General features: G+C 36.8%; 1 long non-coding RNA gene across 1 annotated transcript; it reads right to left on the bottom strand.

Moving 5' to 3' along the window:
- Positions 1-29341: 29341 nt before the first annotated feature.
- LOC130543365 (uncharacterized) lies at positions 29342-69734 on the bottom strand. Its single transcript, XR_008958686.1, has 4 exons — positions 69682-69734; positions 67327-67440; positions 36740-36818; positions 29342-34875 (listed from the first exon to the last, which is right to left on the bottom strand). It is a non-coding gene; the product is annotated as an uncharacterized LOC130543365 (long non-coding RNA).
- Positions 69735-72089: the final 2355 nt, after the last annotated feature.

The following is a 72089-nucleotide window of genomic DNA, read 5'->3' as shown; positions in this document are numbered from 1 at the left end:
GCTCCTCCTTGACACATTATGGCAAAGAACTGAAGCCTGTCTTCCAAAGAATACTGAAGGGCTGACCTTAGACCTTTAGTTGTCTGTTGATATGGCAGCTCAGTGACCTTGTCTAGTTTGGAAATACAAAGAAACGTGGGTAACTGTGTATGAGCCAGATTCAGGAGATCTGGATTTTATGCATGGCCCTAATTCTTACAATTAGTGAGATACTGAGTTATGGTACTTCAGCTTGTCCATCCAAAAATTAAGGAACATGATATTCTCACCTCTATGAAAGGAATTGACTTCTTGCATATGAAAACTCATTAGACCAGAGATTTGATGGCACGTTGACTTCAAGAAAAATGACACCCTATTTAAAAAAAGAGTCTTGAATACTCAGCAGAACATCTCTGCTGAGGTCTGTTACCAAATACTAAAGATTCCAGGCCCTATAAACTGAGACATTAAAAGGAATATGCTTCAAAAAAAAGGCCATTCTGGGTAAAGTTATTTCTATTCATCTCCATTACTTTGAGCACAATCTGTCAAACACAAATTAACTGCCTAAGGAAACTTACCAAAAAATCTGTGTTCCCAAAACTGAAATATCTTAATTTTTCCTTGGCCTCCACTTGCCAAAACCATACATCACAGAATATCTCCATCAAAGCTAGTGCCAAATTACAAGTCTCTCCTCTGGCTGTCATCTGGAAGATGGCTCCTATTCAGGCTCCTATTCACTATGTGGAAAGAGGAGAATATTTTATGACAGCCTAGGCAATAAAAAAATCAAGAAAGAAATCATTTTTGAAAGTTCCTGAGTCAACAGTTTTGATCCTGTCTTCCAAAGAATACTGAATCCCTTCATTGAAAAAGGTAAGTATCCCTGTTCCTACGGTGACAGAAACATCAGCACCAACATACTGGGGAGAGGCTGATCTGCTGAGGAAGTCAGCATGAGCTAATGAAGACTCAAGGCTGTGACCTACAAAACTTGGGATCAAGTTGAGTTTTTTTTAGTAAGAGAATGCAAATTTGAGCTTGTAACCTCCTTGATAATCCTAGGAGAATGTTTTTAACATGGCCTTGAGATTTCATTAAAAAAAAAAAAAGTCCAATGACTTCATTGGAAGAGGCCTCAGAGCCCAATTCCAATCCACTTATTCTTGAACCTCTTCCAAAACATCTTGAAAAAGAATGTTCTTGAGGTCTATGCCTGAAAGTCTCCATTCCTCCTCCGTCCCTCAAACACCTCAAAAACAATTTGTTTGGTTTGGCTTGATCATAAAGAAGCTTTGCAGTAAGTAGGATACTAGAAAGTACATGGGTTTTAGTGTTAGGGAAACTCAGGTTTGATTCCTAAACGTGGGCTAATTATTACCCCCACTTTTAACCACAAAATATAAGACTATTATCACCTTATATCTTACAAGTTTGATAATAATTATAAGCGGGCTGAGCATTCAGAAAAATATTATTCTCCAATTTGCTCTAACTAAAGGCAGTATGGCTTTGAGTGACCAGAACAGCTGTACACTTTCAACAGATAATTTACATATACCTAGGGTTCTTGAAATTTGCCCTAGGACACCAAAGATGCTGACCATGGCCTATTGGGAATATCAAAGTCTGAGACAGGGCCGTTGGACTAGAAGAGGTCAGAAACTTCTCAGAACTGTTGCAAAATTTTTCAGCAGCAAACTCTTATTTCTGACAAGGTTCTTCTGTGTCCCCCACTCCTACCCTTGCATACAAATATGGATGATTATTTATTTCATGTGGTGGTGAAATAATCAGGAGACAACTTGAAAAGATATTGTGGGTTTTGGAGCTTATGAAATATTTGAGAAAACTTGTCTCAAGGTCAGCTGTGGCTTAGTCATTACCTGATTCCCAGGTAGGCCTATAAAATTTGGCATCTGTCTATCAAATGCTGTCTGCTTCATTAGCCCAGCCAAGGATATAAAAGGGAGTCAATTCTCTTAACCAAAAATTCAACTCTTAGGGTTGTTATGAGGATTTTAATGAGATAATGTGTGCAGAAGTAATTTCTGGTGCTTCAGTCATATAAGGTAAAAATGATTGATTGATCAAATTTCCTTTTTTCAGATGTTAAATTCTAAAGATTCTTCTCAAGCAAATTTTAAATTACAATGAATATGTAGTTTATTGTAAATGCAGATATGTTAAATCTATGATGTTCTGAGTTTATGGACATTTTGACCCTACACCTTATATAATCCCCAAACTTCATAGCTCAGGAATGGGTCAAGTCTCAGTAGTGTGTGTCTACTAAGTATAGATAGTAGGAGGTCTTTAACAGAATATCAAATTCATAATAGTTTAACACAAGGAAAATTATTAAATATAATAAGAGGCCCTTAGAAAGAGTGACTCCATAATTTAGGAGAGTTGCTGAGTAGATAGTTTCATTATTTTGGCAAATTCATCAAAGACTGAGGTTCTTTCCATCATTCTCCTTGAACATCCTCAGCACCTCTGCTTTGTTCCCAAAGTATTTGCCCTCAGGGCTGCCAGATTCACCTGCACAGTTTCAAGACTCACATCTAGGAATAAAAATACTTTTTTCCTTGTAGCTTTTTAAGATAAGGAATCTTTTCTCAAAAGCTGCCAACATACACACCTCTTATCTCTTTAGCCAGAATGAAATCACATGAATAACCTCAGTGCAGTTATCTACTAGAGAAATGGAATTACTATAATTTAGATGAATGAGAATGTACCCTATAATTGGAGATAAAGTCATCTTTCCTACACCCACAGCTGCATGGAGGAAACAGCTATACAAATAAATCCAGAGCTCTGTCTAGAGGAAGAAGGAGGAATAAATAGAGAGTATACAAACAACAGTGTCCTTTACACTAAGAAAAAATAAGTGTTTTTATGTTTTAAATTTTTGACCGAATGGATTCCTTCATATGATCTGAAAAATCAAATCAAATAGAGACTAAAATGAAAAGTAAAACTTCCTTGCCCCGTGCTACTTTATCTCTAGTTTTTCTTACAAGGACCACACTAAACTTTAAAACTATTTCTAACAGTATATTTCAGATGATCACCTTCAGTCTTTAAATTATCTGCTTTTTCACTGTATTTCTTGATACATTAATTTGAATAACATCTATTGACTTGTTATTCTGACATGAGGCTTAATTCTCTTATATCATCCCAGGCCTTCCCTTCCCCTTCCTGCCAATACGATTTTTTCCCTACTTTTTTGCTTTTTGTTAAAATTGTTTTTGTAACTTTAAATGTACACCGTTATATTTCTTTTTGTAACAACATCACTTGCCTTTAAATTGTCAAGTCTGATAATATATGCATTCTTTGCAAGGCCGTAACTGTTTTCTGTGCTTTATTTATAGTTTGATTATAAAAGCAGAAAGTCAGCTGACCATGTTTTGTTTGTTATTTCTCTCTAGGTACCATTCACTGCAGAGCCAAGTAGTCAGTTATTATTGGTTTTGCTTAGTTGTATAACTTTTTAATTTTTTCCAGAGTTTTTAATTGTCTTCTTATTCTTTCACATTGCTTGCCTTTATTACATTCTTAAGTAGTTCTGTCTTCTTGAGCATAATATCAAATCTATGAAATGTCATTTTCCTGCTAAATGACTTCCTTCTGGAGCCTCTGTTCTCTTACTTTTGTCTGGATTCTCATTCTCCAGCTCTGCTGCCAAGCTGCCATTTGGGACTACTGCCTTTCTCACCTACCCTAAAGCTGTCTTTCCTTGGATTTCATGTCTTCCAAATTCTTATGTACTCTCCTCATTTTGCTGAAATAAATCCTTAAATAATATCCTAGGAAACTTTGGGAAGTAAACTCCTTAGTTTCTATAAATGTCTTTATTCTTTACTCATCCAGATTGAGAATTTGACTTGGTATTTTGAAGATATCTTTGAAAATTTTTTCTCAGAACTTTGACAGCACTTCTCCACTTCCTTTAAGTATTCAGTATTGCAAATACGAGGTTAACATTAGTTCTTATTCCTTTGTATGTGACCTGGTTTATTCTTCCTGGGAGCTTTTGGAATCTTTCATTTACTTTGGCATTCTATGGGGCACCTGGGTGGCTCAGCTGGTTAAGCACCTGCCTTTGGCTCAGGTCATTTACTTTGGCATTCTAAAATTTCAGAGTGGTTTGTCTAGGTATAAATCTTTTCGTAATTCATGGCGCTTTACATTCCCCACTGAGCCCTTTTAGTCTGATGGCCCTTATTCTTCAACTCTTTAAATTTCTCTTTTAGTATTTATTCTATAGTTTCCTTGTATTTTCTCTGTACCTCATCTTAGTTAAATGTTTACCTCCAGTTTTGGTCTTTTATGTCTCTCATTTTTTCATTTACCTTTTCTTTCTACTTGTCTTTTTTTCTGTAGCTAGTAAAATTTCAAAAGACTCATATCCAATTATGAATTGGAATTGATATATTTTTACTGTTTTAATTGTGAAGTGTTATTGCTTAGTCTCTAATTAACTATTTTTTCGAGGCTCATCTTATCTTATTAGTAGAGATGATATTTTCCATAATCTCTCTGAGATCACTGAGTTATTTCATAGCTCTATAGTTGAGTTATCTTTATTTCTGCTAGGGTCACTTTTTTCTATTAGTTTTTCTTCACCTTTTTCCTATAATATTCCAAATTTCCCTCATGCTGATTGAATGATATGTTTATATAAGTAGAAAATCCACCCACCGACTTCATTTTAGAGCCATCGGCAAGTGGCTGGGGACTCATAAGTGTCAGAATGTGTAGGTCTTTATTAAGCAGTGCTTCAATCAGAGTGGTATCCTTGGAGCTTCTGATTCAATAGATCTGAGTAGGCCCTGAGAGTTACTATTGCTGTAACAAGTGCTCAGATGGCAATGATGCTGATGATCTAAGAACCTCACTTTGAGAACCACTGTTCAACAGCACTACAAAGGAGAGCTGCTCCTGCCTCCATTGACCCCATCAGCCCATATATTTCAGAGCCCAATTTCCTTCACCCTACTTCATGAGCCATCTGTCCTCTACCTTCCTTCCATCTTCTGCAAAATTGTTGGAATCTCTTCTCTACTAACAGTCCACCACCCAAAATGTTAGGGATAATACTCTATTTTCTTTTGTCCTTGTTTGCTCTTTGTTTGTTTGTCTTAATTCTTTACTATCACTTTAATCATGTTTGGAGTCAGCCTGCTTTGTTGAGCCAAAGTCATACTGCTATATTTCATTACATCAGTATGTTCCTAGCATCATGTCTGTCTTTGATCTTCCTCTGTGTCCATAGTTCTCACTACCAACCATAATTTCAAGTCAAATTTTTAAAAATAGATTTTAGTTGTAAAATTTCAGATATCTGACAGTATGTAAAAGAGGTATGTGTGGAACAAAAAAATATTTTTAAGTAACTCAAAAATAAAATATGGCATAAGTGGGCTAGCTGTTTACCAAGCCCAATTTCTCTTCTGGGACACCCAGAACATCTACATGTTCTAGGTCTTGATAATGGGCTAGGAGTGGAAATAATGTGGCCAATGTGGTTAAAAAGTAGATGGGCCTTCTTTGCCTTCTTTTTCACCCATATGTCAGCTTAATGCAAAGTGCTCTGAGGCCTTAGAGGAAGGCAAAGCCACAGATGGAAGGAAACTGGGTCCTTGAATGATTGACCAAAAAGAAAAGCAGTTGATCAGGACTTCATGGACTGCTATACGGCAAGTTACTAAATCATCGTGTTTACATTATAGCAAACTAATTACTCCTACTTAAATTAAATGATAAAAGAAGATCACCCAAACATGTGTTGGATAAATTAACTTTGTGCTGGATATTGTCTACATGAAGTTCTGTTTTATGAAAGCTAAGGATCCACATAGAATTTCACCACAGCAACGTGTTAGATCATTTTCAGTTGATGTGTTGCTTAAAATTTAGTCTTATAAATCTAAAGAAATTGTTCTTGTTTCATTTCCACTTTAATAAATAAGACCCAACATTAAATTATGATGAATTGAATGGGATAATAGTACTTTCCAAAAAAAAAAAAAAAGGTATCATCTAAGTGTCACATAATAAGGAGCTTTTCTTAGGAACAAGGGTGAATTAGAAACAATTCTAATTTTTTTCTTTGTATTAATTTGTTAATTGAATGTGTAAATTTCAGATTCTTCCCCCAATAGGCAGCAAATTCAAGATTACTGGAAAGCCTAAATTAGTTTTCTCAGCTCGTTTCCTAAGTTAGTGCCACTGCACTGTTGTAAGAAGCTTAATTTTTGTATTATTCAATTTTTAAAACATGAGAAGTTCTAATTGAACACCATCAGTGCTTTTAACCTTTGGAAACTCTGAGATTCCAACTGCAATACGTCATAAGTCATCTAAGATGATTGAGGACCTTGAAGACCAAATGAGTCCAATCAGACACATTTCCACTTTGGTAATTGAACCACTGGCTTCATTCCACATGCCTAGAGTGGTCTCTCAAAAGTGAGTTGTTATCCTCCAGCCCTAAGCTTCATTATTAAGACCTAACTACAAAGAGATAAGAAAGGAGAAAAAGAATTTTGAGAGCACTTCAGTTCTTCTGCAGATGTGACATTCAGTAGATCACTTATAAAATCTCAGGTTTCTACACTTATCTAACAAACATACATTAAACACATGTTATATATCACATTCTGGGAAATGGCCATAAGGTAAGGGTAGCGAGTTCACCTTTATTTGCTAGCAATTTGATTCAATTCTCAGACCTACTTTTATAAGACAAGTTTTTTTATTTTCTGTGTAACAAAGCCTAAAATATTCATGTCTTAAATCCACACCAGAAGGATTTGCAAAAAAAAAAAAAACATTAAACTCATCAGTTCAGACTAGGTCCACTTGTGATTGTTTTGACGGGAGCTGGAGTGCTTGAGAGAAAAGAAATAAAAATGTAGTGAGCAAAGAAATAGTGTTAACAAAAATAGAAAGGAAAAAGTTTACTTCACTTTTTTAAAAAATAGAAATTTTAAAAGTTTTATAAATATCCACATGTAGAATACAATTAATGGACTAAGACAAACCACTAGTATTATGGCACTCAAGCAGGATTGGAAGAACTTCATTTGACAACATTGTTAGTTCAGCTGGTGTTGCTATAAATACTTAAAATGAGGTAACACTGATTATCAGTAGAGTCCAGTCTTGTATTTATCTGGGCCAAATTAGCTGTTCACTAATCATTCTCAACTAGATTTTAAACAATGTCCATTGAACATTTACCCTGTACCTTTCTTATCATTGAGATAAGATTTAATAGGTGTGGTCCCTGCCCTCAAAAACCTTGAACTAAAAATGAAAACGTAATGAACAGCAACAGGCAACAAATGACACTCAAATGGTACAACCAAGTTCTACTACAGTCCAGAGAAGGCAAACGTACTTCCAGTTTCAGTTTTCTCAAGTCTTTTCTCAGAGAGATGAAATTTCAGCTGGACCTCAAAGATAGATGGGATTTCAACAGGCAGTGAGAAGCAGGAAGTTTATTTCAGGGCAACAAAATATGTCCATAGAAAGACAAGAAAGCCCAAAGCAGTCTAAGAGCATTAAGAGATTACTCATGAATGTGAGATTCATGACTGGCAAAGTAGCGTAGAAGGATAGAAAAGTAATGTAAATACTCTAAATTTCAAGCTAATCTGGAAAGATCATGAGCTTGAAGATAGGCAGACTAAGGTCTGGTTTCTCATCCTGTAACACCAAGCCATGTGGCTTTGGGCAATTACTTAATCCCTCAGAGCTTCCCTTCTATATTTATAAAATGGGGATGATAAATCTAATCACTGATCTGTGAACCACTGACTATGAAGGTGAAATAAAGCGATATATGAAAAACGCCTAACAAAGTAATGCTTCAACATGTTAGTACTTTCTTTCTGTAATACTTCATTAGGCATTCATTTTAGTAAGTACTTGAGTGCTATTTATGCTTCCTGACCAAAATTGAGATTTGGTAGTACTAGCTAAGAGAAATACCCAGGGCCAACCAGTCAGCTTCTTTTGGCAGTGGGGATTTAAAAAAAAAAAAAAAGGATAAAAGGATAAGGAATTGTGTACTAACTAAAAAGGTTTATTCAGCTCAAAGTATATCTTAGTCAACTTCTCTCTCTCAAACAAGATGGCCAAAGAACAAGAAATTCTATTCTCATTTGATACCCAAACTTTAAATATAAGAATTCCATAATGTAATAGAAATAACTTATACAGGGGCACATGGGTGGCTCAGTCAATTAAGCATCCACGTCTTCATTTCAGCTCAGGTCATGATCTCAGGGCCGTGAGACTGAGCTCCACGTCATGCTCCATGCTCAGTGTGGAGTCCGCTTGTCCCTCTCCCTCTATTCCTCCCCCACGACCCCCCAAATAAATAAATAAATAAATAAAATCTTTTAATAAAAAAAAGAAACAACCTGTACAGAAACATGAGAAAAGCTAATTACCTTAGATGTATAACTTTCTGGATTTCAGAATTCCTCAGTTCATGACTTCACTGGTGAAAACTAGCAAGGTTTTAAAGAAGAAATACTATAAATTTTACATACACTCTTTAAAAAAAAAAGAGGGGAAGAAAAACTCTCCAACCAATTTTATGAGGCCAGCACTATCCTAATATCCAAATCAGACAATTACAATATTTTCAGTGATAAAATGAATAAATTGCCCAACCTAGGTGTCATTATTATTATGAGAACTAAAACATAACATAGGTGAAAGTGCCTAGAAAGATACATATGCTATGCTAAAAACCCATCTGCTACATTGAGTCATAATCTGTAGTATTGAACTTGCACTCAGAGCCAGTCTACGATGTTACACATGGCTCTGTTCACACTCCACTTCCAACACTGCATAGTCCTTCCTTGCATTTCACAGTTCCAGGTGTATGTCTTTGCAATAGGCACTGAATCTATTTCCCATACAGTCATTCCCCTCTCCTTATCCACAGGGCATACATTCCAAGACCCCCAGTGGATCTCTGAGAATGCCAATAGTACCAAACCCTTTCTATACTGTGTTTTTTCTTACATACACACAGTTACAATAAAATTTAATTTATAAATTAGGCATAGTAAGAGATTAACAGCAATAACTAGTAATAAAATACAATTATAATGAAATACTATTAAAAAGTTGTGTGAATGTATCTTTCTCTCAGAATAGCTCTTTATACCGTACTCTTCCTTTTTCTTCTTGTGATGATGTAAGATGATAAAACATCTATGTGATGAGATGAAGTGACGTGAATGACATAGGCACTGTGACACAGTGTTAGGCTACTACTGACCTTCTGACGGTACATCAGAGGAAGGATCCTCTGCTCCCAGACTGTTTCCGTGAAGAGCTAAAACCACAGAAAGCGAAATCATGGATAGGGGGTGGCTACTGTAGTTTCTTTCTGACTAACGTTGTTCACCACTATCAATAAATTATAGGATAGCATTTGCAGGTTTATCTAGCCATTGAAATCACATGGAAAACTGAGTGATATAACAGGCGATACCCAGGCTGTAGAATTGGACAGAATGATTTTATTTTCTTTAAGAGAGGGAGCAAAAGGTGGGGGAGGGGCAGAGGGAGAGGGAGAGAGAGAATCTCAGGACCCTGAGATCACACCCTGAGCCAAAACCTAGAGTCAGACACTCAACTGACTGAGCCACCCAGGTGCCCCAGAATAACTTTTTTAAAAATCTCTGATTTACCGGCACTTACCAGCTATGTGTCATTGAGCAATTTAACCTCTCTGAAGACTTTTGTGTAAGATGGGAAAATGTATTTCTTACAAGCTGTAAAATCTGGCACCTAATAAGTGCCAAATGTTTCATTCCTTTCCTCTTTCCAAGTATATAAACTGAGGATTCAGTTCTACTTTACAGCTCCAAAGTGCTGTTATTAATGTCAATTTATAAGCCATAGGCAGCTGCAAATAATGTTATCCACTAATGTATTAGGATGATGATGGAAAAGGAAGAGGAAGAGATGAAAGCTGATGACAAAGCACATCACCACAGGAACTTGGAATAGGACTTGGTTGTTCAGGGTCTTAATCCTGTATATTTTTATATGATCTCGGTGTTATGCATGCTTCCTGGTATCCAATCCAAAGTCAATTGGATATAAAACTCAGAACCCACAGCTGTTGCTAACATTATTATATCACTTTTTATTTTTATCTTACTAACCACGCCTAAGTTGGATGAAATAAATGCATCTGAAGTCTAAGTAGGTGTCTATGCTGAATTTTGCACTGAATTTATAAATAGACTAAGCATGAATTTCAATAGGGTTCCATGTACTTTTGCCCTTTCTTCACTGTTTTAAAATTGAGGTTAACTTATTTCATGAATAATGAGATAATGTCAAGAGAAAATACTTTGCCTTTTAGATGATTAAGGCAAAATATCTGGCTCATCCTCACAAAACTGGTATCATTTTGTCAAATATAAAAAATTAAAGCGATTTACACAATAAAGTACACCCAATGTCTTTGCCAATAACATTAGATTTCTCCACCAAGTTTTAACCAGTTTTACCTTATCATCATTATTAAAATGACATTTGGTCATCACTACCTATAAAACAATAGTTCACAGTATATTATGTATCAAATAATAATCCATTATTTATATATTATTAGCTACAAGAAAACAGCACAAATTAAACCAGTCTATGGAGTCTTACTTCACTTTAATAACCAAGTCACAGTGGTCCAAGCCCCCAGCATGTTTAATGCAGTGTTTGACCAATTTCATCTTTTCAAAATTAGTTATTGTTAAATTTGTAAGTAGAAATTCTTTTGTCTCATTTAAAAAATGGAAATGAAACACTGAAGGCTGCTGTAATGTTTTGGAAGAACTGGAGAGTTTATCACTGGGGACCACTGAAACGTTGCTTAAACCAGTTTTGTTGCAGCTGAGCCCGTCTGGCTCTGAGCTGTTGCTCCACCCTCCACCAAGCTTCTCAGGTTGCACCAGACACCCTGCTACAAGGTTGTAATTACTCAGTTGCAAACAAAACCAAGTCTGTAATTTCACAATGCATTCAACATTATGCTGGGAAACTTCTAGATCAGTTTCCTTTTTGAAGCTTCCTTCTATTTCTTATCAACGCTCTCACGTCCTTTTCATAATTTTCTCCATCTCAGCTTGTGCATCACTTGAAACAAAATAGCACTAAGATCACCACAACCACAGTTACATAGAAACAGGAAATGAAGTTTGGAGATACCAAACTAAATGTAGAGGAAAGTTTACCAGTTATGAATTTGACCTACAAAAATGTGGCTTAGTTAAAAGGGATACCCATCTTGTGTTACTTTGCAAAATGCTCCCTTTTTCAGGCTGAACCATTAATATTTGGAGTATTTCATTGGATTCAGGTCTTCTATGAGAATAAGTGGGAACTTAGTTTTATCTTACCCAAGTGAAAGGGTTATTTCAAGGGTTAGGGTTTTTTCCCCCCAGATCAGTGGGTCAATTTTCTCCAAAGTTTCCATCTTAGAGGAAATGTTTACAATTTTTCAAATAGTTAGGAGATGGTTATTGTTGTTGTTGTTGTTGTTGTTGTTTTAGCCTAAAAAAGCTATAGGTACAGATTCCATTTCCACTACCTGCTGAATTCCAATCACTGTGTGCTAAAAATATATCTGCCCTGGTGATTGAAAAATGAAAACTAAGACCCACAAATACTGAGTGATCTGTCCTACATAATGCAATCCCACAGATGGAAATGTAAAGACTATAACTTTATAAAACCTATAACTTTTACTCTTTCTCAAATCCAGTAAGTATCTATTTAGTAAGTGAACACATAAGCTGTTAGGAATGGTTGACAAGTAAATTGTCAGGAACTAAATTTTACCTGCTTTATTCTTGCATTGAAAATATAAGTGAGATCATATAGCATTTGTCATTCTCTGTCTGACTTCTTTCACTTAGAATAATGCCTTTAAGTTCCATCCATGTTATCACAAATCTTAGGGTTTCCTCATTATTTTATGACTGAATAATATACAATGAAGTATTATTCAGCCATCTTATATATATTTACCAACTTCTTTATCAACTCACCAAGTCTTGGTTATTGCAAACAATGCTACTATGAACCTAGGGGTGCAGGTATCTTCTTGAGCTAGTGTTTTCATTTTCTTCAGATATATTCCCGGAGGTGAGATTGCCAGATCATATGGTATTTCTATTTTTAATTTTTGAGGATCCTCCATATTGTTTCCCACAGTGGCTGTACCAATTTACAATCCCACCAACGGTGCACAAGGACGCCTTTTTTTCTCAAGATCCATGCAGGCACTTGTTGTCTCCTAACTTTTTGATGATGGCCATTCTAAACAGGCATGAGGTGATATCTCGTTGTTTTAATTTGCATTTCCTTGATGATTAGTGATGTTGGGCATCTTTTCATTTATTTCACCTTTTATATATTTTCTTTGGAGAAATGTCTATTCATGCCCTTTGCCCGTTTTTTAATTGGGTTATTTGGGGTTTTTTCTCTTCAGTTGTATGAGCTCTTTAACAATTTTCTCTTATTTTTTCCCAATCCATACATCATCTTTTCACTTTGTTGATAATTGCTTTTTTGCTGTGCAAAAAACATTTTTGTTTGATGCAGGCCCACTCGTTATTTTTGGTGACTGTAGCTTTATAGTATAGCTTAAAATCAGGAAGTGTGATACCTTCTGCTTTGTTTTTATTTCTCAGGATTTCTGGCTATTTGAGGACTTCTGCTGTTCCACAGAAGGTATAGGAGTGCTTTTCTAGTACTGTAAAAAATTCTATTGGAGTGCAGTTGGGCCACACAGCTTCAGGAGTTGTCACCAGCCCTTCTGGTCAAATGGGGTCAGGAGACATTCCACTGATGGGTATGACTCAGCATTTTTTCTGGGCATGGGACAACCAGGCTCTAGAGCCTGCAAAACTTGTTTGAGGATCTGAATCAGGCAGATCTGCACCCCACCAAGTGTCCTGGCCATATATGTCCCTAACTTGATTCTGCAGATGAGCAAAATTCCTGTCTGGGATCACTACTTGAGCACAGCAGGTATGAAGTCAGTCTGCTAAGATCCATATTCTGGTTGTTTCAAGTCCTTCCCCCCTTCTCTGTCACAGTCAGATTCCCAGTGGTGAGCCCCACAGATTTCCTGCAATCCTCATGGTGTGAGATTAGAATGGGAGCTCCCGCAAAGGGATGTCAGTGCTGGAGGTACCAGTTGTCCCCCCTGCTGGGTTCTCTTTTCTCACTGAAGGAGCTGGAGGCTTAGAGGAAACCTCTCCCTGTGGTGTGGCACTGTGCTGGCCTGAGGAAGGGGAGAAGTGGTCAACATGTAGCCACTTCTGTACCCTTCCAATGCAGTCTGCCTTGGTCTTTGTGGTGCAGGGGCGTGCTTCAGCCTCACTCCCATGTTCTAGGATTCTCTCAGTGGTGTCTTATGCTTGAATAGTTGTTACTTGTTCTTGTGAAGGACATTGAAGTCAGGAATGAGCTATTTCACCATGTTAGTGATGTCACTCCCTTTGATTTTCTTAGTGATATCGTGGGAAGTGAAGAAATTTTTAACTTTAATAAGGTGCAATTTATCAAATTTTCTTTATATCATTAGTGCCTTTTGTGCCTTATATAAGAAATTTTTTGCTCATTTGAGGTAAATTAAATATGAGCAAATTCTATGACTTTCCCTAAGTTTCCTCCCTTTGAATCTGCACTGGATGTATTACTGCCTGGCCAATACAGTATGGCAGAAGTTATGCTAGGCGCAGGTCTGAAGGGACTAGCAGTTCCCAGTCCATGTCTCTTTGAATGCTGGCTTTGAAATCCACCCATCATGTTCAACGAAAGCTGAAGCAGTCCTTGGAGAAGTCCCTGGATTGGGACAGAGGCCACAAGATGTCAGCTGTGGTTGAGCTCCCCACTGAGAGTTACCATCAACTCGCCATTTTGGAAGGAGATACTCCAGTGTAGTTCAGTGATCCCAGACTGATGTGTGAAGGAGAGTTGAGCCATCTTGCTCAAATTGGAGATTTGTGGGCAAAATTTAAAATTGTTGTTTTAAGCCACAGTTTGTATTTGGTTTGTTACATAACAATGGCTAACAAGAATACTATCTTAAGGTTGCAAAGACTTGTTGCTTGTTCATCTAGAAGTTAAATAACTTTGGATCTTACATCCAGTTCTCTTTCAGGTTACTTTTTATAAACAATATGATGTAGGGGTTGAGGATTATTCTTTTTCTATGCATATACCAAGTTGTTCTATTATGAATTCAAAAAATCTTTCCATTCTTTTCCACTCACCCCCATCAAATTAACTTTGATGAAAATCTACTGAGCATACATACATGAAGACCTATTTGGAGACTATCATAGTCCATCAATGTATATATTTATGCATATGCTAATGTCACACTGTCAAACTGTAATTTATAGTTATATGACTACATAGAGTTAACTGTAGGATACTAGAACTCCTCCTTTTTCAAAATTTTGGGGCTCTAATAGATTTTTACATTTTAATATAAATTTTAGAATCAGCTTATTCATTTTCACAAATAAGCCTGCAGAGAATTTGATTGGAATTGCACTGAAATTCAGAAATCAATTTTAGAATAATGAACATCGTAACAATATTGAGACTCCCAATTCGTGAAGGTTATACATCATTCCATTTATTGATGCCAGCAGTACTTAGTGTGCTTAATTCCATTCAATATTATGTAGTTCAGCATAGCAGTCTTGAGCACCTTGTGTTCATTTTATCCCTAGCCATTGCACATTTTATTCTATTGTAAGTAGATTTCCAATTGTGTATTGCTAGCACATAGAAAAGGTATTGATTCTTGATCTTATATTCTTCAACCTTGATAAATTCACTTATTAGATCTAGTAACTGTTTTAGACTGTTTAACTTGCTCTTTTACAAACTATGTGCCTTTTATCTCTCTTTCTTGGCTTATTATAATGGCTTAGACCTCCAGTACAAATTTAAATAAAAGTGGTAAAAGATATCCTTGCTTATTCCAGATCTTAAAGGAAGTATGATGTCAGCTGTGGGGTTTTTCATGGATGCTGTATAGCAGATTGAGAAAATTCTTATCTATCTCCAGTTGTGTAAGAATTTTGATGATGAATGGGTGTTGAATTTTATCAAATGCTTTATCCACATCTGTTGACATGCATTTACTTTTTTTCCATTTATTCTGTTAGTATGGTGACTTACACTAGTTGCCTTTGAATTTTAAACCAAACTTGCATTCCTGGGATGAAATCTACCTAGTCATAATGTGCCTTGCTTTTTGTGTATTTCTGGATTTGATTTACAAATCGCTTGTTTATGGGGGTTTTTTGCAGGTACTTTGTCTGATTTGGATATCAGGAAAATGCTGGCCTCATAAAATTGGTTGGTGAGATTTTCTTCCCCTCTTCTTTTTTATTTTATTTTATTTTTTTATTTTTTAAAGATTTTATTTAGTTATTTGACACAGAGAGAGAGAGATAGCACAAGCAGGGGGGAGCAGGAGAGGAAGAAGCCGGCCTCCCAGCAGAGCAGGGGGCCCGATTCAGGGCTCAAACCCAGGACCCTGGGATCACGTCCTGAACCAAAGGCAGACGCTTAATGACTGACCCACCCAGGCGCCCCTTCCCCTATTCTTTTTTAAGTATGCAAAATTTATATTTTTTCTTCTTTAAAACCTTACTAGTTTTCACCAGTGAAGTCATCCGAACCGAAGAACTCATTGTGGGAAGGCTTGTGATTATAAATTTATTCACTTTAATTTAAAAAGTATTCATTTTGGCAATTTGTCTCTTTCAAAGAATTTTCCAACTTCAACTAAATTTCAGATTTGTTGGTATGAAGTAATTCATAATATTCCCTTATTTTCATTTCAATTCCATAGTATATCGAATGATGCTCTCTCAATCATTTCTGATAATGATAATATATAATTTCTGTCTTCCTTTCTTGATTAGTCTATCTTGAAGTTTATCAACCAAAATAATGTCTTAAAAGAAATGGTTTTGCTTTAATTTATCTTCTTTATTATTTTATTCATATACGTTTCACTGATATCTTTATTATTCCCTTTCCTCTATTTATTTTGGGTTTACTTTGCTTTTCCTTCCTGGGTTCTCAAGATAGAAGTTTAGATCACTGTTCTGTGACCTTTTCTCTTTTCTAACATAAGTATTTAATTTTTTCCTTAGTATTTTTTTAAGTTAATAGACAGTTTTTAGATTAATTTTAGGTTTACATAAATACAAACAGAAAATAGAGTTCTTGTATATTCCCTATCACCTCCTCCCTATTTTACCCAATTATTAACATCTTACATTAGTGAAGTACATATGTTAAAATTGAGGAACCAATATTAATAAACTATTATTCATTAATATTAATTATAATAATATAATATTATTAATTATATAATTACAATAATTATATATAATATGATTACATGTTATGTATAATTATTATCTATTATATAAATACTATATAAATATTATATATTATACATTATATATTGTAATATTATATTATTAGATATGTTATATAATAGCATTATATATTAAAGTCCACAGTTTGCTTTAGGGTTCACTTTTTGTGTTGTATAGTCTGTAGGTGTTGACATATATCTGCCACTAGAATATTGTAGAAAATAATTCCAGTGCCCTAAACATCCCTGTTGCTCTGCCTTTACGTCTGACCTTCCCCCTTTCAAAGCACCTGGTAACCACTGATCTTTTCACTCTCTGTAGTTTTGCCTTTTTCAGAATTCTATGTAATTGAGATCATGCAATAGGTAGCCTTTTCACATTTGCTTCTTTCACTTTGAAAAATGCATTTATGTTTTCTCTGTGTCTTTTGTAACATGATAACTTTTTTAAAAAATCACTGAAAAATATTCTATTGTGTAGGTATATTACAGTTCATGTATTCACCTGCTAAAGGACATCTTGGGTGCTTTCAAGTTTTTGTTTGTTATGAATTAGCTGCTATAAAACAATATGTGCAGGTTTTTAAGTTTTTTTTTTATTATTTTAATAGAGAGACAGAGCAAGGGGGTGAGGCAGAGGGAGAGAGAAAATCTCAATCAGGCTCCATACCCAGGAGCCCAATGCTGGGCTTGATCTCAAGACCCTGAGATCTCAAGACCCTGAGATCCTGACCTGAGCTGAAATCAAGAGACCCAGGCTTAACCAACTGAGCCACCCAGTCACCCCTGATATGTGCAGTTTTTCGTGTAGACATAAGTTTTCAACTCATTTGGTTAAATGTCTAGGAATGTATTCGTTATATCACATGGTAACAGTACACTTAGTTTTGTAAGGAACTGCCAAACTGTCTTTCAAAGTGACTGTCCCATTCTGGATTCCCACCAGAAATGAATGAGAGTTCCTCTTCTGCCACATCCTCATAGCATTTGATGTTGTCAATGTTTTGGATTTTAGCCTTTCTAATAGTTGTATAGTCATATCTCATTGTTGTTTTAATTTGAAATTCCTTAATGACATGTGATGTTTAGTAACTTTCAATATGCTTATTTGCTATCTGTATATTTTCTTTGGTGAGGTGTCTGTTCAGGTCAGGTCTTTTACCCAGTTTTTAATTGGGTTTTTTGTTTTCTTATTGTTATATTTCTTTTTTATATAACGTTATATTTGTTTCTGGTATTTAACATAGTAATTTGGCAATTATATACATTATGCAATGCTCACCATGATATGTGTAGTTTCTATCTGTCACCATACAAAGTGATTACAATATTATCGACTATATTCACTATGATGTACTTTCCATCCCTGTGACTCCTTTATAACTGGCAGTTTGTACCTTTTAATCCCCTTAGATTGTGGCAATGCCAGTTTGTTCTCTGTTTATGAGTCTGTTTCCGTTTGTTCATTTATTCTTCTTTTTATTTGTTCATTTGTTTTGCTTTTCAGATTCCACTTGTAAGTGAAATCATATGCTCTTTATCTTTCTCTATCTGACTTATTTCACTTAGAATAATACCTCAAGATCCAGCCATGTTGTCATGAATGACTAGATTTCATAATTTTTTATGGCTGAGTAATATTCCATTGTGTATACACCACATCTTCATTATGCATGTATCTACTGATGACTACTTAGGTTGCTTTCATATTGTGGCTATTGTAAATAATGTTGCAATAAACATAGGGATGCATAGATCTTTTCAAATTAAGTGTTTTATTTGGGTTTTTAAATACCCAAAATATTTTTGCATTTTAAGAGTTCTTTGTATATTTTGGATACCAATCCTTTATCAGCTGTGTGTTCACAAATATTTTCTCCCAGTTTATGGCCTGTTTCGCTATCTACATGACAAACTTCACAGAGAAGAAGTTTTTAATTTTAATGAAGTCCAAATTATGCATTTGTTTCATGCATTGTTCTTTTGGTGTTGTATGTAAAAAGCCATGGTCACCTGGATTTTTCTCCGGTGTTACAATTTTATATTTTATTTTATTTTATTTTATTTTATTATTTTATTTTACTTTTTGCATGTGGGTTTCTACTTTTAGCATTTCTTAATACTTTTATTTTTTTAAAGATTTTATTTATCTATTTATTTGAGAGAGAGAAAAAGCATGAGCCGAGGGGAGAAGCTAAGGGAGGGGGAGAAGCAGGCTCCCTGCTGAGCAGGGGCCCAACACGGGGCCATTTCTTAGCATTTTTAAAATGCATACTACAAATTTTGATATGTTGTGTTTTCACTGTTATGTAGTACAAAATATTTCCTAATATTTTGACATGTGGGTTATTCTGAACTATGTGAATTTCTAAATATTTGGTGGTTTTCTACATATATTGTTGTTACTGAGTCATAATTTAATTCTGTTGTACTGAGAGAACATTTCCTGTAGATATCAGCTTTTTCATTATTGAAGTATGTTTTTTGGACCAGCATATGTTTCATCTTTGTGAATAGTTTTTGTGCAGTTACAAAGAAAATGTATTTTTCTATTGTTGAGTGAGTGTTCTATATATGCCAATTAGGTCATGTCTGTGCAGGCTGTTCAAGTTTTTTATAGAATTATGGGTTTTCTATCCATTTATTACATCAACTACATACAGAGAAGTGGTGAAATCTTCAGCTATGATTGTGTTTTTGTCTATTCTGCCTTAAGTAGTTTCAGATTTGTAATATGCATTTAGAATATTTATGTCTTACTGTTTCATCAGCCTTTATCTGATAATATTCCTTGTTCTGCAATCTACATTGTCTGAAATAATATATCCACTCCAGCTGTTCCACATTACTGTTTGTATGGCATATCCATTCCTATGCCTTTGCCACCAAACTGTTACTTGTTTACTATTCATCTCATTTTTTCTTTTTCTTTCTTTCCCTGCCGCCTTTTGAATTCAATGAGTATCTTTAGTGTTTCTTTTTATCTCTTCTACTGGTTACTATCTATACCGCTTTGCTTCTTTTTTAGTGGTTACTCTAGAGTCTACAATAAGCATCTTTAATTTATCATTTTCTACTTCCTAGTAAATGCACTTCACATATAATGTAAAAACATTAAATACCATCAAATACTTCCATTTCTCCTATCTTATGACATCATAAAAATACATGTGCCAAGACATATGTAATTTGTGAACATTTTTGGCCCCCACTGTAACATCAAGTTCCCTCTGTTTCCCTCATCCTATTCTTCTCAATGATTCAGCACAAAATTTAATGTCTCTTAGAGGAGGGGATATGTTCAAATTCGAGAACGTAATTAAGGCTGTATTGTTCAAGCAATGAAGCTTCAACGGGATGAAATTCGGTGATCATTAGCATTGCTATTTTCATTGTCTTCTTTGAAGCCACTTTGGCCCACACAGATCTGGAGCGTTGGAAGATCCGGTCCTATCTCTTTCAAGGCAAGTAAGTCTATCTCTCCCAAGTAGAGTCCATGCCTGGAAAAGTTACACAAGACTCTGAACATCTGAAGGAGATAGTTTCAGGTTGCAAGTTAGTGGGAAGAAAACATCCACTCTCTGTTTTTGCTATCTTGCAACTTCATTTCAGTGGGGGTAGTGGTTATGGATTTTTTGACTCACTAAAGTGGTAAATTCTGAGAATACCCAGGGAAAAAGGCAAAGAATATGGCTTTGCCCCCCCTGCATCATTCAAATGAACCTGTTATAATAAAAGTTTTCTCTGTACATCTCAGTCCATCTGAAATTCAGAATCAGAGTCCCAGCTAAAGTATAATTTTGCCTTGCATTGAGATTTTTCCTTTTACACGTGTGGAAGTACATTTCCTTCTGGTCTTCTTCGAAAAGGATGTGATAGAATCAAGCTGTATTGACTCATTCCTGGGTCTTTTATTTATTTTATTTATTATTTGTTTATTTATTGTTTGGGGGGGTCTTTTATTTCTATAGCAAAGTAATAACCTGACAGTCTGAACTTAACTTCTTACAGACATTTGTTTCCAATATTTCACTATTCTACACTGCAATTAGCATATTTATATTAAATCTTTATCTGAAACTTTAATTGTTTTGTGGGAATTATTCTCGGAAGTTGAATTGTGCTGCTAAAAAATAGGAACTGAGCATTATTTACATTTTTAATGAAACTACCAAATTACCGTCCAAGAAATGTGTGCAGAAATATATGCTTATCACTCTAAAATGGGTTTATCTTTTTATCATAGTCTCATCAAAACTGGTCATCTTAAAAAAAAAAAAAAAAACTTTTCCAAAATTGCAGGGAAAAAAATGATCACATTTTGTTTATTCTATGATATTTTGATTACTTTTCATACTTATTGGGCATTTATTCTTTCTGTTTTGAATTGCCAGCTCATGCTTATTGTCTGTTTTTCCTCTTAGGGTTTTTATCTTTATCTTCTTCTTAATGATTGTCTATTTTTTGTAATAATTTCTTTGTTTCTTCTTCTTGACTCAGAACTTGTCATTTGACTATTATCTCTACTTATGGAGTAATGTCTTTCTTATGCATTGAAATTCTGCCACCCGCCTATATTCCAGTTATGATTGACAATCAAATCTATTTATACCTGCATTTCTAACACCTGACTGGTTAAGTATCACAAGATCTTAAGCATAATGGCAAAGATAACATATTGTCTAGATATAGTGGTCCTTCAAATCGCCTTTTCTCTCCTTCTTGCAATTTGACATCACCTAACTGAAAAACCAGTTCCCACTTGTGTGCAGAACTCCAGGCCTTGGCAGGCAGAGAGGGACTCTGAGGAGCAAAAGTGTATCTATCCACTTTTATTTTTTCTTTCCTATCTATTAAAGTCCACATTCTGTTCTCCCTCCCCAGGGCTGTCAAAGATAAAGCCCCAATGTAGCTCCAGGCATTTCTAACAAACATCCTGAGGATAATTGTCTACAAGACAAATTACTTAGTGCTTGGCTCAGAAGGACCAGAATGCACACCAAATATCCTGATGGGGTGACAGGGAGAGAAATGTTGGGGTGTGCACCTAGAGCCAAGACAGCCTGGTCCAGATCTCTGGGCAGCTGTCCTTGTTTGAAGGCATTGGCTTTTCCTGCAACCAGGAGTAAGGCCAGCAGGGCAGCTAAAGAATGATCTGAGTGCTAGGATACCTGGGCCTTCTTCCAACTTGCTCTAGGCTCCTCGGGTTTTCTATTCCTTATTTTAGTTTCATTTCATTTTGAAGACAAAAACAAATAGTAACATCTAAAATGCCGAGCTCTCGGACATTTCTTTTTTTTCTTTTTTTTTTTAGATGGGGGAGGGGCAGAGGGAGAGGGAGAGAGAGAATCTCAAGCAGGCTCCACACCCAGCATGGAACCCGAAACAGGCTTGATCTCACGACCCTGAGATCATGACCTGAGCAGAAATCAAGAGTCTGACACTTAACTGACTGATCCACTGAGGCACCCCTGAAATTTCATTTTTAAAAATTAGTTTTACAAACCAACAGGATCTTTCTTTTGTAGAATGGAACCCCGGAACGTGTCCTCAAACTGAGGGCCTCATGCAATATTAAACTTATATACAACATGTAGTATCATGCTAATGCTTTGTTAAAGACATTCAAGCCATCTTCCTCTGATTAGAGAGACCACATGGATCCAAGATGTAACAGTGACAAAGAGATAAACATCAGGAGAAATATTAATATGCAAGTATAAGAAGACGTTCACAATAAAAAGGTTTCCAGCCGGTGATAATTTCTGTTTCATTCACCATCAGTAATCCTTGGCACCGCTACATTTGTAAATGTTTATGTAACTGAATTGGTGTAAATAATTCAAAGCAATATTATCTTTGATGTTCAGATGGATTTTTCTCTGAAGGCAACTTGGACGGCAGTCAGACATTATTGTCTTAATTAGAAAATGTTTTCATGTGGTGTTATTTCTTATCTGTGTGTGTTTAAGCAGAATTCTCTAAGATTGAGTTTGTGAAGGGCCAGAAAAGGCTTTCTCAGAGTCATGTTAGAACCAATTCCAATGCAGGAAAAAAAAAAAAATGGATACCTTCACATTTCCAGTGGAAAATAAGGCACACTCCCCAAGAAGGAAAGTCAACTTAGTCACTGCAAGGGATTACTCGAATCTGTGGAAGCAAAGAGGCCACGGAGAGGGAGTTAAGCCAGTGAAAGAGACAAGACAATGGTGAGGAAGAGTGAAGGAGGAGGGACATTTGGTCCCTATTTCCAAGGGGGGTCAGTTTTTATCCAAGGCTCGTCCCTTGAAGATTCACTCTCCTGTTTATTCTGTGATGACCCTGGAGCCTCTGGAGAGGAAAAGGCTGGTCAGAGTAGTTCTGCAGTCCGTGAGAACCAGCTTTACTCTGACCTCAGAACATGAATGCACGATAAAATACATCTGCCCTCAGAGTAGGAAATGGTCTCTGCAAGTGTCATCAAAGTGCCCTTCGGTCCCTGATAAAAGTCCTCTAAGAATCCAAGAGAGGTCAGCCACCTGGCCTGATTTGCGCGTGATCCACCCTGAAGGAGACTGGAGAGCCACGACCTCTCCAGGTCCCTCCGAGCACTAGCCTCCAGTGAAAAAGCATGCCGCTCATTTCCACCCTCCCAGCCAATTGCTACGGGCAGCCTGCAAGCCTTTAATGAAACCGTCTGCAACCCTACACTTCCCCCTGGGAGGCAGTGGAGGAGCAGGAAGCTGGCAAGCAAGGACGCAGAGTACAAATTGCATTCTGAGGCAGGAGGAGGAGGGAGCCTCTCTGAGATTTCAGCTCCAGAGCAGCCAGCTCCATTGACCTTTGCCTCTCTCCTTCACTCTGTGCTGTTCCTTTTTAGCTTGGTTGCTTTCATGCAGGAGTGTATGTTGTGCATGGTATGATCTAAACCATCAATAACCAACACATAACACCCCCAACACCCAACAGAATTAAATGCATGAGCAAGCAAGTTTTAGTCACCTTTCTTATGCCCTCCTGAAAAGTGGGGATATTAGATTACTAATATCTGCGGAGAACTACTTCTCCAAGTACCAGATAAACTCGGTGTCTCTAAGGAATGAACTCTTTCCCGGTGGGCCTGTCTGTTCACATGCCCTTGTAAAGGACAGTCGGCCTGGGCCATCCATTTGGGTACAGCAAGTGCACTGTCTCTCTGAGAGCAGAAAACCTTTGCAGGGAAGGTGAGGTGGCTTTTTCAACCGTTTCATTTCTGTGGGACAGACTGCTCTAGTTATAGGCTGCGTAATTGCTACATCAGGGGCTCTGCTTTCCGGAAAAAGGAAAAGGGGTGGGGGTAAGGTGGATCTTCGTTCTGCAAATCTAAAAGCTTGTAAAAACCCATCTGGGGATTTGTTTCAGGCAGGACCCACAGGACTATCTATCAGGCTGGTGGGAGGCAGAGGACTGGATGCTTTAAAAAAAAAATCCAATTCAGCTTCTTTGTTTCCTGACAGAAGATTTCAGATTTTAGATTTATTTTTTATCTTTTTTTTATAAAAATTTTTTATTATGTTATGTTAGTCACCATACAGTGCATCCCAAGTTTTGATATAAAGTTCCATGATTCATTACTTGGGCATAACACCCAGTGCACCAAGCAATACGTGCCCTCCTTAATACCCATCACCAGCCTATCCCATTCCCCACCCCCCTCCCCTCTGAAGCCCTCAGCAGTTTTTTTCCCAGAGTCCATAGTCTCTCATGGTTAAATCCTTTTGAGGAGGAAATGCCTCCTTTTGACAAAAGGAACACCACTGGGCACCCCATATTGCATATACACAGCATGGGGACCCTCACCACCACCACTCCAAATAAATCAGCCAAGGGACTTGGAGGCTGGTGCTGCTTTTAATGAGAAAAAGATGAACTTCCTGTACATTTTTTAAATTAAATAAGCCATATGAATTATTCATTTTTCACCTCCCCCCAAAATATGGATATGATTATGTTTTAAACATTATTACTTCCCCAATCGAATAATCAATTTCTTCCATGATAATCTCAGCAGAAGGAAATCTGTCCTCTGAATTGCTGTCACATTTATGACCAGTCCCACTCACATGGTTTGCTGCATAGACAGCCTTACAGCTACTTAGGAGCACAAGCCCTTCCTGGTGGTGCCTGAGTAACTACCCATGAGACAGGGATAAGAACCCGAGCCCCAGAGCCCACATTTGTCTTGGGCACGCTAATGCTAGGTGACTGGATCTGTCCCCCTCGTCTCTGACAACCTGAGGTGACTGAGGGATGCAGTGTCCCCAAGAGAGAAGCTGCGTGCGAGCTTGCAGAGAGCCAGGCAGCTGAATTCAAATCCTACCTACAAGCATCAGGGGTTGAAATGGCATTTATCTCAATCAATCCTAAAGGTTAATGTACAGACATGGTTAGCTCTGTGGAAATGAGAAAGAACATTTTCTTCTCTTCCTGGCTTTTCACCATGAAAAAAATTCATCTTCAGAAGCCAAGAGGAGATAATTAAAAAGCTAATGTCAGTCTGCTTCCAACACATCCATTTTCTGTGCCCGACCACACGCTTTGCCCTTCCTGCAGTGTCCTTGGCCGGGATCACCTGAGCGCTCTCCAGGAGGAGATATGCTGACTCAGAATTCTGCAGTCATTGCCTTATCTGCAGACCGTCTCTTCCTTTGTTAATCCTCCTTAGCCCATTTGCTCAGTCGGATGATGTCACGTTACCCAGAGCCAACCAAAGGGTGGGTGTCTATCTCACCTTCTCTCTTTTGCCATCCCAGTAGAATTAAAAAATATGCACACAAGCCTCTAGAAGGCAAAGGGCAGAGGGAATATCAAGCTGCTCTGATGGATAGTTCTTGAGGCCAGAGGAGCCCAGCCCTTTCTCTGAGTCCTGCATGATGAGGAGGTGCCTGGAGCCAGCATCTTCCTGCAAGGAATGACTGCATGCGTCAGCTCTGCTGACGTATTGGTGCAAAAGGGCTGAATGGCTGGTCTGCAGTGCAAACCCCAGGAGGGATTTTTTCCCACTTTCCTGCAGGGGACATACATCAGAGCCAGCAAACACGAGGAAAGGGATGGAAGGAGGTGTGCCAGCTGGTCAGAGGTGGGCATGGAAACAGCTCCAGCAAAGCTGTGCAATAAGTCAGCAGTGTTCCCTGTATCCAGGCAGCAGCATCTGTGAAACCGCGTTGTGGCTTTTAGGTTACTGTTTCATTGTCCCACATGAAGTAATCCCTTAGGCAGGTTTTCTTCTTTTGGTTATTATGATGATGCATATCATCATAGGACTCAAGCAAGCACCATCCCAATCCTTTTTACAGAGGAAGAGACAAAGACAGGAAAAAATCATGATGCCATGGGGACAGGAGGCCATTGTTCTAGATCTAGCTTTGCCACCAACTTCCCATATAACGAAAAAGAACCACATCACCTCTCTGCATCTTAATTCTGAGCAGACATTATTGGCTGCCAAGAGCCATATCATTCTCTCCACATACTTCTTGCTGGCAGAACCCCAACTTCGTTTGGCTATTCAGTCACCCCTGAGCTCAAGGAAGATGGCTACTTCCCAGGCTTGAGGGATGAATATCGATTATCATACTTCCATTCTCCTCACTGTGATTAGTGTATTATGGATGTGTCAAGTAATCTGACAAATGAGATATAAGACTGCAGCAGACCTCTGAGGACACTTTCCCCACTCATTAAAAAAGAACACTGATAGGAGTTGCCTTTCCTTGTATTTGAAACTTCTCTATCAGGACATAATTAATATTTGGAGCTATGATAACCATACTGCGACTATGAGGAGAAATGCCATCCATATACCAAGAATGGCAGAGTAGGAAAGTAGAAAGCAGCTGAGTGTTTGAGTACATGGTTATACCACTGAATTAACCCTGGAAAAATGAAACAATTCACCTTTTATCATCAAGCCACTCTTACTTAGGTATTCTATATCATGCAGTTAAAATAATTCTCTGAATCCATTAACCCTGTTTCCCTTTCTTCCATCACCTCCACATTCTAACTGCCGTAACCTTCCTTTCCTGCCCTCTCCTGACCTCTCCTGCCCTGACCAACTCGGGCAGCAGCAGTGAGGTGAAGGAAGGAGAAAATGTGTCGATCTCTCAGAGTGCCTACTGCATTCTCATTTTGTGCTAACTGTTGTCAGGGGAAAAACAGGAACTTGTGAAAGAGGTGCAATAAAAGGCCATATAATGTGAGAAGCCTTGGAAGCCAAGGCAAAATTGACTATGTGATATATGGAAAAACATTGTAAGAAATACAAGCCTTCATTGCAAGAAAATTAGAGCACCATTCAGAATAAATAGGTGACATGAAGAGGTACATTAGACCTGAAAGTCCAGCCGGGGTTTTGTGGGAAAGAGAGCTGTCCACCAGCAATCGCCACAGACAGCCATCTACACCCCTGGCCCAGTGGGGACCCACTTGAGAATAAGGAGCACAGTGTGGTGGTGAGAAAGCTTCCAGAGGTAAAGAGTCCCTCTATACCATACTCAAAAGTATGTTAGTGCCCCCAGAAGACACGAGGGCTACTCATGGGTTTCTCAGCCTGAAACTGAACTGTGTGACCTCTAATTCTTATATCCTTCACCCACATTGAAATAAGAGGAGTTGATGTGGGTTTGAAAGTTGTATATGGAAGTGTCTATACCTCAGAGCTCAGAATGACTCCTCAAATGCTTGCTTTCCTTAAGAGAAGTCTCTGTCACCCTACTGAGAACAGATGCTCCAGACCAGACACATTTATGGCCCCCTCAAAAGTTTTCTTGAATGTTCGGGGACTGTATTAGTTTTCAATTGCTGCATGACAAATTAGAGCATAAAACAATACACATATATTATCTAATAGTTTGTGGGGATCAGGAATCTGGATATGGCTTAGCTGGGTCTTCAGCTTAGGTTCTCACAAAGCTGCAAGCTGTCTGCCAGGGAAGCATCCACTTCCCTGCCCATATGGTTGTTTGCAGCATTCAGTTCCTGGCAGCTGTGGGGCTCATGGGACCTTGCTTCTTCAAAGCTAGCAAGGGGAGGGGCGCCTGGGTGGCACAGTGGTTAAGCGGCTGCCTTCGGCTCAGGGCGTGATCCCGGCGTTCTGGGATCGAGCCCCACATCAGGCTCCTCTGCTATGAGCCTGCTTCTTCCTCTCCCACTCCCCCTGCTTGTGTTCCCTCTCTCTCTGGCTGTCTCTATCTCTGTAGAATAAATAAATAAAATCTTTAGAAAAAAAAATAGCTAGCAAGGGGAGAGAGAGAGAGAAATTTGAATCTGCCAGCAAGCCAAATGTTTATAAAAAATCATGGATCACCTGCACCATATGCTGTTGGTTAAGAGCAAGTCACAGGTCATAAGCAAACGCATGAACAGAAGCATGAGCTGAGATGCAGGGATGGGGGAGCTACCATAATTCGTCCACCACAGGGACCCAACTGGTAATGCTGATGAGATAAAATGGTTATTATGTTTTTCAAATCCTCCTAGAACATAGATTGTTCTGATCCTTCCCTCTAGCCCCATATTTCATTAGCCTTGGCAGTTGGGTACAAGAGGTACCAAGGAACATTGGTCCCATGAGACTGAACAGAATCAGAAGCTAAGTGTGACCCTGGAGTCTAATAGACCAGAAGGAAAGTTTAAACAGTTCCAAAAAATTGGCTTAAACAAAGCATTGAATGAGGAGCTATTACCAGTGTGACGTAGGTTTGCTAATTAACAAATAGGTAAATAGGAAATCATGGGTTTTCAGGTCCAAGCTTGAGGTCTAGTGGCCCTTCAAGTGAAAAGTTTCTGCTATGAACACGGACAGAATATAGTGCTATTTTAATAAGGAATATGAATATCAGCAGTCAAGTAGTAGTCAGTAATTTACCAGATCATTGTGCTTAATTGGTGTCATCTGACAGATAAAATCTGTCTAAAAGATCAGATCTTGACAGACACAAGAACTTCATAACCAGAACCTGAGACTAAGGATTAAGAGTGGGAGGTGGTATGTCCACAGCAGCACCAGGTATTGGGAGGGGTGGCCGCCTGGTGGTAAATCCCTTACGAAGGCCAAGCCACACTACACAGCAATGGAGAGGACCTCAGGGGTCCTGAGAAAATGGAGCCACAGCAGGGGCTTGTTCTTTGATCAACAGAGAGGGAGACAGAAAGCCAGGGTTCTACAGCAGCTGGCTCCCCTTCCTGGAGAAGCTCTCCATGTAAAGGAAAGGGTCACACTGGATCCTCACCTGAAGCCACTGCTGGCCTTCAGAGGGTTTCCAGCCCCACACTCACCATTCACTCCGACTTTCAGGAGGGGAGATAAAAAGATCTTGTCCTTTAGGCCATATTTGGACATTTTTAGAGTTACAGCAAAGAGTTTTAAAACCATGTTTTGTGTCCTAATTAAAACAATTAGGTCTTCAGACTGTCTTCTCTCTGCATGCACCCATCTAACTGGAATGTTGGTTGGCTTGCTACCAAGCAGAGACCTAACCATGGATGCTTCTATTGGCTCTGGCTAACCTGCAGGAAGAAAGACAGCCTCTTGCAGCATTTTACCTGTGCTTAGATTACCTTCCCTGTTGTCCCCATAAAGTGAGACAAAACAAGCCAGGGAGATGGGGGAAAGGATGAGTTTCCCCAGGGTCCCTCTGGGAAGACCCTTAGGCCAGAGATCCAAAAGAAGTTTTTATAGTTCACGAGGGGTTTAGTCCTACTTATCAGCCATATGGGAGTCTGAGTCCAAAATTCAGGCCCATTTTCCCTCTGTCTCTCCTCCTTGTGGAACTGACACTATAGTAGAAGCTGAATCAACAATCTTAAGAGAAAAGATATATCGTGTCATGTTCTCCTGGTCCTTCTGGTCCTTCTCCTGGGGGCACGCTGGGAGTCGTCATGTGGCTGAATATGAAATGTGAGAGCCACGTCTATTAGAAGCTTTAAGAGCCAGTGCATGATTTGCCTGCTCTTTCCCTCTGGGACGTGCCTGGGACAATCATTCGAGTAAGTGGCTGCTCTGTTACCCTAGGTCCCTGAGTGGCTACAATAAACACAGTCCTGCTGGCCCACAGTGGGCATGGAGCCTTAACAAGAAATGAGCCTGCATTGCTTTATACTGCTGGATTTTCTTTTTGCTTTTTGGCTTTTTGTTTTCATAGCAAGACCTAAGCTTATGCCAACATCTACAGACCACACTGCCTCTGGCCTCTGAGACTGCACAGACAGCGGCAGAATCTTTGTAAGGGTTGTGATCCTGGGCTTGAATTTTGTGTCTGAAACTTGGAATGCTCTAAGCCTCACCCCGTGAAACATAGGCTGCTGGGCAGTTTGCTGGGGGCACTGCAGGCTTCTATAAGCAATAACCAAAATGACAAGGCTGAACATTTTATCCCTATTTATAGATGGCTTACTGGAAAATTCCCCCAAGTTTTTATTTTTGAGCTAATATGTGGAGGATGCCTGTTGGGGAGGAAAAAAGGAAAAAGAGGAGTGAAGGGAAAAAGAAAAGAGGCAGAGCTTTCTCAGGGGCAAATTCCCATGGCTTATATGCTGTGCGCTTGGTCTGAGGCAAAGCTTTGTTGATGTCATGGAGAAGTAAGTCACACCTGCTAAGAAATTTATTCTGGAAAGTGGCCTAATCATGTCATATTAATTCTCTGAGGCAGTAAAATATAAGCATTCTTAGAATATAGACTCAATAAGAGCATAACAATATAAGGTATCAAAGGTATCAACAACATGGTATCAAGGGAAGAAGCCCTTTATTCTGCCATTAAATTAAAAATAAAAGGAGAAGGAAAAATTACAAAACAAAACAAGAAAGACCTGTAAGAAAAAAGGGCACTCATAAAAAGAGCTGTGAACAGTTATTGGGATGATAATACTTGAATAGAAATATTACCCATAAGAGACTTTTAAATTGAAAGTAAGTAATGACAGATAAAATTTCTTTTTCTGAGTGGGAATGGTTGTAGTAAAAGGAAATTAGAAATAAAGGGAAAGTGGTGATTTAGTTTTATGTGGTTTCATTTGTGACAATCTGATTCATATCCAACACAAGGAAAATAAAATAAGTTACTATAAGAAAATTAAATAATGTCTTACAACCAAGTAACTCATGTAGTAGCCAGGCCACAAAAAGACCATATGAAAATACTGGAACCTTGCTGCCATCAGGAAGGTGAGAAGAGGTCACCATGCTAATTGCAGAGGGCTTTGAAATATGAGTGATAGAACAGGAAATAGAGATTCTGACTCCACATAAGATGAAGCTCTTTCATGGTCCAAGTGCCATGATCACAGAAGTTCCAAGTGATGAAGCTAAAAATCCTCTCACTGTTTACAAAATTCCCTTTGGAATCAGGATAAATTAAGATAAGTCTACCACAGAGTTGACAGAAGGAACTCCTCCTGACCTACATCCCTCTGTATTCTTGATGCAAGGATGATGTTGCAAAGGTTAAGAGGAAGGCTGGGGGAGCCTAGATGTCCAGATGCTAATTAACTATCCCAAACAGATAGCCTCCTGGTGTGATTAGGTTCTGCAAGAGTTATTTTATACCCAGACCTGTTAGAGGTCCTGATACATAGATGTGGCACCAGAAAAGAGGTCAAGCCAAAGACAGCTTTATCAGCATTCCAGGAGAAAATGCAGTCCAATGGTTAAGAGCATCAATTTCAGCAGCAGACAGACCTAAATCCAGTCCTTGTTCTGATATCTACTCACTGTATAACTTCGTGCAACAATGTCTCTTGCTCTTAATTTTTCCATGTATGAAATAGAGATAATAATGGAATCCACCCCAGAGGGATGACTCTGAAGATTAATCAATATAATGCTTATAAAATGTTCAGTTCCTGGCATTCAGTACAAAATCAATATATGTTTGCTATTGTTAGAGTGTAAAGTTTTCCCTTTGGGCCAAGGAATGCCCCAATCTCTTTCCAATATTAGGTCAACAACCCCAGTGCAGCTGGAGCATTTAACCTTCTTACATTGTTGACATTCAGCCCAGAATATGGAAGCCTACTTAGAATATCTATGCCTTAGGAGAGGCAATTAGGAATTACAAAAGGTAATATCATTAGGATACATACAATATAATCCTTCCCTTAGGACAAGATGGGAGTTGCAAAGTCCTGATCAGTTCTTCAAACCTAAACTAAAGTTAGAGGTCACTCAAAATCAGTCTAATACTATTGGACATTTATTCTTTAGTATGGAACCCTGCTTTCCCTTTTGACTGACCTGCTGGAAAAGAAGAAATCAAATAAGTACATCAGACCTTTTGGTCATCCCAGACAACAGTACTGGAGTGCTTGGCATCACTTGTTCCTTGGAGAGGATCAAGTCTTTGCTTAAAGCACATCAGACTTTTGAAGTGATTAGGAACCATGAGGGATTTTAGTCTCAAATTTTAATGTTCAGCATTGAATCAACAATAGTTTGATTTCCTGATGAAATATCTTAGCAAATTTAAGAATGTGATAAGCGGTGATGTTTTCAGGACACTTTGAGTTAAAAATTAAGAAAGATGGAATGAGCACTGGGTGTTATATGCAACTGATGAATCTCTAAGTTCTGCCTTTGAAATTAATAATACACTATCTGTTAATTAAATTGAACTTAAATTTTTTTAATTGAGAAAGATGGGAAATTTGGGCCAAAAAAGTGGTACCTCGGAGGGAAAGAACATAGAGTGAAAGGGCATTGACCACAGGTAAATAAATCCCCATGCACACTCTTTCCTTTGGTTCCCATAAGAAGTAAATACAGCAAGCCGTACCTCAGAGGCCAAATCATTTACTTTTGTTCCTCTTTGAATTCAGTCATCCTTTATCTCATTATCTTCTGAAAAGTCATCTACAACTGATGAAATTAACTTCATTGGCTTGAGATACAAATATGATATACATCTCTTTTAGTTTTCCAATTCATTTCTCTAGTCAGAACGTGGCTTCATTAATATGAAGTTTAATATTGAAGACTTGTCTTGAATAGTCCAAAGGAGATTTATGTTGAGCATATAAGTTCTTGAGAAAAATGATTTTCATTGCCCTGAAATTATGACTAAGACCCAGAGCCGAGGGAAAGAAACACACAAAGGACCTCATAGTTTGAGGTCAGAACCTACCAGCAACTGGATCCAGCCACTCGCTAGCAAGGTTTACTGAGAGGCACCAGTACAGAAAAAGCTTCCTGGCATGAGCCAATAGAAGAGGATTTAGGGGCAGGAGTAGATTGTCAGCCTTTGGGAAAAGAACACTGTCCCTTGAGAGAGCCTATTCCCTCCCTTTCCATGAGAAGCCAAGGAAGGGAACATTCTAGAAAATTGACAAGAGTAGGAGTTACTGAAAGAATGGTAACTTGAATTTTGGTTCTTCTTTAAATATTAAATTATCCAGCAACCCTTTCAATATGCCCTTGTGTTACATAAACAGATGAAAAGGGATTTGGGGGAAATGAAGGGGATCGGAGAAGGGCCTGCAGTAAAGCAGCCTGCAAGCCCACTGTTTCATGTGGAGAGAACACTAGAGTTCTCTTGGGGGTTGAGTGAACACTCAGGAAAGTAGATGAGCTTGAACCCTTTCTCTGGGTAAGGAGACCCCACCAGCAAAGGCCTATTTTTAGTGGTGGGAGGAGCTAAAGGTTGTGTATAAGGGGTTGAGCCAGAACTCAATCTCTCACACTACAGAATTATGTATAAGGGGATCCAATGTATCTCTGAAAGACCCTCACATATGCCAGCATTTGAATACCAGCTCTTCCGAAGGTAAGACAATTAGATAATGTTGGACAGAAAAGCAAGGACAACCGGTAAAGGAGAGACCTGAAAATCCCATTAATGGTATACCAAATCCAGCATATGATCTACTCCAGATATCTGTATTTGCATGGTTTTCTGGCCAGAGCAGCCCTAGAAAACACCACTGCTGTGCTTCTGTTTGTTGGAGGCAGATCACTGATCTTACCTCGGCCATCACTCTGGGTCTAGGAACTCTGAATATGGTTCCACCTTATAAATATGGATTGAACCTACCAGGTATCTAGCTTCCCCCAATAACTGCTTACAAAGGTTGGTTGACACCAACCCAGAAGTACAGGGGAATTAATATCTCATGGGGCATGAATTGGCCAATGGAAGAAAGGGGATGAGGCATAACTAGCTGACAAATTCTTCCTCAAACATATTGTAAATGTATACACTTAATGTTCCTCATACTATTCTCCAAAGAAAACTACAGCCATTAATCAGGGATAGTATACACTGTAAAAAGTGGTCTACCCAGACCTTGTGAGTACTGTATTATGGGTCTGAACAGCCACAGAACAGAAGACCTAAAATATCATCAGGAGCTTTTGGTTATATGCATGAGTGGTATAAAGTTGAATTTTGTTTTAAGTCTGTCTCACAGTGCCTCCATTGGGTTCATGGTCCCACCTTGGTTTTGGGCTTTTTTTTTTCTTTTAACCAGTCTCCTAATTGAATAATTGGGATAGATATACTTTGCCATTGGAACCTTTTAAATTGATTCCCTGATCTGAGAAGGAGGGTTATTATGATGGGAAAGATCAAGTGGAAGCCCATAAAACTCCCCACCTCCAACAAGGGGAGTAAATCAGAAGCAATACTGAAGCCCAGGAAGACTACATACAACCTGGGCTCTGGAGGACCCAGATGGACTATAGCGTGAACTAAGGTAAGCCTGACCAGGGGGAAGACCCAATTGAAGCTACCAAACTGAATCATTGTAGTCTCTGACACTTGGTCTGGAGATCTGATCTGGCAAAATCTTACTTCTCAATTCCCATCAATAGGGAGGATCAAAAGCAGTTGGCTTTCTTCTGCAAAAGCAGCAACATATATTTTCTCTCTTCCTTCAGGGCTCTGCTAACTCTCCTGCTCTCTGTAATTATTTGGTCTACAGGAATCTTGATAGTCTTGACATTTTGAAAAACATAAAGCTGGTCCATTATATTGATGAAAACATGTTAATTGAACCTATGAACAGGAATTGGTGAGTACACTAACTCTTAATGAGACATACATGTGCCAGAGGGCAGAAGATAAATTCCACAAATATTCAGGGCCATGACACATTGGTGAGGTTTTTAGTTTCCAGCAGTCCCTTTATGGATTTGGGACACACTTTATCTAATAATGGACACAGCTCTGTCCCAATCCAGAAGACAAAAGCAAACATGAAAAAGTGGCCTAGACTTTCAGGTCACTGACCAATGTCATAGAATGACCACCCCTCAACTCATACCTTTGGCCTCCTGGGGGTTCCTGTGACCAAATGATGAAGGAGAAAAGAACTTGACCTCATTTGCAGATGGGCTTATGAACTGTGTCGGTACTTGAAGGAAACGGACTCCTACGTTTCAGCTCCACTCAAAGGTGATCCTAAATAGCAGTGGGGAAGGGAAATCATTCCTGTGGTCAGAGCTGCAACCAGTATATTTGGTAATTTATTTCATGTAGGAGTACAGATGACTGTATACGTACACACCAACCTTATGGGAGATGGGAGAGAGTGGCAAATGCTTGTCTGCTTGTTCCAAGTGATGAAAAGTACAATTTCTTAAACCAACCAGTCATCTAATCATAGATACTAGATCCCTTCATCTTGGAATTGTCAGTGGTTTCTTCTTACTAAATTCAATAGTTCTCCAGATATGAGTTTGCCTTCCCTGAACATAGTACTTATGCCAATACCATTTTCAGTAATTTTTGAGAATGCCACATCTGTCAATAAGCTATACCACACAGAATTGCCTCAGGCCAAAGAAACTATTTTGTAGCAAGGGGTATGTGACAATGGTACATAACCATAGGATTCACTGGTCTAACTATGTACTTGACCAGAAGCAGTAGCCTAATGGCAGAGTGGAATGGCCTATTAAAAGTTGGGCTAAGGTGTCTATTCAGGAACAATGTCCTACAGGGCTAAGGACAGGACACATCATCCAGGTTGCAGTATATGCACTGAACCAACAGCCAGTATACTGGACTGTGTTCCCACTGTCTAGAGTGAATAAGTCCAAGAAACAAATGGTGGAAACTGGATTGATCCTTATCCCCATTATTCCCAGTGACCCACCTATAGAGTTTGTGCTTCTCTCCATGAATCTTAGGCTTTTCCCAGAGGATAAAATAAGGGATCTATGGAACTGGAAGATGCCATTAAACATGGCAACTTTGGGCTCCCCATGCCAGCAGACCAGGAGGCAAAGAGAAAAGTCACTGTAGTCCTTAAGATAACTGATCTTGATTACTATAAGACCTTGGGCTGCTGATACACAATGAAGACAGAGGGGTCGTTGGCACATCCTTAGTTCTTCCGTGTCTATTACAGATGGACAACTTTAAGAACCATGCCAAAACAGGGCAAGATAAGTAAGGGGTCAGATTCTTCAGAAATGAAAATTTGTGTTATCCCACAAGGGCAGAAACTCAGACTATTTAAATTTTTATCCCAAAATAAGGGAAATGTATAATGAGTGGTGGAGAGAGGAAAGTGAAGAATATTAATTAAAATCCCAGGACTGGTTGGTACTGAAACCAGCTAGGTTTACTTATCCTCCTTAAGCCTTTTTAAGACTAAAACCCACCATCACCTTGAAGCACTGAACCTTTCCTTTCAAGGAAGAATTGAGGGCATCTTGTGCTGAGGTAATATGTAGACATCATAGTAGAGTCTGTATCTAAGTGGCACTAGAAATGGACTGTACCCAACTTGTTTATGTGCCACCTAGTTCCTGTGCCTACCTTGTTTCCTGGACAGAATAAACCTAACAACCGTGTGTGCAGTGTTGATGGTCATGGAGTTAGTTCACTGTTGCTATCACCACAGGTCCCAGATCTAGGAGCTCCACATGGAGTTGCAGTGAGTGAAAAGAGATCACTGGGCCACAGTGAACTTACAAGGGCTCTGACATCCTCAGTGTTCACCTGGAGAGTCAACTGATGCAACCAGGTGGTGTGGAAAGTTAATGCCCATGGAGCAAGCTTGGATCAATAGGAAAAGAGCATGGAAGGGAGCTGGAGAATAAACTGTTCTCTCACTTCCTTCATATAGACAACTTCAAGATACAGTAGTTTGTATGACCTTTCTTGAAAACAAGCAATCAGCTGCACTGGCTATGACCAGTTCAATTAGACATCATCTTACATTTGTTCTCCATTCTTCTTTGTGTAATTTATCCTCTTTCCTCACTTTGCTTCTCTGTGTGAATTCCCAGGAAAGTCATGGTATATAGGTTCTTACCTTCAGCCCTCTTTTCTGTGAAACTGGAAAGGTGGTTTCCATCTCCTTCCTCTTTCTCAGTGCTCTCAAACTGGAGGAGCTGATGCAGAAAAGAGGAGTACATGTGTGAAGATACCATGCTTCAGCACCCCTAACTAAACTAATGGAGTTAGAGATAAGCTTAGCCTGCCTTGCATCATGTGGGAAGGAATCTGAAGAATTGAGCTTTGAATCAAGCTTGCTATTTCATTTTCTCATGAATAAGACCAAGTCATAAACATTAGATTGAAACTGTTCCAATAATTGGACATATCTGAAAAATCTTCGAGTCCAACAAGATGTTAAGAGACATGTTTCCACAATAGGAAAGAGGATTCCACATAGCACATTGGAGTTCAGTTATGAAGGGGAAAGGGGGATGTTTATATATAATCAGACTGAGGTGCTTTGATCAAGGATCACATCCTCAAGGAGGCATTCCCTGATACATCATTCTAAATCAATTAGCTGTACGCACTGCTATAGCAATGTCCTTGTGCATCCACGATAGCTGCACTATCATACTATTCATCTCTGAAGCTGTATTCACTATTCAAAAAATATAGAGAGCAGACAGTATTCTAGCCACTGGTAACCTATTGTTGGACAGAAGTAGACAGTCTCTACTTTTATTGAACTTACAGCACAGTGGAAGAGATAAATATTAACCCAATAATCATGTTAATATTTCTACAGTTAAAAAAGTTTCATAAAAACATATAGGAGCATATGGCAGAGGAATATGACCAAAACTAGAGAATCAGTGAAACCTTCTAGAGAGGTTGATACCTTGACCAGAGAATTGAATGAAACATGGGAGTTAAGTAGAAGTTGGGGTGGGGGAAGGGGACACTTTCCAAACAAAGGGGGAAAGCATGTGCAAAGATCCTGTGGTGGGGGGTAGGAGCAAGTAGATATTTAGAAGATAAGATCGATAGGAGTTGGAGATAAATATAGAGGGAGAGGAAGATCAAGTGTGCCTCTTCTGTATCTGCATGGAGACAATGCTTGCTCTGGACTAGAGGACACTGCAGTGAAATGATTTGGAAGGAAAAATCATGGGTTTGGCTTAGATATATTGAGGTTTATGAAGTTTTTTTCCCTTTCAGACTGCAAAGCAGATTCGAATTCATTCATATATTTTAAAACAACCTTATTTATATGATTAATGTGTTTAATTCTGTGCTAAACATAGCATGGAAGAAATTAAGCACAGTTGGAGACTCAAGTGGAATGTACTTAATGCCATCTTCTCTGAAAATTCAATTACTCAGGACTTAATAACCTTTTAATGTCACAAGCTCACTCCCTCCCTCTCTCTCTCTCTTCCAGAAATATTTTTTGAGCACATATATATATACTTGGTATTGTTCTAGGTGCTGCTAATATAATGACAACGGGATCTGTCTTTAAGGAACTCATAGCTTTAGAAGAATTTTTTTTAATAGATAATTACTATACAGTGTTATAAAGCCTTCAAAAGCAGAGAGTAGGGAGTTCTATGGGAGCACATAATAAGGACATTTGGTCCAGCTTTGGAGGGTGGGATTAAGAATGCTTATCAGGAGGTAGCGATGTGTTGTCAAAATAAGCGATGGGCTAGGTCAAGGAAGGTAAAAACAGAAAAGTGCAAGTAGGTTTTAGTAACAGGGAGGTATCAGTGACTTGCACAATGTTCTGATCAAATGAATGAAATGCCTTATTCTGGATTCAGATAACCTGCTTAATACCTGATTTTAGAGGAGGTGGGGAGGAACCATCAAGCATTCAAAAATATGTATCAAATAAAGAACCACCTCTGGTACATTACAAAGAGGATCACCCTAATCCTATTGGCCTGACTACTTCACAAATAACAGTAGTTCTACTAATTTATACTTTCTAAAGAAATATTTTTATTTTTGTCAGCCTCAGCAGTAACCTTATAACCTTTATCATTCCCAGAGACTCTGCTAATCCCCCTTTCTGAACTATTTGTCATTGCTATATAAAAGACTCAAATTCCCAAGATAACCTTTCTGAGGAAAAAATCATTCCTGTGTTTCTTGGGAGTATCCATTCAGGAAGCGTGACTTAAGTGCTTTTCATTTCTTTCTGTGGTATTGATTTTTGGCAGGCAGACTGGGAGACTTGGTTTATCTGCTCTCCATCAAGATCAGGCCACAAAGATTAAAATGTTTACCAAGCTTCCAGAAATAACGCTGATGGTTTGCATCCATCAGGGGCACTCCCTAGAGAATGTAGTGACAAGAAAGACGGGGAGGATCAACACTTCAATGCAGCTGCAAAGTATTCACCTGCCTTTTAGAGATCTCCTGCGTCATTAGACCCCTCATGGCACTCTGAAGCAGTGCATCTGTGATGGAAAATTAACAAAGCAAAATAAAATCTCAGATGGGCCCGATTCTCATTATTCATCATGAGGAAATACAAAGGCAACTGACTCGTAAGTGGCCCTCCAGTCTTATACCCCTGTGACCCATTCCTCACAGGTACCAGAGTTTACTTATGAATCACAAATTCTTTCTGGTGTTGCCTAGCAACATCTTTAATGCCTCCTTTAACTTACAGGATAAGCCCATAGCTCCCTGTTTGGGGTAATAACAACAGCAATAAATAGTAACAACCACTATATGACACACACCAAGGACTGCTCTGAGCTTGTTGTATGTAGTACCTCTTCAAACATTTTAAAGAAACTATAGCATATAGTTTATTAGTAATCACATTTTAGGAATCATTAGTACCCCATTTTGCAGGCTAGAAAACTGAGGTATGAAGGAGTTGAATAGTATCTTCAAAAGCAGACAAGTATTAGGTGGTAAAAAGGATTTGATGCCTGAAGGTGTCTTCAAGTCTGGGACCGTGAGCCACTATAGATACTCTCATCAGTCTCCCCAGCATTTGTTCCCCCCACGTGGGTGTGTTCCAACTGCACCAAATCTGCAACATGCTGGGTTTTTCCCTAAAAACTAATAATAAAGAAAACACAACAGGAACAAATATCATCCGAGTTTCCATGTCTCTTATATGCTATCCTTTCTTATCCTAAGGGAATTTCTTCCTTCCTCCTTATGTTTATGGAATAATTCTAAGTATCTTTCAAGCTGCAAATCCTCTGATGGTCCTTTCTTCAACTTACAAGCATACAGCCATTCAGAGTTCTCTCATGTATCCTTATAACAAACAGCTTTGTAATGTAAGGCCATATATTAATCTCATTTGGCAAGCAGGGTAATTGAAGCTTTAAAAAGTTAACTACCCACTGAGAGTAGCAAATTTGTGGTTGTGTCAAAATTTTATGCCTGGATTTCTAAACCCAAGACCAGAATTTCTTTATTAGCGTACTTTGTATAATCATTCTGTCAAAGGCTGAGACAGGTATGTTAAATCTCCAGGCACTCTTGCCTGCCATTTGATTTATGTATTTCTATATAGAAATTATTTACTTTAGGGGCACCTGGGTGGCTCAGTCAGTTAGGCATCTGCCTTCCGTTCAGGTCATGATCCCAGGGTCCTGGGATTGAGCCCCACATTGGGCTCCCTGCTCAGCCATGAATCTTCTCCCTCTCCCTCTGCAGCTCCCCCTGCTTGTGCTTGCTCTCTCTGTCAAATAAATAAATAAAGTCTTTTAAAAAATTTTAAAAAGAAATTATTTACTTTATATATAGTCTAATGATATGTTATCTGAAATACAAAGCTTCAAGATTACTTTGACATATATGAATGGTAAAAAAAAAAAAAATCCTCTTGCAGCAAAAGCAGTTCTAAGAGGGAAGTTTACAGCAAATGCATAACTCAAGAAGTAAAAAAAAAAAAAAAAACTTCAAGTAAACTAACCTTATACCAAAAGGAGTTAGAAAAAGACCAACAACAATAACAACAACAAAAAAAAAAAGCAGAAGGAAGGAAATAATAAAGATTAGAGCAGAAATAAATATATCAAAACTTAAAAACAAAACAAAACAGTAGAACAGATAAATGAAACAAGGAACTGGTCCTCTGAAAAGATAAACAAAATTGATAAGCCTCTAGCCAGACTCATCAAAAAAACAAAAAGAAAGGACTAAAATAAATAAAATTACAAGTGAAAAAGGATAAATAACAACCAACACCACAGAAATACAAACAAATGTAAGAAAATATTACAAAAAACTATATGTCAACAAATTAGACAACCTAGACGAAATGGATAAATTCCTAGAAACATAAAACGTATCAAAACGGAAGCAGGAAGAAATAGAAAATTTGAATAGACTGATTACCAGAAAGGAGACTGAATCAATAATCAAAAAACTCCCAGAGAAAAGTCCAGGACAACTTCACAGGAAATTCTACCAAACATTGGAATATCTATTCTTCTCAAAGTATTCCAAAAAATGGAAGAGGAAGGAAAGCTCCCAAATTCATTCTATGGGGCCAGCATTACCCTGACGCCAAAACCAGATAAAAATACCATAAAAAATAAAAAATAAAAAAGAACTACAAGCCAATATCTCTGATGAACATCAATGCAAAAATTTTCAACAAAATATTAGCAAATCCAACAGTGCATTAAGGATAAAAAAAAACACAACAAACATTCAGCATGATCAAGTGATCAAGTGGGATTTATTCCCAAGATGCAAAGGTGGTTCAATATTTGCAAATCAATCAACGTGTTACATCAATAAGAGAAAGGATGAAAACCATTTGATTATTATAATAAATGAAGAAAAAGCATTTGACAAAGTACAACACCCATTCATGGTAAAAGCCCTCAACAAAATAGGTTTAGAGGACAAACATACCTCAGCGTAATAAAGGTTGTATGTGAAAAACCCACAGCAAACAACATATTCAATGGGAAAAAACAAAACTTTCTCCCTAAGATAAGGAATTAGACAAGGATGTCCACTCTCACCACTTCTCTTCAACTTCACTTCCAGTGAAGTCCTAGCCATAGCAATTAGACAACAAAAAGAAATAAAAGGCATCCAAATCGGTAAGGAAGAAGTAAAACATTCCCTATTCACAAATTACATAATATTCTATATAGAAAACCCTGAAGACTCCAAAAAATTACTAGAACTGATAAATGAATTCAGTAACATAACAGGATACAAAATCAATATGCAGATATCTGTTGCATTTCTATACACTAATGAAGCAGCAGAAAGAGAAATTAAGAAAACAGTCCAATTTACAGTTGCACCAGCAATAATAAGATACCTAGGAATAAGCCCAACCAAAGAAATGAAAGATCCATAGTTTGAAAACATTGATGAAAGAAATTTAAGATGATACAAAGAAATGGAAAGTCATTATATACTCAATGATTGGGAAAACAAATATTGTTAAAATGTCTATAGAACCCAAAGCAATCTACACATTTAATGCAATCCCTATCAAAATACCAACAGCATTTCTCACAGAACTAGAATAAATAATCCTAAAATTTATATGGAACCACAAAGACCCCAAATTTCCAAAGCAAATAAAAAAAAATCAAACTTGGAGGCATCACAATTCCATACTTCAAGCTCTATTACAAAACTGTAGTAAACAAAATAGTATGGTACTGGCACAAAAAATAGACACATCGATCAGTGGAACAGAATAGAAAACCCAGAAATAAACTACAATTATATGGTCAGTTAATCTTGACAAAGCAGAAAAGAATATCCAATGGGGAAAAGACAATCTTCAACAAACAGTGCTGGGAAAACTGGACAACAACATACAGAAGAATGAAACTGGACCACTTTCTTACACCATACACAGCAATAAATTCCAAATAGATTAAAGAGCTAACTGTGAGACCTGAAATCATAAAAATCCTAGAAGAAAGCACAGGCAGAAATGTCTCTGACCTCTGGTAGCCACGTTTGTCTAGCTCTATCTCCTGAGGCAGGAGAAGTAAAAGCAAAAATAAACTATTGGGACTGCATCAAAATACAAAGCATATGCATAGTGAAGGAAATGATAAACAAAACTAAAAGGTAACCTATAGAATGGGAGAAGATATTTGCAAATGACCTATTCAATAAAGGCTAATATCTAAAATACACAAAGAACTTACACAACTCAACACCCAAAAAGCAAATAATCCAGTTAAAAAGGGGACAGAAGACATGAACAGACATTTCTCCAAAGACATCCAGATTGCCAACAGACACATGAAATGATGTTCAAATTCACTCATCATCAGGAAAATGCAGATCAAAACTACAATACAATGAAATATATATATATGGAATAATGGAATATTGTGTGTGTGTATGTATATGTGTGTGTGTGTGTGTATATATATATATATACACACACAATGGAATATTATTCCATATATATATGGAATATATATATATATACACAATGGAATATTATTCCATATATAATGTGGAATATATATATATATACACACAATGGAATATTATTCCATATATATGAAATATATATATATATATATATATATATATATATATATATATATATAAAATGGAATATTATTCAGCCATAAAAAAGAAAGAAATTTTGCTAGGATATGGATGGAGCTGAGAGTATAATGCTAAGTGAAATAAATCAGAGAAAGACGAATACCATATGCTTTCACTCATATGTGGAATTTTAAGAGTCAAAACAAATGAGCAAAGGGAGCAAGAGAGAGAGAGAAACCAAGAAATAGACTCCTAACTATTGAGAACAAACTGATGGTTACCAGAGGGGAGGTGGTGGGGTGATGGGGAATATAGGTGGTGGGGATTAAGGAGTGCACTTGGCATGCTGAGCACCAGGTAATGTATGGATTGTTAAATAACTATATTGTTTACCTGAAACTAATACAATCCTGTATGTTAACTATACCAGAATTAAAATTTAAAAGTAAAAAATGTTTCTTTATGTCCCTATCTTTGAAAGTTATGATGTTGATGTGGCAACCACTGCATTTTTTACTACCTTGGGTTTATATGTCCTTTTACAACTTTTTACTTTTAATCTCTTGCAGTCAGTAATTTTTGGCTCTTATAAATAGTATGCTTATAAATAATATTTTTTACCCAATCTAAGAATCTATGAGTTATCTTTCTGTTTTTCTATTTATGTATCCTATTTACTTTTGTTAGAATAAAGAAATGCATGTTTATTGTAGAAAGCTTAGAAAATAGGGGCACCCAGGTGTCTCAGTTGGTTAAGCGTCTGCCTTCTGCTCAGGTCATGATCTCAGGGTCCTGAAATCGAGCTCCATATCAGGCTGTCTGCTTGGCGGGGAGTCTGTTTCTCCCTTTCACTCTCCCTCTGTGTTCTATCTCTCTCTCTCTCAAATAAATGAGTAAAATCTTAAAAAAAAAAAAAAGCTTAGAAAATATAAAAAGTATTAAGGAATTCATATATTCACAATTCATTGTGTTCATATAATGTCACCACCAAGATACAATCATTATATATATATTCAAATTTTTCTACATATTTTTGTGTAATATATAATTAAAATTAACACTTAATATGCATACATAGTATCTAAGTACTCTAAGGGTTTTACACAAGTTAAATAATTTCTACTTCACAACAGCCATATGAGACACATATTATTAATATTTCCATGCTAAAATGAAACAACAGGAGCAAAGAGAGCGTAAGACATTTCTTTCAAATAGGGCTTGGATATAAACGCAAGGAGATGTGATTCTATGGGCCATACTCTCATTATGCTATAATATCTCTCTTGATAGAGAAAGATAAAATAGGAAGGTGGGTACATAGAAGTGAGTAGGGGGTGAGGAGGTAAAGATTCCATACACAGAACTGCATATTGTTTTGTAATGTGCTTTTTCACTTAAAATATATCATAATTTCTCTTATTACCTATTTTTTCAAACCATGATATATGCCCGTATAGTATTATACTATATAAGCAGGCAATCATTCAGTAATCAATTTCCTGTAGTTTACCATTCAAATCAAGGCATTTTCTTTATTTCTTTCTCTTCTAAATGTAATGGGTTGTTCTAACAAAGGAATTTCATAGCTTGGTGCAACCAGGTCAAAGAACTGCTTATTCAGGGTGTTTCCTAAGCAGGTTGATATTCCAAAAGGCACAGTTGCTTTGGTTTCATTGTTTTCGTCTTTTATAATTTAATGACAAATTATTTTTGCAAGTCCAGCATTCTTGCTTATCCATTGTATGCCTTTTTTTAAAATTTGCTTTTGTTTTGTTTTTTTAGTTTGATGGATCTCTGTTTTTGTGTTCTCACCTGGAAAGCACATCCAGCCTTGAATCCCTGCCACACTCCCTTCCCCATTCTCTCATTCCCAGCTTCCAACCCCAATTCTATGGCTGCTTGTTTGCCTTAAGGATATACACCCCCTGATTCAATTGGCAAGCTTCACAATAAAGCTGCCTAAGAGGCTGGCAGAGGCAATCACCTCTCTGCATAAAATAAGAAGTGACGACATTGGCCTCGACCATCTCTCCATCCATGAAGAACCCAGCATTTCCAAAAGGCTATTCTGCCAGGGGGAAGTCAGACTCACTCCAAGAACGTCTCTTTCATTTGGTTGTTGATGTCATTACCTTTTCACTTTATGTTTACTTCCAGTTATTTCATGAAAAAAAATTCCATCAACATTTCTGTGAACATTAGCTCTCCCAATTTCTTCTCTCTTATCCCAATTACAGTTCCCATCCCCTTACTTCATTCTTTCACTTGTATCCTATTTTCAAAATTACACTCCTGCTTCTCCCTACAAGCACACACATACACAAGAACTCTTTAATTTTTTTAAATTTTTTAAAGATTTATTGATTTATTTATTTAAGAGAGAAAGTGAGAGCACATGAGCAGAGTGAGGGGCAGAAGGAGAGGGAGAGAGAATCTCAAGCAGACTCCACACTGTGCACAGAACCTGATGTGGGGCTGGATCTCAAGACCCCGAGATCATGACCTGAGGGGAAACCAAGAGTCTGACACTTAGCCAACTGAGCCACCCCGGCGCCCCATAGACACCTCTTTTAAAAATAGTATCTAGAATTATTGGGCTATGTATTATTAATATTATTAATTAAATCATCTACTTTTCATCATTGAATAAAACTAGGTCCAGCCTGTCCTGGCATTTATCTCAAAGGAGGGTAGGTAGTTTCTTTCTGACTCTCCATATTATTCCTCCAACTTGTATTAGAATTCTCCCACATCTTTGTCTGGAGGTCAGATGATGTCAGCTTACTCAAATTTTTCCGGTCCATGACCTAGCAATACAAGAAAGACAAAGAGGGACCTGATGCTGAGGATCACCCCAGCAGGTAAATTTTGTCTCTGCCTGCCTTCTTCTCTGTGTTTACTGAAAATAGTATACTAGGAGGATTGTTACATCTAGTTTCTCTTCAAACCAAGCCTCCAGCTGAGCTACACTCTGTGGTTTGACTGATACCACTGCCTATCCCATTAGGAGATAGCATGCAGTGCCAAGAACAACCCCTACAGCATGAGGTTGAGCCTTGAAACATTCTGGAAGAAACTGAGTCAGGAGCAATTCTACAAGTTCTGTTTAGCTTGGTAGCCTCATCTGAAATGTCCAAGTATAGCCATTCCTGGCTGTGAAAAGTGTTTATGTGGAACAATCTCTCTCTCTCTCCCTGCCTTCTTCCCTCCCTCTCTTTCTCCCACACAATTCCATGCCTTATGTCTATTTTAGTTCCTTGTGACTTCCCAGCATTTTCCATGGAGAAGACTTGGGAGTTAAACATCTGACTGCTCTCATATTGGTTCCATTTGCCTGAGAACCAGCAGAGACTAAAGCCTTTTGTGTTAATGAATGACATCCCTTCTTAGTTTATATCACTGATCCTGGTTTTCTTCTATTCTTATATTTCTTTGTTCATTTCAGCCACTTCTGGTGGGAGGGGAAGGAGTGGGAGCTGAGTATTTGTGCTCGCCCTGCCATCCTTCCCAGAATCCTGGCAACATACATTCTTTTTGATTAAGATAATCAGTGTCACATTGAGTAAATCCAACCTGACCATTCTGCTAACAGAGACACTCTGATTTTCCAAACCATTGTGAAGGGGGTACTATTTTAAAAGATAATGCCACTGGCATGTGTTATTATTTAATAAGCATATTTGAATTTAATTTAATTGCCCACAACATCACCTCCTCTGAGACATAAGCCAGGATCCTCTGAGACAGAATGTTTGTCCAAAGACAATAAAGATTTGATTAGAATAGATGATGGAAGTTGTCCTGAAACTATTTTCCCACTGCCTTGGGAATAGAAATTTGTTGGTCTCCTTTGAAAGTCTTTGTTCAAACCCAGCCACCACCATCACTAAATACCCTTCAGCGGAAACTTGCCCCTTTTCACCAATGTCATAAATTTGAAAATATAATTGTCATTAAATTCTATACATCTTCTGGACATTCAATGATACTGACTCTTACTCTGAGAGATGGGCCTCTTAGAATGAGATAATTATCTCTAAAAGCAACAGAAGGAAATGGTGATCTTTACTTAATAGCATATCACAGAATGTCAGCACAAACTTCAGAGGTTATTTAGTCCAACTCTTTGTCTTACAGATATTAAAAATAAAGGTGCAGGAGTAAGTGACTAACAGCTACAAAGCCACTGAGTAGACAGTAGTACCCAGAATTTACTATTTTATGATCCACACTCTAAAGCTTTTCTTTCCACACCATCATTTTAAATTTTAGTAAAACACGCACACACACACGCACACACATGCAAACACATGTTTGCGAGAGCTAACTGGGCTCTTTCTAGTGAATTGTACGTGGGACAAAAAGATAAAAAGTATCAGGAGCTCTCACATACCAAGAAGAATTTTTAGTTTCCAGCTAAAGGAAATCCTACACATTTTTTAATAATGAGAAAGTTAGAGAAAGTTAATAAGATCTTAATACTTTCTTCCTCTCTGGTCAGGTATTATGAAGATGGGTAGGTAAGATGCTTCATCACTAAATAAGCTGAAGAAAGATCCTACTAGACAACAAAATCCAGGTGCCTCTGAGCCCAGAGCATGAGAAGAAGAAATCCCTCCCTTTAGCTTGGGTCAGGGAGATTCTGATGAGAATTTATAGCTCTCTGCCTGGCCAGCTCTGCACATGTAGAGGACCGAGGGGTCTTCACCTTCTTTCTTACCAGTACAACAAATCATGTATCTGCTGCCAGGTACATACACCCATATAGATTTCCATTTTTTTCTGATCCTGCTGGTGTTTTGACTTCTTGCCATTTCTACCCTGACCACCACTGAGCATTTTTTTCTTCTCTTAATTTCTAAGACCACTAATTTAACTGTGTAAATGTCATACTTGATCATAATCTTACACCTCTAACTTAGCACTTACACACATTGAATGTGCATGTGGATCACTTGGTGATCTTGCTAAGATGCAGGCTCTGAGTCAGTAGATCTGGGACAGGGTGAGGAGCACTGAGAATCTGCATTTCAAGGAAACTCCCAGATTATGCCAGTTCTGCTGGTCTACAGACCACATTTTGAATAGTAAGTCTTAGTTGACGTGCCTTAATTTTTTATCTCACTGGCTTTCATTTTTTTTATTCTAAACTTATTTTTTACTCATCATTTAAAAAAAGTCTCATGCTAATCTTTGGTTCAGAGCTACTTGACATTTAGAAAAGTAGGGCAGGGTAGATGGAACCACTCTCTTGAGTAGTGTTCCTCAAAGTATATGTGGGGTAGCACTATTTTCCCCAATATTCAATAAACCTAATATTGTTTTGTCAAGTGCTATACAAGTTTCTAAATGCTTACTCTCAATTTCTGTGGGTATCTTTTTACATATTGCTATAACCAATTCATAGACCATACTTTAAGGAAAACTGATCTAGATGATAGTGAATTGTTTCTTTCAAATCTTTGTAAATTATGAGATAATGGGATTTTTTATTTTTTTAAGGTTTTTAATTTTTTAATTTTTTAATTATGTTCAATTAGCCAGTATATAATACTTCATTAGTTTTTGACGTAGTGTTCAACGATTCATTTTTTGCATATAACACCCAGTGCTCATCACCACAAGTGCCCTCCTTAATACCCATCATCCAGTTACTGATGATTCCCAGTCATCATGAACTCTTAGATAGATGATAGATGATAGATAGATGATAGATGATAGATAATAGATGATAGATAGATAGATGATAGATAGATGATAGATAGATGATGATAGATAGATAGATAGATAGATAGATAGATAGATAGATAGACGATAGATAGATAGATGATAGTTCTCATTATTTGTGGTAATTATGTTCTATAAAGTCACCACAACCACTGAATTAGCAAATACTGAACCATTACTCCTAGGAGAAATATAAACTAAGGTTCTTGTGAATTTGAATAATTCCTGTGAATAATCAGTATATAACCTTGTTTAATACATGTTTATGTTTCCTTATTTAACACATATTGTTGGTCCATTATCTTTGCATTGGTGACCAACAGCATTACCACTCTTGTCTGAACAAGCTTCTCTACCACATGTCTTTTCTCCATAAGGCATATCAGCCTTCTTACACTTAACACTGGACAGGATAGTACTCCAACACTACACTTGAAAGCCATTTTAAAATAGCAAAATTACCAACAAAAAGCACACATATGCAAAAACTGTAGCACTAAATGGACCACAGAAAATTGTTTACAATATGAAAAATGAAAAAAGAAGGCAGAGTGTTGTCTTGTTTAATCTTTGCTGGGAACATACATGTTAGGCAACTCAAATTTCTCACTGTTCTCCCACGTGTCCATAAGTGACCATGAAAATGAATGCACAAATAGCATTAATTTGGGAGGTACAAATCAATTTTAATGCAAATTTAAAATACAGAATTCAGTGATTAGGATTGACTGTGTGTGTGTGTGTGTGTGTGTGTGTGTGTGTGTGTGTGTCATCGCTTACTCAATGTCTCCCTTTGGATGTTTAAAAGGACTCTCAATTTTACCATGCCTAAAACAAAATTCTGACTGTTGCCCACAAAATCTATTCCTCCTCTGGTTTTCCCCACTTCAGTAAAAGACAACTTGTTGTCCTGGCTAAAAACTATACAACTTCTTTTCTCTTCCTCCAAGTATATCTAAACTCTGGCCATTTCTCATATACCCATCTGGTCAAGGCACCATTATTTCTTTCCTATTTTGTTATAATAGCCTCCCCTATAATCTAGTCTCAATTAAGCAGGCAGAATGAAATTTGGAAAAATGCATTGGATTACACATTTCCAAAACACTTTTTTTTTTTTTACATTTGAAGATTTCGGAAATCAGGGTGAAGATTGCAATCAACAAAAAGAAAGCTTTGTGCCATCATTGAAATGGCTACTTTTTTTTCCTTTCAGTGGTACATAAAATAATGATGGGTCTTAAAGTTGAAGGTCTTAGATGCAGTGAAATACGGTAGGATAAATTATGTCACTTTCCTGCTTGATGTTCTCCAGTGGCTCCCATCTCCTTCAGAGTAAAGTTATTATTGACCTCCAACTGGGGCTTTACCAGATTCCCCTTGTTCCCAGTTTCCCTGACCTCACTTCTTAACCACTCTCTCACTCATCCACTCAATACTGGTCTTCTTGCTGTTACCCAGAAAAAGCAGATTTTCTCTTGCTTTGGACCTTCAGTCCTTGCTCTTCCCACCATGTACATGACTTGTAGCTGTTCTCTCATGTTCTTGTCTTTCTCAAGTGCCCTCTTCTCAGTGAGATCTTTCCTAACTGCCTTTTCCAAAATGGCAACACCTTCTCAACTCTTCTCCTCTCTTTTTGAACATAGACTTCACTCTAACCGACATCATATGCATGGTTATCACGCTCCTCCTCCAGCTACAATACAGCTTTCTAAATCTGAGCCGTGACTTCCAGAAGATTAAGTAAAGTGAGACCTCGATGACTTAAAACTATACTACTAAGTTTTCCAGCTGTGTGCCTTTCCCTCCAGGCTCCTAAGAGCCTAGTATCTAGGGAATTTAGCAAAAGCTAGTGTGTGGAATAAAGAACTCTCCTTAAGCTTGAAGATAAACAGTGTTCTCTTGGGGATTCCATTTTGACAGCGTTCACTTTAATACGCTGGGCTATTCTGTTGCTTGTGTGACAGGACAAAAGTCATTAACCTTCATTACTCACAGCTTTTTCCTCTTCCCACTGCCTAATGAGATTTCTGTGTTGGTCTGCTTGTTCCCGCTCCTTAGCATAGTATTTGGGGCCTCGAACAATGTGACTGTAAGTTTGCCTCCTGGTTTTTCCTTGTTTTGTTTTTCCTCTTACAGCCCTGTGCCCCTCAAAAAGGCTTAGTCACTGTCCCTTTGTTCTTCCCTCTTCTTACACTTTTATTAACAATGGTGTACCCACCAACCGTTCCCGCCTGAAATCAGAGCCATTAGCATCTGAGCTTCAACAGAAATTATTGGCTGAGCAATTCTTTGACTATTATGCATTGTGACATTTCTTTTACTGTTGTCTTGAATTATTCAAACATTTTACTGTTGCTTAACTTGCCACATATTTTCCTTTTTTTTTAATGCCTCAGCACTTTGACCTTAAATATAGTAGGCTTTCACCGAATGTGCAATGATATGAAGGCCATGATAACTATTTAAAAGGTAAGCTACTTGACTAGAATACTAAGCAGCATTAGCATCACATAAATAAGTTTTCTATCTGAGTTTTTACTACTTATCTTCTTTGATGTTTCCAAAATTGTTAATGGAGAAGAAATTCAAGTGAGAAAATTTGATGCCAAGGCTAGACTTTCTCAAAAACAACTAGAATAGTTTGTCCTTATTCACAAATTCATACTATGCTACCACTTTTTTGCTAGTTCATCATGAAGTGGGAAAACAGAGGAACCCCTACTACGTTAGAGAGAAATAAAGGTTTTGCTTTTGAAGCTAACTGGCACAAACAGTTGATTTCAGAAATCAAATCCCAAAGAAGTGAAAGCAGATGCCCCACAAAATACAAAAGATAATAATTTATATTTGCAGTTTTTAAGTTTTTATTTAAAAAATAGTTATCCTTAGGAATCATTGTGAATTAACTAAGTAAAAGTCATGCAAAACCAATTGCATTTGCTAAGTATTTTTTAAGATTTTATTTATTTGTCAGAGAGAGAGAGAACGTGAGAGAGCACAAGCAAGGAGAGCAGTAGAAGGAGAGGGAGAGGGAGATGCAGAGGGAGAGAGAGAAGCAAAGGGAGAGGGAGAAGCAGACTCCCAGCTGAGCAGGGAGCCTGATGTGGAGCTCGATCCCAGCACCCTGAGATCATAACCTGAACCAAAGTCAGACATTTAACCAACTGGACCACCCAGGTGCCCCTGCATTTACTAATTATTGACCTCCAAACTTTAAAATCAGGAAAATTCAATAAGTATAGTAGAAAGTAATTTTTAGAAAAGGCTTTGACATATTCCTTTGTGATATCTTTTTTGAATAAATGAAAACATATGCAATACACCAAAGTCTTATCATATGCATAATTAATTTATTCAAATTCAATGCCAGGCAAAAGAGAAAAATAAATTTAAGAGTAACAGGTGGGGAGGAATACCAATTATCAGAGTGTGTACAGCATCCATTCTCATGGTCTCAACATTCATCTTATTTGGCTCACACATTACTATGTGGATTAAAATACAATTCTCTATGTATGATGCTTTTGCATCATTTAAGGACTGTTCAAGAATAATTTTGAGTATATGTGATTCTTGTCCTAACATTACATGAGTATAAACTGTACTGCTGGGGCGCCTGAGTGGCACAGTCGTTAAGCGTCTGCCTTCGGCTCAGGGCGTGATCCCGGCGTTCTGGGATCGAGCCCCACATCAGGCTTCTCTGCTGGGAGCCTGCTTCTTCCTCTCCCACTCCCCCTGCTTGTGTTCCCTCTCTCGCTGGCTGTCTCTGTCAAAAAAATAAATAAAATCTTTTTAAAAAATAAAAAAAATAAAAAAATAAAAAATAATAATAAATTAAATAAATAAATAAATAAATAAACAAACTGTACTGCCATTACAGAAGGTTTATGTGTTTCTATTAGGAGACAATTCTCTCTGCATCTCTGGCATTTCTAAATGTTCTAAGTCTTTTAAGCAAAGGTATTTACAGCTCATTTAATAATGTTTGTATAAGGTGATATTCCAGGATAGCAAAGCATCCTTCCTTTCCTAACGTAGATTCATTTATATTCCAAGGTAATAAAGATAATGTCTCTGGAGGGGATAATGTGCAGATTTGCCAAAAATCTCTTATAACATTAGGAACTTCCTAAACTGAGTTCTCTTCAGGTGTGATAGAGGTCCACTGTATACAACATTTCACTTGCTCCCTTCTATGTCATTTCCAATGGGATTAGGGAAGCAAGGAGACCTGATGTGAAGACAAAGGTCACATTGCCTTCCGGGTCATGGGTAATAAACCTACAAAATCCAGTAGGGCTCATTTTCTTCTTACCAATGGAATTTATGGAAATGTGGCAAGAAAACCTAGCAAAAGCCGGCTGCATAGGGATTGCTTCACCACAGGATAATTTGTAGCTAAACCAGGTACAAAATATTTTATTGATCTATCAGCCAAAATACTAGACTTCATTGTTCAATAATGTTTTTACAATTGTTCAACCACATTTTAGCAACTATTAGAAAGAAGAATTATTATAAAGAAGATATATAAAAGAGTTTGAGGATGAAAGTATCTGAAAAAGAAAATCAGCATCATGGATAACGAAATCAAAAAGAACTCAACAGGCTAGAAGAATGGTTTAAAACTAACAAAACAAACATTCATAGAAATATATTTAAAGTCCTAAATGTTAGTTTAAAACATAGCTGCCCAAGAACAGAATAAGAGAAGTTCAAATTAGCAATTCATATGAAGAAAAGAGAAGAGAAAAATGAAAAACACCCAGGGGACTTGCATTTCCAAATATAAGAGAATAAAATAATCAAGAATTTCCCTCCTGTTAAAAACAATTAGAAAACTGTACAAAACATAGAAAGTGACCATTTTTAGATATAAAACAACAAGCATTACAAGACTGTGATTCTAAAAAAGCAGAAAAACATTTTCTGCCTAAGGTAATCCTGGATGTGGACCAAGGAAAGGGAAAACTGAATTCAATAATCTGGTTTGAGATTAAGAAATTGTAGTTTGGTAAGGCTGAGTCAGCTATTGTTGTAAAGGAAAGTGCCTGACAAGAGGAAGTTACACAGACAAAGAGCTCCAAAAATGTGCATAGGGGTTCCCTTGAGTCTTTGATTGAATATCATTATATACGTGTGTAACCTTAAACCCAACAAGGATGGAGGAGAACAACTTTCAAGGAAATAACTATTACTGGGAAGACTATCAATATCCAGATGTCACCTGGGACTGAATCACTTGAATTTCTTCTAGCGGGTATGGAGAGATGTTGTTGAACATACGAGCTCTTCAGTAGAGACTCATGAAGACCCAAATCAAGGGAAAAAAAAGAGAGAGAAGACGAAAAGAAAAGAAGAGAAGAGAAAAAGAAAAAAGAAAAGAAGAGGAAGAAAAAGAAAAGAAAAGGAGGCTAACTTAGCTCTACAATAATGGCTGCTCTAAACCTACCCTAAAAGAGGTTAAAAACAAATTTCAAAAGGTTCAAACTGAACCTTTTAATGTGCATGTAATTTAACTGCCTGTGACAAAATAAAAGAGCAATCTTCTTTAAAGGAACACAACAAAATCCAGCACTAAGCAATGTAAATCAAAAATAACTATCTCTGTGGAAAATAGAAAAAAAAATGTTCCACAGTCAACAGAAGTAGATCCAGAAATAATAGGGTGATGGAATAGACAGACAAATACGTTAAAATACTAATTATAAATATGTTCTGTATACTTAAGGATGTAAAGAAAAACATGAATATTATAAGACAAATATGGAAGATGTAGAAAATATCCAAATCAAATTTATGTTAATGAAAAATAAACTCTAAAATGAAACATTAGAAAGGGTTGATAACCAATTAGATACTGCATAGGATCAAAGAACTTGAAGACATAGTAATAGAAATTATCAAAATGAAAACAGTCAGGAAAAATATTTTTAAAATAAAGCTTGGGTAATCTGTAGGAAAATATAATGTGGCTTCAGATAGATGGAATTAGAATCATAGAAAAAGGGAAGAACATAAAAATATTTAAATAAATAATGACCATTTTTTTCTGAATTTGATGAAAATTTTAAAACCACAGTTCCAAGAAGTTCAACAAACCCTAAACAGAATAGAATCACATCAATGAACATCAAAATGAAATTGCTAAAACCCAGTGATTAAGATAAAATCTTAAGAGAAATGAGAAGGAAGAAAAGGCATGTTCTGCTCCCCAAAAAATAAAAATAAAAAACAAGAATGCAGCAGTTATATTGTCAGAAACTATGTAAACCAGAAGATAATTAATTAGTGTCTTTAAAGTACTAAAAGGGAATATGCCAAACTAGAAACCTATAAAATGTTGATAAAATTAACAGCCAGCAAGTCTGTAATATAAGACATGTAAAACAAAACTCTTAATGCAAAAAGAAAATAACACAAATGGACATTTTACCTACACAATAAATAAAGAGTGCTGGAAATATGTGGGCAAATATAAAACTTTTTTCCTGGTTTATAATTTTATGAAAAGCTTGATTTAAGGAAAATAATAAGAGTATTGTAGATTTATACAGAGTTGAAGTAAAATGTATGACGAACAAGGCTCAATGTATCACCCTGGGGAACTGGAAGGAATATTGTAAGGTTCTTATATTTATATGAAATTTTATGGTATCCTTTGAAGGTAGACAGATGTGTTAAAAATGTGTTTTATAAATCCTACAGCAACCACTGAAAACAATAACAAAAGAAAGAAGAATATAAAATAAGCCAAGTGAAGATAAAAGAGTATCTTTAAGAACACAATTAATCCAAAATATAGGAAAATAGGGCAAAAATAAACAGAAAACATGCCACTATTAGAAAAAATGAAAAATGGTAGATTTATTCACAACAAACCTATACTTACATCAAATATAAGCGTTCTAAATACTCTCATTACAAGGCAGACCTTATCACATTGGATTTAAAAAAAAAAGATCCAACTACACACTGTCTTCAAATTTTTTAAAAAGTAAGAAGTGAAAGGTGGAAGACTAGAAAATATATAGACTGTGTAAATACTAATTAAAAGAAAACTAGACTAGATATATGAAAATCAGAAAAGTAGCCTTTAGAACAAGAACTATTAGCAGGAATAAAGGACATTTCTGTTTATAAAGAGCCAATTTATCAAGAAGACATGACAATTTTAGCTGAATTTGTATCTAATAACGGAGATTTAAAATACATGAAACAAAAGCTGATAGATTTAAAAGGGGAAAAAGACAATTCCATAATTGTATTTGAAGATTTCAACATTCTTCAACGTTCTTCAACAGTTATTATAGAATTTTATATTATTATTATTAATAATATTTTATTTATATATAAATATATAAAATTAAAAAATAATTATTTGTATTACTTATAATATTTTATATTATTATATAATATTATACAGAAAAAAAGCAAACTATAAGACAGTGAACGCCATTGATACACTTGGTCTAACTGACCACAGAGCAAGTCTCAACACATTTTACAGCATTAAAATCACAGGCTTTAATCAAAGTTTAATTAAAATACGTAGTTATGCGATTTTAAAAGCCTATCTAGAAAATCACCATATATTTGAAAATTAAGAATTACACTTCCACATAGAGATCTACTGTACACTGTGCCTAAATTAATGATATTGTATTGTGAACTTAAAGTTTAATTCAGAGAGAAAATCTCACATTAAGTGGTCTTACCACAACACAAAAAAGAATGAAACACACTTCTAAATAACCTCTGAGCCAAAAAAGAAATAATAATGGAAATTAGAAAACACAGAACTTGGAAGACTCCTACTTCTGACCAATTGAAGTATTGGAGATGATATTTACCCATTCTTCTTCGACAACCAGAAAACTGGAATGTATATATGAAATAATGTTTTTAAAGAACTGGAAAACAGTCAGTGTAGGACTGTGAACCCTGAGAGAAGGAGAGAAAAAAACAAGGTGAAGTTTATGCTTGTACCAGCTTGGAATCTGAGGAGAGTTTCCAAGCCTTAGTACACGGAAGGGTATCCTAAACAGCCCGGTATTCTCACCAAGTTCACAAGACAGTTTAAGGTTTAAGCCGTCCAAGGCATCTGGAATTTGTGAGGCAGAGCACATCAGAAGAACTAGCTACATGGAGAGAGAACTCTGGAAACCTGCAAGGGCTCACTCTGGTCTTTTGCTGTGGGCCGTTCAGTGCATGGATGAGAAGAAACTACAACCAGGACCGAGTAAGCAGAACAACCCTGGAAGTTCATACAAGATAGAGAATAGTTTGACTTTCCATCAGCCAGAGTGGAAAGAATTCATGATATCTAGAATATCAGGTAGAATCCTCAGAAAGCTATCATCTTACTAGTGGGGCTAAATTATTCCTACACTAAAAGCTGCTTTGGACATGCACTAACAGAGTGTAAACTTTGTCTCAAAAGGTTCAAACTGTCTCCAAGTCACTTAACTAAGCTACAGAGGGAAATTAAACACTTTAAAGAAACAATAAAGTCTAGCAACCAATAATGCAAAACTCAGAATATTCAACAATTAATCAAAAATGGTCAGATATGAAAAATAAAAAGTAGAACCATGCTAGAAAAAATAAATGCATAGAAAATTCCCCAGAATGACACAGATGATGAACAAAAGAAAAGCATAGTAACATAGCTATTATATTATCAAAATCTCAGCAACATTTGTTTGTAGACATAAACAAGATCATGCTAAAATTAAATGGAAACACAAAGGAGCTAAAATAGGTAAAGCAATTTTGAAAAAGAAGTGGAAATAATCATTTTACCCAACTAAAACTTACTTTACAGCTACAGTAATCAAGACTGTGTAATATTTGTAGAGACATAAAGATGAAATAGAATAGAGAAATCAGACATACACAAGTATAACCAATTAATTTTGGTGAAGGGACAAAAAACAATGGAGAAAAGAGTATTTTCAACAAATGGTGCTAGAGCAATTGGACATCGATAGGGAAAAATAATGAATGTTAATCTAAATTCAAAAATCATACCAAAATTAGCTGAAAATGAATCATAGATTTAAATATAAAACATCAAGCTATAGAACTTTTAGAGGAAAACAGCCAAAAACCTTTGGAACCTAGGGCTTGGTGAAGAATTCTTAGACATGACACAAAAAGGGTGATCTATAACAGAAAAAAAAATTCAATAAAATGGATTTCATCCAAATTAACTTGTTATGTAAGACAAACCCTGTTAAGATGACGAAAAGAGAAGTCATAGACTTTGAGGAAACATTTGCAAAGCACATTTCTGACAAAGGATCCATATCTGAAAATATTTTTTAAAGCCTCAAAACTCAGCGGAAAAAAAGCAATCAATCCAATTAGAAAATGCAGAAAAGACATAGGCATTTTACTAAAAGGATATACAGAATGGAAAATAGACACATGGAAAGATGTTTGATATCATTAGCCATTAAGGAAATATAAATTAAGGTCCAGAGAGATAATGGGAAGAATACATATATTGTCATACATTTCTGTGTTAATATAAAATGGTAGTCACTCTCAAAAACAATATGAAGTCTCTTTTAAAAGGTAAAAATACACTTACCACATGATCCAGAAAAATTTACTTTTACATAAAAATCTGTACACATACTTCATAACAACTTTATTTGTAATAACCAAAAACTGGAAACAACCAAAATGTCCTTCAATAGGTGAATCATTAAACAAACCAGAGTACAACCATACTGTGAAATACTACTCAGTAATAAAGAGAAATAGACAACTGATGTATACAACAACTTTGATGAGTCTCAAGGGTATTTTGCTGACAGAAAAAAAAAACAATACAAAGATCGCATACTATATGATTTCATTTATATAATAATCTCAAATGGTGAAATTATAGAAGAAATTAGTAGTTGCCAGTGTTAGGGAAAGCAGGGAGGTGGGAATCAGTGTGAGTGTAAAGGGATAGCACAAGGAAGATCTTTAGTAGTAATAGAATAGTTCTGTATCTTGATTGTGGTGGTTAAATAAATGTATACATGTAATGAAATGACATACACATTGTATCAATGTCAATTTCTCAGGTTTTTTTTTATTGTACTATAGTTATGTAAAATGTAACCATGGAAGGAAATTGGACAAAGAGTACAAAGGTCCTCTGTACTTTTGTGCAACTAACTGAATCTACAATTAACTAAAAATATACTCAGTATGTGTGTGTGTGTGTGTGTGTGTGTACAATTTCATGTGGTTCAATATAATACATATAAAGATTAAATATAATGTAATGAGCCAATAAAAAAGATATATTATTTTAAAATTAATTAATTTTTAGTATACTACAAGAGAAATAATTGTGTAATGGAACTCAACTTTCAAATGAATGAGTCTTCAATCCTGTCAATGTTTTCTTTCTCAAGTATAAGTGAATTTGCTTTGAAAAAGTGGGTATTAGAGTTTTCCTGCCTATTTTCAAAAAAAGAGAAAAAAACATAAGTATGATGAGAAAAGAAAAATAATTTTTTAAAAACGCCCAAAATGAACTTGTAGAGAATATACACATATGCAAATACACTGGATGAGATTAATCACACAGGGTAGTAAATTTGAAGACAAAGTAATATAAAATATCCAAAATGAAGCACAGAAAGAACTAATGAACAGAGCATCACTATTTGTCTGACAATATCAAGCAGTCTAATATTGTTGAAGTGGGAATCATAAAAGGACACAGGAGATAAAAAGTATTTGAAGAACTAATGGCCCCAAATTTTCCAAGTTTTATAAAAACTATAAATCCACAAATCCAATAATCCTCAGGATAAACTTAAGGAAAAACACACAAGGATAGATGATAAACAAATTTCTGAAAATCAGTGATAAACAGAAAATCTTCAAAGCAGCCACAAAAAAGACACATTATGTACAGAGGGATGGAAACGAAACTGATCATTTATTTCTGATTAGAAACTATTAAAAACAACAAGAGCAAACTGAACAAGTAGAATTACATCAAACTTAAAAGCTTCTGCACAGCAAAAGAAACAATCAACAAAATGCACAGGCAACCTCCTGAATTGGAGAAAATTATTGCAAATAGTATGTCAGATAGGAAGTTAATACCCAAAATATGTAAAGAACTCATACAACTCAATAACAACAACAACAACAATAATAATAATAATAAAATAGAACATGGGCAAAGGAACAAAATAGACATTTTTCCAAAGAAGACATTTGAATGACCAACAGGTACCTGGAAAGATGCTCAATATCACTAATCATCAGGAAATGTGAATCAACACCACTATGAAATATCACCTCACACCTGTTAGAATGGCCATCATCAAAAAGATAAAAGGTAAGTGTCAGCAAGGATGAGAAGAAAAGACAACACTGTATACTGCTGGTGGGAACATAAATTGGTTCAGCTACTATGGAAAAAAATAGAAAGTTTCCTCAAAAAAATAAAATTAGATATATGACCCATCAGTTCCACTTCTGGATATATACCAAAAGGAAATGAAATCAGTATTTTGAAGAGATATCTGCACTCTTTGTAGCATTATTCACAATAGCCAAAATATGGAAACAACTTAAATATTTGTCAGTGGATGAATGGATAAAGAATTATTCAGCCATTTGCGACAACATGGATGAAACTTGGGGGCATTATGCTAAGTGAGATAAATCAGACAGACAAGGATAAATACTGTATGACATCACCTATACATGAAATCTAAAAAAATAAAAAATAAAAATAAATAAATAAATAAATAAATAAATAAAACCCTAAACTCCTAAAAATAGAGAGTAAAATTGTAGCTACCAGGGAATGGTGGGAGGACAGGATAGATGTTGTTTAAGGGTATATACTTGCAATAAGTAGTAAATAAGTCCTAGAGATTTAATGCACAGTATAGTAAATATAGACAATATTGTATTATAATCATCAAACTTGCCATGAGACTAGATCTTAATTATTCCAAAAACTAAAAAGAGATGATAATTATGTGATGTGATAGAGGTGCTAGTTATTGACACAATGACAATCATATGACAATATATAAATATATATATATTTTTATGTACATGTTAAAATCATATAACATGAATTAATCATTTAATCATTTAATATGAATTAAATTAATATAATGTTATATGTCAAATATATTTTAATTAAGAAAAAAGAAACTATTAAGACTAAAGACATTGGAATGGTATGCTTAAAGTGCAGAAGGGGAAAAAATGTTAACTTAGAATTAATTTCCTATAAATATATCTTTTAAAATATGAAGGAGATGGCTCAACATTAAAAAAATTTCTCAGTGTAATAAAACACATTAACAGAATAAAGGAGAATGAAACCACATGATCATCTCAACTGATGCAGGAAAAGTGTGCAACAAAATTTAACATCTTTTCATGATAAAACACTCAGAAAAGCAAAAGAAAAAGAAATTACTTCAACATAAAAAGGACTTATATTTAAAAAAACCCACACGATGTCATATTCTATAGAAAAGACTGAAAGCTTTTCCTATAAGATCAGAAACAAGACAAAGATGGCTGTTTTCACTGTTTCTACCCAACATAGTATTGGATGTCCTAGTCAGAACAATTAGGCAAGAAAAATAAATGAAAGACATCGAAATTGAAAAGAAGGATAAAAAAAAAAAATCCCTGCTCACAGATAACATTTGATATCTACAGGCAAAAGGATAAAGTTGGAATCTTACTTTACATCATATACAAAAATTAACTCAAAATGGATCAAAGACTTAAACATAAGAGCTAAAACTATAAAACACTTAAAAGAAAACATAGGGGAAATTTTTCATATCATTGAATTTGGCAAAAAAAAAAAAAAAACTCTGGTTGGGTTAAAATTGTGCTCCCTCAAAATTCATATGTTGAAGTCCTAACCCCGACTATCTCAGAATATGATATTTTTGGAGATAGGATCTTTAATTCAGTTAAAATGAGGTCATTAAGACAGGCTGTAATCCAGGATGACTGGATTAGGAAAGTTGGCCATGGAAAGGCACAAAGGGAAGATACAGAGAGAAAACTGCAATCTACAAGCCAAGGAGAGAAGCCTCAGAAGACACCGACCCTGTCGACACCTTGATTTTAGACTTTCAGCCTTCAAAACTGAAAAAATAAATATCTGTTGTTCAAGCCACCCAGTCTGTGGTACTTTGTTATGGCAACCCTAGAAAATTAACACACTATATGATCTGAACATATACCCCAAATAAGTGAAAACAAGTACTTGAACAGATATATATGTACATCCAGGTTTATCATAGAAGCATTATTAACAATAGCCAAAAGTTGAAAGCTATTTAAGTTGATGGGTGAATAGATAAACAAAATGTGATATACACAGATAATGGAATATTATTCAGCCTTAAAAAAGAAGATTTCAACACTTACTACAGCATGGATGAACATTAAAGACATTATGCTAAGTGAAATAAGCCAGTCACAAAAAGACAAATATTGTTTTATTCAATTACATGAGGTTCATAAGGCAGTCAAATTTGTAGTGACAGAAAACAGAATGGCTGTTGCCGGGGACTGAGGGACGAGGGAAGTGGGGAGTTCATGTTTAAATGGGTACATATTTGCCGTTGGGGAAGACCAAACAATCTGGAGATATATAGTGGTGAAGGGTGTACAACAACATGAACGGGCCACAGAACTGTAGACTTTAAAAATGGCTAAAATGGCAAATTTTATGTGATGTATATTTTACTGCAATAAAAAGTCAAGGAGAAAAATTTCAAGGAAAAATTTCAGACACACAAAATATGAGAAAATTCATTAGCAGCAAACCTGCACTATAAGGAATATTAAAGAAATACAGAAAATGCTACCAGTTAGACATTGGCTCTACATAAGTAAAGAACACTGAAAGGGGTAAAAGTGTGGATAAGTATAGAAACCATTTTTATCATTTTTTATCTCTATAAGAGATATTTGACTGTTTAAAGTAAAAATAATCATACTATGTTGTGAAGTTTGTTGCATATGCAGAAGTAAAATGTCTGAAAATAGCTCAACAGACAGGAGGGGAAAACTGAGGGTATTCTGCTGTCATTTTTTACACCATATGTGAAGTGGTATAGTATCGCTTGAAAGTTAAACCCTAATTTTCAAATGATACTAAAATTAAATGCTTAAAAAAAACAAGGTATAGAAAATACAATAATCATTTTTTTAAACTCAATAGGAAGGAAGGGGAAAAAACAAAGAGCAAATAGAAGAAATCAGCAAAAAAAAAATTGCAAAATGGTAGTTTTCAAACCAAACCATGTTGAGAATGTTATTAAACAATGGTTTATTTCATCTCAAGTCTTCAAATAAACAGATGCCAAAATGAGATTTGAGGGGCAAGAGACTTATTGGAAAACATGCTTGTGAAGGAGCAAAGAGAGACCCATGGATCAGGCTGGGAAAGCCCTTCAACCACAATATAGATCTGGCGTCTGTGAAGGAACACAAAGAAGAAAGGAGAATTGAGTAGGACACACCTCAGACCATTACACAGTTGTGAGAATGTCACAGCAGGCTCATGGAAGCTCACCCAGCCAAGGTTTCCCATTAAAGACAAAAAATGTTCCAAACCTGGTAACCCCATCATGCTGGGAGCAGCCCAGGGGAAGCACAATTTCAAGGTGAACACTATGTTGTACCTGAAGGTATAACTGTCTAACTATACTTTCCACAGAAGCACCACTGGCAGAGAGATGGAGAAGCAAATCTCCATGGCTACCCCGTCTGTCTTTGCTCTGCACAGATCCATGCCTCAAGACCTTTTCCATGGTTCCATTGACCTCTCTTCTTTAAGGTAAGTGTAATAAGATAAACTACAGCCCCATTGTTGTAGGTGGTTTCAGGGCCACCACTAGGACTGATCATCTCCCTCCTCTATCATCCACTCTAAATTCCCCTACTCCCAGGTAATACCTATGCAGGTGTTGGTGTCTAACCTGGTAGTGTAAACCAAACCTTCATTTCTGAAGGATCTAAGTCCATGGTCATCATGATCACCATTCTCAGGGGTGCTTCACGTGTTCATTCATAGTTACAATGAGGTAAGGGAGAACTAAGAGGCATCCAGGGGGATTACCTGGGTACCACAGATGTTCTTCTCTTCCCACATTGTGTAAGAGCAGATCCGTCTCTTCCTACTCTCAGGGTCAGTTACTCTTGCCAATATAATTACTCTTCTTCTCACCTGCTTGTCCTTAGATAAAGGACTTTAGAATGCCCTGGCAGCAGGTACAGCAGTTAGCTCAATAAGTTCTCATTGTGCCCCTTGTAATGGCATGCTCCTCTGGGGGCCAGGTTCTCTAGACTGCAGAGCCTGTAGTTGCAGGGATGAGAAGCACAAACTCTCCCAGTAACACATTGGATCCACTCAACTTCTCTGTAAACCTAAAACTGTTCAAAAAATTAAAGTATATTAATTTTTAAGGAGAGGGAACAGTCAGGTTATCTCACTCCTCAGCTCTAAACACTATAGTCACTCCCCATTTTATTCAGAGTCCAAGCCAACGATGTCTATAAGGCCTACAAGGCCTCCCTCCATCATCCCTATGACTTCATCTGCTACTAATTTCCCTCTCAGACTTCCCAAGCAGACTTCTGGCATAGGACCTTTGCACTGAACCTCTTCCATTACCTGGAATACTCTTCCCTTAGGTACTCCCTGGCTATTTCCCCCATCTCTTTCATGTCCTTACTTCAGATAATACATATAAAGTATAACCCACAAGAAAAGACAAATAAGAAAGACAAACAGCCCAATCGAAAGACAATGGGCACATGATTTAAATAAATTCTTCATAAAATGGGAAATCCAAATGGCTACCACAAAAAAAAAAAAAAAAAAAGATGTGATCAACTAATTAGCAAGCGAGGAAATGCACAATAAGACCACAGTGGAAAATCATTACATACTTATAAGATTGGCAAAAATCGTAGTATCTGATAATTTCAAATGTTAGTAGAAAGTAGAACAATAGGAACTCTCTCAGGAGTGAAGAATGATGCAAATACTTTGGGAATAGTCTAGCATTGTCAAATAAAGTTGGAGGTATGTGTGCCTCCCTGATGCCCTACCCCTAAGTGTACACCCTGAAGAAATTATAGTACATAGTCAGGAGATCGATATAGTAGCGTTCATAGCAACAATGTACAAAATATCCCCAAACTGGAAATGAGCCAAGGTGCATCAGGATAGAATCAATACAAAAATTGTTAACCATGAATATAATATTATACAAACAACAATAGAAGTACCTAAACTACATATACATCCATCAACATGGATGAATCCTACAAATATACTATTGAGTGAAAGCACCAGCCACAAAAGAAAAAAACTGTGTAATTCACCTGCATAAATTTCGAAGCCAAACAAAATCAAACTAAAGTCCTCAGGGAAAAACTAGAAGAGGATAAATCTAGAGAGACAAGCATGGACAGATGGTCACATTTCTTTGGTTGATGTTGTCCAGTGAAGGAAGATTCTGTTCTGACTATGGAGAGGCATGTGGCAAGTCCCTGCTTGGTCTGAGCGGTTCACGGGTGTTGTTTTGTAATTGTTTTTTAAGCTGTACATATGTGCTATGCACTCTTCTGTGTGTATAAAATATTTCACAAAGATGAAAACAAATTCCAAAAAGGCAAATCAATGATGGATCTCAATCCACACCCATCAATATGAATGGAAGAAAGATGCAGTCAAAAAATTAAGAGAACACCTTGTTTATATTTTTCCTCCACATTTCTCATGGCTTTGGTGTGCACTGAGTACTAATTATCTACTGTTTGTGTTGCTGCCTGTGCATTTTAATAGCTGTTCACTGATCTACTCTGACCTTCTGTTTAGTAATTTTAAGTAGTCAGCAGGAGGCATTAAATTGCATCAAGGCGTAATGCATTATGTAATATTGTAACAAAAATAAGGTAAGATGATGCTAGGTCTTGCAAAGCAGCAAAATGTAAATGAGACCCTTTGGATATAAGACTTGCCTTTAATTGGAAGAGAAATGTCACACAGTTGAAGAACACTGGTCTTGGGGGAATAAAGACTAAGAACATCTTGCTTCCTCCTACTCCCAGGATTCTGAATTGAAATCCCTTTAATAATTTTCTTACTTTTGGATTTCAGTTCTGAGCAGGGCTATTACACAATTTGGCAAATTAATTTCAGAAGGACTGTTGCCAAGGTCATTTCCTAATCATGGAGGAAAGGATTGTTTGAAAAATAAACTAAGGCAGAGCCAGGATTTGAAGGCAAGTCTTTCTAATTTGGGAAACTCTATCAACCTCCATGTGACATAGTCTCTCTAAAAAGGCTCTCGATGATTTTCAGAACTATCTATTCAATCTCCTTTGAGTCCATATCCATAAATCTGGTTAGGTATGTAATTGTGACTATAGAAGTTGTATGAAATCTGCCCTCCCTAATCAACTCAAAAATAAAATAGAAATGGTTTCAATAATACAGTCAATTTCTGTTGAGATATTTCTGCAGGTGCAAGTCAAGAAATAAACTGTGGTGTGATACCATAGAAAGCCCTGGGTTCAGGGTCCAAAGACTTTATAGATTGTGTGACCTTGAGCAAATCATGCAATCTTTCTTTCTATAGTTTATCTGGTCTGAATGATGTAAGAATACCCATCAAGCCAATCTCACATCTGATATGGAAGATATGGAAATGGTTTGTAATTTTAATTATCCTGCAAATATTTTACTAGTATTACAAAACCCAATGGAGAAGATGCTCGAAATTTCTGCTGTTTAAAGTCCTCAAATATCATGCACATCTAATGGCAATTCTCTTCCTAGTTACACGTGGCAGTTCACCTCCTCATATTTAATGGTGCCAGTCCCTTAATTTCCATTGGCAAGGTTGGTAACTCCACAGAGATCCACTTTATAGGGATACGACAGGGGGAAATGAATAGAAGGGTAAAATGACATAAAGGACTGGACTAAGTTTTGGGTCTTTCTCTGTGTGGCATTAGATGTGGGAAACAGATGATTGCTTATGACCTATCTATTCTAAAGTTTAATATAAAGAGTGCATTGAGACAGGAGACCTGCTGACTGTCCAGCCATAGAACATATGTTTTGAAGTTTTCTGGAATAATGGTGATAGCCTGGCTCCAACTTAACTCTCACCAGGACCTCCAGTGTGGGCTCATTTTCAAGTTGACCCCAACACTAGCACTTGATGATTGCGGTCACAAAAGAGAGCTCTTTCCCGTGTAAAGTAAACTGGACTATACAGGGTCTGAATCCATGACCTTGGCCTTGTTAGCGGTGCTCTAGGTGAGGTAATAGGCCCAGATGGTAACAAGATGTAGAACACTTTGCAGAAGTCACTCTGTACTTACGTAGATCAGAGATGACTTCCAAAAACTGAATCCTTTGATGACATGTGTTGTTTAACCTCTAGGTACATAGTCTGTGGTTCTACAGAAGCAAAAGTAGGGAGACAGATGGTCAAGCTGGAGGGAAGGAAAAAGAGAACAAACATAAAGGGAAGGAAGGAAATGTTAGGCTTCTGGCCAATACCCAGAAAAGTGAAATATAATAACAAGCCTATAAATCTCAAAACATGAGAAGCCTAAGCACAGACGTTAGTTGTTGCAGTACAAAGCTTAGCCATCAAAATGAAATATCTCCCTTTCAAGAGAACACATTATCATCAAAACAAAATAAAATACACAGTTGGATTGGTAAATATTCATGAAAAGTCTACAACCATGAAATATGTGTTAATGTGAATGAAAATAATCCTGAAACTTCAAACACTTGAGAAGAACTCCAAAGTTACAGGAATCAGGGGCAAGACCACTGTCTGGCTCGGGATATTTCCAGCAGCAGCAGAGTTCTTCCCAACCCTTGTTACTAAGGAAATTTCAGAGCCTGTCTATAAATAGCTCCCTACCATTAGCCCCATCAGAAATGAGGTCCTGCAGCAGCACTGCAGTTCTGCATGCCGCTGAAGATTTCATTCTAACCATTTCTTTCCTTCTTCCTTTCTTTCTTTCTTTTTGCAGAGAGCAAAAAGAAAAGTAAACATCACAGGAGAGAAAATGAAAGAAAAGTTGATAGATGTATATAGCTCAAGACTGCAATACTTCTTTTTCATAGGGGCACTCCTTAAATTCCTGCAGCTATGAAAATAACGCATATGATACTCTTGTGTTAAACTGGGTAGGATGGAGTTCAGTGGTTATATTTTCAAGGGCGGGATCTAATGCCTGCTCTCCCTGTGTCTGTGAAGAAGGGATGTATATGGTAACTTAGTAGCGTTTCTTTTATTGGATAAACTCTAATTCCCTTTCAAAGTGTCTTCTATCCATTACATTCACAAAATAGAACTCTTTAAAAAATTTTTTCAGTATTCTTACTTTGATAAATTATAAACTTCCTCTCTTACATATCACCATTATTGCCTCTTCTCCCCATATTTTGTTTCTATTTTGTTTTTAACTTGTTCCTGCCAAATAACTGAGTAATTCGAGAATATTAGTTGATTTCAACAGATGTAAGTATCAGTTTGGAAAAAAAAATGGCTGTAATACAACTTCTTGGACATCATTCCAGCAAGTAGTGTTAATCAAAATTGCTGCATTTAGAATCTTCAAGAATAATCATTGGTACATACATGGTTAGAGTGAAGCTGACTATGTGCCCCCCTTTCCTGCCTTTGGATCTCTTCTACTCAGAGGGTCTGTAACCATGTCTCAAGACCGCAGGATCAGCTTGCCTTAGCCCACTTAGGTTGTCTTGCTCTCTGCTTTTCTCTTCCTCTCCCAAAGCAAAATTTAAATGTTTCCCCAACCTAATATGTAAATTCAGTGCAAGAATGGCCCATTAGGATTGATACGCAAATTATAAAATTTATCTAGAGATAAGCAAAAATAACTAACAAAAGTTTTTAAAGGAAAAATAATAAAGGAGGGACTTGCCCTACAAAATATCAAAATATGATACAAAACTACATTAATTATAACAGTAACTGGTGTCAATAAGAAAATCAGTCCAAATGCATGACTATGTATTTCCATATGTATATATGTATGTAAATTTAAAATATGAAAAGGAGACATTTTAGATCAGTGGGAAAATTTATTGGACAGTTGGCTATCTATTAAATAACACCACACACTGTATGCAAAATTAAGCTCAAATTATTAAGTGATCAAATACTTTAAAATTTTGAAAAATACTATAATAAAATATAGGAGACTAACTTCATAAACTTCAAGTGGGGTAAAAGAGGAGAAGACTAAGCAAGCCATAAACCCACAAGTTCCAAAGGAAAATATGAATATATTTCACAACGAATGCCTTCAAACAATCAATATAGTGAAAGACACTGTAAATCAAGAATAAATAATAACCTGAGAGAAAGTAGTGCAAGATATATAACAAAATGTTAGTATCTAATATATAAATCTTAATAATCAATAAGAAGAAAAGCAAATTACTTAGCAGAAAAAATAGGCAAAGGATATGAACCAAAAATTTGTAGAAGAGGAAATACAGTGACTGATAAGCATCTGAAAAGATAGTCAGCCTCACTAGAGGTAAGAGAAATGGAAGCTAAAATAAAATGAGATTTTGTTTTTTAGCTACCATAATGACAAAATTAAAGATTGATAAAAGCTAGAATTACTGAGACTGTGGAAGAAAGGATTTCTTATACACTCTTTCTTGGTTAAGCTTATTCTACTTACTCTGTCTGCTCATATGCAGCTGGAAAGATCTGGAGAAAAATACACAATCACCCTGAAAGTCTAACTTCAAACTCATGATCATAAATCTCTTAGGCACACAACACTGCCCAAATGATCTCATCACCCTTTCCATGCTCCAAAAATATCATTTCCTTTGTGTTCCTTTTCTCTCAAAACTTTGACCTTTCCAACCCTCTTTTACAGCCACTTCCCTTGCAGCTAATATTGTCTGACATTTCAATAAGAAAAAATGAGCAATTCTTTTTTAACCCCTTTATTTGCATCTGCATCTGTGCCATGTTCTTTGCCTTTGTTACTATGGATCTCCAGTCCCATCCTAAGGCCAGTCTCAAATTTGGATCCCACCACTTGTTTTGTTTTGTTTTGAAGGACTTATTCCTGAATTTCTCATCACTGATTTCTCCTTCTATTGGATCCATTTCATTAGCATACCAACCTAATCTAGCACCATCCATCTGAACACACACAAACACACACCCACACCATAAACCTACATCCTCTGCTGATTAGCACCCCATTTCTTTGTTCCTTTTCTTAGCAAAACTTCTACTCCTATGAATTATCTATTTCCTCATATCACACTATCTTCTCTACCCTGAGACAGTGGGCTTCCATCACCACCACTTCACTGAGACTATGAAAAATAAAGTGACCGATGAACTCCGTGCGGCCAATGACTTTTCTGTCTTCATTTTATCTGACCTCTCAGCAGCATTCAAAAGAGTTCTCCTCATCTCCCTACTTAAAATAGTTTCTACTTTTGGATTCTGTCACCTCACACTATTATATCCTCCCTACTGCATTATCCACTGATTTCTCCTTCTTCACTTGACGTTGATACATGAAATGATTTGAGACTCTTCTGTGTCTTCCACTCTTCTGTCTATATTCTCTCCATTCCTGTGTCCTTAAATACCATATATATCCTGGAGACTTCCAAGTTGGCATCTTCAGTCCTCACATTTACTCAACTCTAACTTTGTATATCTAAGATCCTTCTTGCACCTCTTCATTGTAGCCTAATAGTGATTATAAAATTAATATAGCCAAAGCAGAATTCTTAATACACCTCACCAAATCCAAGGTTATATTTTTTTCATCTTCCCCATTTTAGTAAATGGCACCACTAACCAAATTTATTACAGCCCAATAGCTGTAATAAAGAGTAACGACTCCTTATTTGTCCTACTTATCATATCAAAAATTAAATTAATCAGCAAATCTTGTCACCTTCATCTCTAAAACATATTCCTAATCCATTTACTGTTTGCACATCAGTGCTAAAACTCTTGTCAAGCCACTCTCCTTTCTTCAGTGGATCATGGTGGATTATTACAGTGGATTATTCGTCTCTTCTCTTGCTCATTTGAAATCCATTCTTCACAGAGCAGCCATATATCTTTCTGAAACATAAATCAGATCTTTCCCACCTCCCCCCCACACACACATACCCTCTCACCTACCTATAGCTAAAAACCTTGTCATGGCTTTGCACTGGATTTAAAATGAAAAAGCCTTCCACTCATCTGGCTCCAGACTATATCTTCAAATTTATTATTCTCAATAGGCTCCAGCTGCACAGATTTATGTCTCCTTGAATACACCAAATGTCTTAGGACTGTCCATGTGTCATGTTATTCCTTTTTCACTCTGCTTCCAGATTTATACTTGGCTCTCTGGTTTTTGAGTTTTTGTTTTGTTTTTTGTTTATTTCATTCCTAAGTTTAAACATCACCTTACCTTCTCAGTAAAACTTTTTCTGATCATGCAACCTAAAATAACTAGATTATAATCGCTCTTTATCACATAATCTTTTTTATGCCACATATAAATTCAGATGGTTATCTTGTTCATTTATTCATTACTTACCTCTCTTCAACACATCCCACCTCTAACTTTTTGCTGGAATGCAGGCTCCATGATGGATTCTCAACTGTTTTTTTCATAATTATATCCTTTGTACATAAAAACATGTAAAACATAACCTGGGGATTATCCTGGATTATCTGAGTGCACCCAATGTAATCAAAAGTGTTTACATAAGAAGGAGGAAGGAAGATCACAATCAGAAAGAGAATATGTAAAGGCAGAAGCAAAGATTAAGGAGGACACTTCTGACTTTGAAGAGGGAGGAAGGGGTCAGAGCTGAGGAACATAGGCAGTCTCCAGAATCTGAGAAAGCTGAAGGAGTGAGGTGTCCCTAAGAGCTTCCAAAGGAAATGGATGCCTGCCAACACCTCGGTTTTAGTATGGTGAAATTGATTTAATATATCTAATCTCCAGAACTGTAAAATAATAAATTTGAATTGTTTAAGCCCCTAAATTTGGTGATTTGATTGACCTGTTGTAATCCATTTACAGCAGCAATAGAAGTTAAGACAATCTAT

Source organism: Ursus arctos, unplaced genomic scaffold (genome assembly GCF_023065955.2).
Source record: "Ursus arctos isolate Adak ecotype North America unplaced genomic scaffold, UrsArc2.0 scaffold_11, whole genome shotgun sequence".
Taxonomy (NCBI): Eukaryota; Metazoa; Chordata; class Mammalia; order Carnivora; family Ursidae; genus Ursus; species Ursus arctos.
The sequence above is the reverse complement of the archived record's forward strand: the minus strand, read 5'-3'. Positions and strand labels throughout refer to the sequence as shown.